The sequence below is a fragment of the Ceratotherium simum genome, chromosome 6 (genome assembly GCF_057802395.1).
Source record: "Ceratotherium simum simum isolate JZ-2026a chromosome 6, ASM5780239v1, whole genome shotgun sequence".
NCBI lineage: Eukaryota > Metazoa > Chordata > Mammalia > Perissodactyla > Rhinocerotidae > Ceratotherium > Ceratotherium simum.
The window spans coordinates 71,149,894-71,221,982 of record NC_141905.1 but is presented as its reverse complement, the minus strand read 5'-3'; the positions used below and the strand labels follow the sequence as shown (position 1 = coordinate 71,221,982).

Genomic DNA, 72,089 nt, shown 5'->3' with positions numbered 1-72,089 from the left:
GAATGTGCAGTAAATAATGGCGATGGCAGTAATGAAAGGAGAGACGGAGCAGTCCCAGACGGTCGGGAACAAGGTGTGCTGGTGGCCCAAAGAGGAACCCCTGGGGGAAAGCTTGGGATGTCCCGATTAGACACGATGAGAGGCATGTGTGCTGGGTGTTCTGCGTCATTTCAGCCCTCCCCACACCCGCCTGTTGCCTCCACCCACTCGGCATTCACTGAGTACCTACCAAGTACTGGGCTCCATGCCAGCTACAGTGATTATGTGGGTCCCTGGCCATAAACAAGCTTATGATATTGAGGGGCCTTATACACTGATGAGTCATGAAAAAACACACCTGTTGAAGTATGTGTGGGTTTGTGTGGGACTCCTAATTACTGGAATCCTGCTATATTCATGGTGAGGCACAAACAATGGACAAAGCCATCCATTTAGCTACCATATGTTTGTTAAGTTCTGTAATGCATGATGCAGTAGTAGGAAGGAAGTTTTTTATTTCCATTCATTATGAAAAAATAGAAAAAAATTATACGTTGAAAAAATAGAATAACAAATTATATAACAGACCATGAACACATTCATCACCTAGCTGTAACAATGATCAACTTGTGGTAAATTTTGTTCTATCTTTAGCCTCATCCACTTCTCCCTTCTTGTATTATTTTGGAGCAAATCCCCGACATCGTATAATTACACTGGTGAATATTTTAGTATGTATCTCTGAAAGATAAGGATGTTGTTTTCCTTTTAAAACATATCCACAATACTACTATCACACATTTCAACTTCTTGAGCCTCAATTTTCTTACTATAAAGTGGGCATAATGATATCTATTCTGCAGGGTTATTAGCTACATTTGTATAAAGTACCCCACCCAGTAGCTAGCCGTGGTCACATTCATATTATAATGCATATGATCTCTGCTAGGCAATGTGGAGGAAAACAAAAGAATCCCAAAGCATTATTTCTGCTCCCAGACTTTTCAGTCTAATTAGAAAAACTAAGAAATGGTGTGTGTGTGCTTTCACAGAACACTTTGAAAGGGAAATGATATTTGGTGAACTTGATTTTCTGCCATGAAATGCATGACATTTTCATACCTTCAGGATCTATATCAAGGTAGCAACATTACTTAAATAATTAGCCTAGATAACAAAGAACTAAACACAATCCCAATTCTTGAATTGCCCAATTATTCTTTTGAATAGAACTAAATTACTATTATCTGAATTTTTTAGTGCTCACACATATATTCCTTCTTTCCTACACATAAACATCACACAAATACACAAAATATGTCTTGCACACACAAAAGTTTTGCACTTTTTATACACTTTTTGGTTTAGAGATGGTGGGGGCTTTCATAAGTTCCAATTATTGGCCTATTGAGTTGAAGCTTGTCAGTGTCATCAGCTCATATTATTGCTAATGATCTTGTGTCTCGAGATCTGTGTTAATTCCCTCAGAGTATTAGCCATTCATATAAAATTCCCTAGACATCTATTCATCAGCAGGGAACATTTTTATTTCTGGTGGTCAGACACTATTTCATGCTAGTACCCTGGTTTCTCAGGGTTTATACAAGCACTAAGGAAAGAAAGCCATTTGAATTCAATAGCTTGGCCTTCCCTTTCATTTTCTGTCTACAACTTTAAGAAGTTAGTTTTTTCTTTGTAAGATATTTGGAAAATGAGCCATTTTTATTTTCTGAATGTTACCAGACTCTAAATAATATGGATCACTGGGGTCAGTGCTTAAGAATCATGATGAAAACTCAACAACAACAAAAAACAAACAACCCAATTCAGAAACAGGCAAAGGACATGAATAGACTTTTCTCCAAAGAAGATGTACAAATGGCCAATAAGCATATGAAAGGATGCCCAACATCATAAATCATTAGGGAAATGCAAATCAAACCATAATGAGATACCATCTCTCACCCATTAGAATGGCTACTATCAAAAAAACAAAAACAGCAACAACAACAGAAAATAACAAGTATTGGTGAGAATGTAGAGAAATTAGAACTCTTGGATACTGTTGATGGGAATGTAAAATGGTGCAACTGCTGTAGAAAACAGTATGGTGGTTCCTCAAAAAATTAAAAATAGAATTACCATATGATCCAGCAATTCTGCTACTGGGTATAGGCCCAAAAGAATTGAAATCAGGGTCACAAAAATATATTTATACACCCATGTTCATATCAGCATTATTCACAATAGCCAAAAAGTGGAAGCAACCCAGATGTCCATGGATGGATGAATGGATAAACAAAATGTGGTATATACATACAACATTGTTCAGCCTTAAAAAGGAAGGAAATTCTGACACATGCTACAACGTGGATGAACCTTGAAGCCATTAGTGCTAAGTGAAATAAGCCAGTTACAAGAGGACATATACTGTATGATTCCACTCCTATGAGGTACCTAGAGTAGTCAAACTCATAGAAACAGAAAGTAGAATGCCAGCAGCAGAGGAGAGGGGGAATGAGGAGTTGTTGTTTAATGGGCACAGAGTTTCAGTTTTGTAAGATGAAAAATGTTCTGTGGATGGATGGGGTGATGGCTGCACAACAATGTGAATGTACTTAATGCCACTGAACTGTACACTTAAAAATGGTTGTGATGGTAAATGTAATGTTATGTTATGTGTATGTTACCACAATTAAAATTTTAAAAATTCTGTAGTAAGAAAAAAGGAATCATAATGATAGGACTAATATAGCACGTAATATATGCCAGGAGCTATTCTAAGAGCTTTACATGTGTTCACTGATTTAATCCTCGCAATAACCTTATGAGCACTATTAGTATCCCCATTTTACAGATGAGAAAGCTGAGGCACAATGAGGTAAAGTAATGAGACCACGGTCACACAGCCAGTAAGCGGCAGAGCTGGGACTTAAAGATCTGGCTCTAGATTCTGGTTTCAGGGACCTGATCCCAGTGCAAGGACAAACTGAGGAGGCACTGGAAGTTCATATTAAAGGCAGGACCATTTGATCAATATTGAAATGAGAAGAGGCTAAAATCATAGTGCAAACGCTGATGGGAACAAAATGCCTTCAGAAGTTGTTTGGACCAACTACTACCAGATGGATTTGGCTTCAGAAGAGAGGAGTCAGGACTTGAAGCTCAGCGGACAGAGACTCGTCAGGCATCTGCTGTGGATGCTGGGTCTGAGAGGATATATTGCCAACATTTATTGTGAGCTTAGCAGATGCCATGCTCTGTTCTAAGAACTTATATATCTTAATGCAGTCAACGCTCAGAGTCACCCTATGGGGCACACACTTGTCATCTCCATTTTAAAGATGAGGAGGCAGGTGGAGTGCTTAAGTGACTGGCTCAACGTCACACAGCTAACGGTGGCACAGAGGTGAAGAGCGCCATATCCGAGCCAGACTGCTGGACTTGTAATCCCTTTCCGTAAAATGGAGTTGACGGTTGCTGGCACTGGAAGGCTTGTCCACAGAGAAAATAAATATGAAAGGACTTGGGAAAGCAGGTAGAACCATCCAAATGTGGGCTGGCATTTGCCTTTTGCTGGTTCTCGGCTTAGGCAGAAGTCCCAGAATCTTCTGGTCTCCTCCCACTTTTTGAAATTCTATTTTTGAAAACTTCAAGCCTGAGTGTCGGGTTCAGAGACCCTCGGGAATGCCCCCAGACAGTACACAAAATACTTACGTTGTTCATGAACAGTAGATACAGGGTGTGCTCTTGGGAAAACTGGCCTGTGGGCAGTGACACAGGGCAGCAGGTGCTGGGGGAGCCAGACGCTCACACACCATCAAGGAGCCCCCACTCCATGCCCCCACATCGTCTGCCATTGCCGAAGACAATCATGTCATGATTCCGAGAGCAATGGGAAGGGGATAGGAGGTGTGGTAGATGCCTTCCCTACGTCACGACCCAGCACTTCCCTTTCTTGCCCACCTCCATACTGAGGCCAGAAATGAGACACTCACTGTGCCCAGCCTCCCTTCAGCCATGGTGGGGGTGGGGGTGGGGGTCATGTCATAGAGTTCTGGCCAATGGGATGTAAGTGGAAATCCGCTGGGGCATCTTCGGGAATGCTTCTGCTGATAAAAGGGACAGAATCCTGGCACTGACTGTATTCAATTCCTTTCTCTCTTCCCCTGTTCTTCTTGAATGTGGATGTGCTGTGTGAAATGGTGGTAGCCATCTTGCAAGCATGAGGCAATGTGGTAATCATTAGCGCTATTCGCCAAATATTGTCAGTAGTCTTTCTTGGGGACACATGGTAGAATTGTCTTTTCCACTCCCTTTGAAAACAGGCTTGGTCATGTGACCTACTTTGGCCAATGAGCTACGGGCATCTGTTCTGGGCAAAAGCTTTAAAACCTGTGCACCATTCACGACCTTCTTTTCCCCTGCCTCAGCATCTGTGGAAGCATGTGGCAAGTTGGGCCCTCCATCAGTCTAGGTCTCTGAGTCACTATTATTGAGCAGAGGTCCTCTGCCAATATGTGGTAGACATGTGGCAGGTATGGGAAGTTTTTTTAAACGTCTGAGATTTGGGGGTTGTTATTGCAGCAAAACTGAACTTGTCCTGACTATAATGGTAACACACACGAGGACAGAAAGCCATCATGCTAAGAACAGAAGAGCAGAAAGTTGTTGGGTAATTAATCCAATGACAGAAATTACCTATCTCCAGACTCCTTGTTATGTGAGAAGAGAATAATTCCATAATTATTTAAGCCAGTGATAGAAAGTGCTTGCAAGTAAGAATATTCTTAAACGGTATTGAAGGCCACTAAAAGAAAACTCCTGTCTTCTCTCTACTCTCAATACTTCTGACGCTAGATGTGTGTTTTGTTTCCCATACCACCGAATTCTCCAATACCAGCTGGGTGTCCTACACGTCAATACACTTCTGACATTGGAGTTAGCATCAGATCTGACAGGTTAAGGGCTCAGTCCCACAGGGCTGTCCCCTACTTCAGATGCCAATCAAAATTCTGGGCTTCTGGTACTTCTGACTGGCCAGCTATAAATTGGGGGTGCCCATGACTACCTCTTTGGGTTTGATAATTTGTTGGAATGGCTCATAGAACTCAGGAAAACAGTTTACTTACTAGATTACCAGTTTATTATAAATCATACAACTCAGGAACAGCCAGATGGAAGAGATGCATGGGGCAAGGTGTGGGGAAGAGGCACAGAGCTTCCACGCCCTCTCTGGATGTACTACTCTCCCAGCACCTCCATGTGCTCAGCAACCAGGAAGCTGTCTAAATCCTTCTAGTTAGGGTTTTTATGGAGGCTTCATTCCTTAGACATGATTGATTAAATCATTGGCCATTAGTAATTGACTCAACCTCTGGAGGTGGGTGGTGGGTGGGGTGTGGCTGAAAGTTCCAACCCTCTAATCACATGGTTGGTTCCAGTGGCAGCCAGCCACCATCCAGGCACCTGTCATCTCATTAGCATACGAAAAGACACTTATCACTTTGGAGATTCCAAGGGTTTTAGGGGAAGGGCAGAGATCAAATATATATTTCTTATTATGACACAGCCACCACTACTATGAATTTTCCGCATTTTCTTTTTCAGATCTTCCCTTTCTTTCTTTCAGTTCTTATTATCGTCACCATTTTATGACAGAAAGATCCATTTGATTCTGTATTTGCATAAATAGTTCTCTCTTTGTTTTGATTTGCAGGAATTCAATAAGTAGAAAAAGACTTACATTTTACCTACTTTATTCAAGCTCCCTTGTCAACAAGAAAATCATCTTTAGAATGAAGGGCCAGAGAGAAGCTCTTTCTAAGGAGAAACGAATGAGATGTATGGTCTTACCTTACATCTCATAATTACTTGGAGATCTTGTTAAAATGCAGATTCCTGGCTTCTGTCCTTAGGGTTCCAGGGTAGTGCCTGGAAATCTGCGTGTTTATTAAGTACCTGGCGACTTCTGATGCAGGGGTCCTCTGATCATACTTTATTGACTCTAGACTAGGGGAACAAGAGAGAAACCCATAAGCCACTTGGAGGACTGGCTCTTACAATCTATGTATTTAGAACCTTTGGTCACTGTGAAAGAGTTAGTAAGTACATGTATGTAAATGCATATTTTGTCTATATTAGGGGACAAAAACTGGCAGCCCATAGACTGAATTTGTCTTGCAAATCTGTGTGGATTTTTTGGCCTAAGCAGTATTTAATTTCTTTGAACAGTTGCCAAATTTTTAAAAATTTTGGAGATTTCAAATTAAAATCCATATTTGCCCCCTCTCTTGAAGGGAAAACGATCTGACAACACTGAACCTACATTTTCCCATGGCAATATCGGGCTGGAGGTGATAGATGTCCTTAGATGAAATATGTACCCTCCATTTGACCTCAGTCCCCACTACTCCCTATTAATTACACCTAACCCATTTTTCTCGTTTATGTTACCTAAGATGCTTTTGAATTTGTGATACTTTGGATAGTCTCGCCGCTCATTGACAAGCGTGTGTGTGTATGTGTGTGTGTGTGTGTGTGTTCTGTCATTGGGCACTGAAGATCAAGACCAAATTAAAGAGGATTTGTGTTTGGTCATGACATAGACATCAATGGTACCCATAAGTGGGTACCTCTGTTAATGAAAGGTTGTGCAGATTTTCTCTGGGATGAAAGACCCATCCCAGGATCAGGTATTCAGAAGATGCCTGCGGTAGGGAAATTGCTCTAGTCACAGGAGATAATTTCTCTACTCAAGGGCTGGCATACATAGGAAGACTACCATCAACCAACTATCTAAGGACAGACTTTTACATAGCCTTGAGGAAATTAAAACTAAAGCCACTGGGCCGGCCCCGTGGCTTAGCAGTTAAGTGCGCGCGCTCCGCTACTGGCGGCCCGGGTTCGGATCCTGGGCGCACACTGATGCACCGCTTCTCCGGCCATGGTGAGGCCGCGTCCCACATACAGCAACTAGAAGGATGTGCAACTATGACATACAACTATCTACTGGGGCTTTGGGGAAAAAAAAGGAGGAGGATTGGCAGTGGATGTTAGCTCAGAGCCAGTCTTCCTCAGCAAAAAGAGGAGAATTAGCACAGATGTTAGCTCAGGGCTGATCTTCCTCACAAAAAAAAAAAAAAAAACTAAAGCCACTTGTACCCTTCTCTGAAGGCAACAGAACACACAGAGCTAAAAGCGAGGGGACACACACATGAATATATGTACACAGATAAGTATTCTCACAGATAGATATCAGTATGGATCTAGATGCACACGTGTTATATCTCAACAATGCAGAAGTTTTTGGGAAAATCATCAACACAGATGATTTTGGGAGTGCTAGAAAAATCCCTAAAGGGAGAATGGGGATAAATGGCAGCTTGTGAGAGACAGAAAATGCATCTAAGCACTCCCTTATGAGTGGTATCATGAAACAATAGCAAGATCATGGGTTTTGGAGTCAGATGGCCTTAGGCTCAAGTCCCTGCTCCACCACATTTTAACTGTGTGACCTCAAGCAAGTTGGTTAACCTCTCTGAGCTCTGCTCTCTCATTCTCTGAATAGGTATAAATATTTCTACCCTATAGGGTTTTTGTGAAGAGAAAATGTGACAAGGAAAACATCTATCCAGGACCTGGCCTGTGGTTGGTGCCAGTAGACATTGTTTCTTTTCACCAAGCTGAACCTATTGATAGGTGCTTGCATATTCTGCATCCTGATGCCTAATACACTCCGGTGCTCTGAAGTGGGAGCAGATCTAAAGATACCCTTTCATTTTCCAGAGTTGGATCTTGTAGATAACTCAGAAATCTGAGGGGCCTGGAACTAGCTTGGGACTGCTTCCTACCCTTAGACAGCTTTTCTGACTTTTTCTGACAGTGGGTTGCCTGGTGTGCACTGAATTCTGCACGTAGTGGGCCCAAGGAAACCAAATGAAGTTGGCATGATCTTGGTGCAATGAGTCAAGATCCAGGAACCACGAGATGCCTGGCTGATTCCAGACCTCCGGTCCTCCCACATCCCTGCTGTCCATTCTGTGACCCCGACTCCCAGGTGAAAAGCACTTTGCTCTGAAATCTCCACCTCAGAGGTGAGCTGTGGCCATGCCCATCACCTGTGCTCTCCTGGTGTCCTCAGCCTCGTCTCTTCCCATGGAGAGCTTTGCCCTCCTGCTTCTGGGACGATCCCCCTTGGGTGGTGCTCCACCAGGGCTGTGCTCTTAGGTTGGGGCTGGACAGGTGACGAGAAGCTGGGTGGACTCTCTAGCTCTGTCACCACACTTGCTATCCCTGGTTGATGTTTTTCCCCACACCACTCCACCAGAACATCTGTTTATATTGTCTATCAAGTGACCTCAAGGGTCTGGATGAAACATTCCTGGCAGCGGAACAAACTGGGAACTTGGCCAGCTGTTCAACGTGACTCTCCCCACGTTCTCTCTGTTTTCTCTCCCCCCTTTCTTCTCTTCACAGACGTCTTTTCTCTGCATCTTCAGACTTGTGTGTTCCCTGACCCCCCTGAACACCCCCCTGCTATGGATGGTGTATTCCTTGCCCTAGCCTACCCGTACCTGCAGTGCCTCCTCCGAAGTTACCCTTCCTCCCACCTGAACAACCAAGACCTCTACTGCTCTCTGTTAAATGTTAGGAAGAAAGAAAGCAGATCTAGTCTGTGTTTGGGAATCACATATCTGCCTTTAAATCGTCAATGGCTCGTTTACTAGCTCTATGCCTTTAGATAAGAGACTTAATCTTTCTGAGCCCTCCGTACAAATTTTTGAAATGCAGACAATCACAATTATTAGTTGGCCTAATTGCCATTTTCTCCATAGATAATGATGAAGCTCTTTTTTATTTCTTTCTTCTTTGTTCTCCTTGAACTACACATCCTGGAAGCCAAGACTGAGTATTTAAGAGAAGACTCAAGACCTGTTTTGTGTGTACACAGCTGGAGTAGAAAGAATATAGGACTTAATTCTGGCTTCAATTCCCAGCCAGGTGACTTTTGGTAAGTTACTCAAACTTTCTTACTCTTTGTGATCTCATCTTTAAAATGGCAATAAAAATAATACCTCCCTCATGCCTAGGGTTGTGGGGAGGATTGTGATGAGATGGAATGTGTGATGGTGCTTTATGCATCATGAAAATCTGTGCAAGTATCAGCTTCAGCTATGCTATGATAGTCTAACTTCTGGCTGGAGAGAAGCCTTTCAAAGGCTAGTTCTCGAGGCCGGTCCGGTGGCATAGTTGTTAAGTTCGCGTGCTCTGCTTCGGTGGCCCAGGGTTCGCAGGTTCGGATCCCAGTTGTGGACCTACACACCGCTCATCAAGCCATGCTATGGCGGCATCCCACATAGAAAACCGAGGAAGATGGGCACAGATGTTAGCTCAGGGACAATCTTCCTCACCAAAAAAAAAAAAAAAAAAAAAAGCCTGGGTCTCTCATCTGCTTTGTTTCCTTCTTGTTTTCCTGCTATGGGGTTGTGAATTTGTGGAAAAAAGGGAGTGGAGACTTGTACATGAATGTCCATAGCAGCATTATTCGTAAGAGGAAAAATGTGGAAACATTCCAAATATCCATCAATGGATGAATGGATAACCAAATTGTGGTATATTCTTACAATGGAATGTTATTCAGCCACAAAAGGGAATGAAGTGAACCTTGAAAACATTAAGCTAAGTGAAAAAAGTCAGTCACAAAGGCCACACAGTATATGGTTTCCTTTATATGAAATATCCAAAAGAGGCAAATCCATGGGAGACACAGAGTAGATCGGTGGTTACCAGGGGCTGGCGGAGGTGGGGATGGGGAGATGAGATGGGGAAAGCCTGCTGATGAAGGGGTTTCTTTTTGGGGCAATGAAATGTTCTAAAATTGATTTCACTCATGGTTTTATAACTATGTGAATATGTACTAGAAATCATTGAATTATACACTTTAAATAGGTGAATGGTGTGGTATGAGCATTATATCTTAATGAGGCTGTTACATATTTTTAAAAAAGGAGATACAACTTTGCTTTTCCTCTTTTCCCCCCAGCAGGAGCCCTGCAGGGAGTTCCCTTGGAGAAGGTTTGGCTGTACTTGGCCCTCTGACCTGAGTCCGTTTCCATCCACCTGTGCTGGTTTTCCCTTGTTCCCTTTGGACTGGACCAAACCCTCTGTGACAAGCCCCCTGCACTGGCCCCTGCCATTGGCCCCACTGCACCAAGGACCTTTTTAATCAACTTCTGCCTCCTGTACTATAACATCATTTCACAAGGGAAGGAAACTCACCTTGGTGCCTTCCAGTGAGTGATTAACGCGTTCTCTAATAGAGTAGAGGCAAAATAAATATTTGTTGAATGGCTGGTTGATGGCAGAGGCTGGGGTAGGGGTAAGGGGGAGTGACTGCTCATGGGAAGGGGTTTCTTTTTGGGGTGATGAAATGTCCTAAAATTGATTCTGCTGATGGCTGTTATTCACATAACAAAGGGGTTCCCGTCAAGTTCCTTTAAATATTGAGCTCTAATATATTCATACCATTTAAGGGTTTGCTTACATTTCCTCAGGGCCCTTAAGAACCTTATAGGGACCTGGCAGAGTTTTTCCATTTAATGCTTGCAGTAACTTGGCAAGGAAGGGACTAAGTGACATGTTCCAAGTCATAGGGCTAGAAAGATGTAGGGCCCAGGCCTGCTTAGCTCCCAGAACCCCACCTCTTGATGACACATCTGTAGCCTAACAGAGCACTGATAGCATTGGGAGAGTGGAGGGTGGCTAGGAAGGATGAAGAATACAGAGAAATTCAGAGTCACTGCCAATTAAGGACCCATGGGAAATGCATGTAAAGCATCTCCAACACGTGAGAGCAAGTCACTAGGGTCTCCACGACCTCTCCATGGTCACAGTCAATGAGTTGCTCATCTGGTGTCAAATATGCTCACCCTATGGTGACCCAGCCTTCCTCAGCCCCACTCAAGCCTGGCTTCCCAGCAGCAGTGAGAACTCTCTTGGTAATGTGGGAGCATCCAGGCTGGGAGCAGGGTGCCCCACATGATCACTCAGGATACTCAGCTGCAGCCCTGGGCCAGGTGCCTCCACTGAGAATGAGGTTCCTGAGCTCAGAGCTTCGCTCCCTAGTCAGAAAATCCCCACCAGGCAAAGCCAAGAAGATACCACCCACAGCATCATTAAATTATAACAAGCCCTGAAACTCACTCCAGAAGCCTGGGTCTGTTTGTCCTTGTGGTCAGAAGGAAGCGTGTGATTGGCTGGCCGAGCTTGGCCTAGCAGGCCTTATCTCTGGCTGGTTATTATTTGATTAAAGAGGCTTCCTCCTCCTGTGGTGTTTCAAAACTGCGCTGGGAGACTTTGCTGCTGCCTGGGGACATTTCCTGAGGTTATTACCGGACACCCAAAGTCCTTCAGTCTCTGGCCATACAAACAGGCACCCAGAGGAGCTTTTCATTCACTCCACACACAGGCTGGGGCCGTCTCCTCCAGAGCCTTGATCAGCTTTGCTAATCAACTGGTTGGAAATAATTCCTCAAACACCAGAGTCAAGGATACAGGTATTAATTTTTTTTGGGGGGGGGTATCTAATTTCTTAGGATGTCATGACATTAGAAATAGGGTTTGGGTGGAGGGCTGGGGCAGCAAAGTGAAAAGCAAAGAAGCAGAGACAGTAGAGGAAGGAAGTGGAAGAAAAGAGAACTCAGAATCTTGGAATTCTATGAAAAGGCAAAGCCAAGGTATGTGTCGTTTACAGCAGAGAGGTGTGAGCATGGTCGTCATGGAACATTCACGTCTGCGTGCTTTTGTTCCCTGTGAAATCCTTTCTGAGGTCTAGCTACTCTCTTGGCTTCCTTGTCATCCTTCCCTCTGGCTCAGATCCCTGAAGCCCTGAGAGGGTTTTGGACACTTTATGAGAAATCCAATTACTTTAGCTTGAAATATCATCAAATCTGATTTGCAAATGGGACATGGCCTGCAAAGGCTCTGCGTGGTGACACCCATCCTTGTGATGTTGGCTACAGCGAAAGAGGGCCGAGTGCCTCATTTATGAGAATTTTTCTCACACTTTGCCTGAGGTCTGTGTTTGATGTGTGTTGTCTGTTCCCATCCCCATCATATTCTCAACTCAGCAGTGTTTTCTGAGCTTGGGTTGGGCAGACATAGCTTTATGTCCAAGGGTGTCCTCACTATGGATAAAGGCTGGCCTCCTTGTGGAGCCAGCAGGGATTTAACCACCTGGAATGAAGATGAAAGGATAGACTCCATCTGCTCTAGTTGTTGGGTTTGACTGGAGGTGGCTGAGGAGGGGAGGATATGATGCAAAAACAAGGAAAATTCTATTTCGGCATTAAGAGGAAGAGAATGCATTTATGATAAATTGGTATTAAAACTGATTTTTTTCCCCTATGCATTTTAGATTGAGAAAGAACCAAGCCAACTGCATTTCCTTTCTCTTGTCTTGGTGGTTGTCTTAATTCCCAAATGTTTCCATTTGAGTTGTCTTAACTGTCAAGTGTTTGTATCCGGGTCCTCCCTGCTTTGTGAGCTGCAGCGGGATGTTATCATGGCTTTGTCCCACAAAGATTCCACAGGATGGAAGATTCTTCTTCCTGCTGACTACTTGGTGGTTCCTCAGGGAGTTTTCTCTGCTGAGACCCCATTGGATTTCCTGAGACCATTCAGAATAATTGATCTGAGAAGTTCATCACAATGAATCCTGCTTCCCCTTTTAAGGGAAAGGCCAAGATGTGGAGGAAAAGCCAGAGCAGGGAGTTACACCTCCTGGACTTGATCCTTCCTTGCTCTTTTGGGAGCATTTCCTCCCTTTACCATCATCTGGATGGTCTGGCTCCTGTTTGCCTCTCTGGCCTCCTCCCTCACCGTTCTCCATCTCTGTCCCACCACATGGACACTCGTTCTTTGTACCCACCGTGGTCAACCTTATTGCATCTTATCCTTTCTGCTTGGAGGATTCTCCGCCCTACCCTGCCCCCTGGTCAGGCTGAGTGAGCAGGTTAGTCAGGACACGGAGCACAGCCTCTTCCTCTGGTGCTAGGTTGTGTCCCCTGGTCTTCGCCCTTACTGGACCACTAATTATATTGTCTAATGATTACCGATTTCCTCATCTGTTGCCTCTACTTGACTGGCAGCTCTGGGAAGGCAGGGACCTTGCCCCCAGCCAGGCCCCCGGAGCCTCACAGTGTCTGACACCCAGTAGACTCTTACTGGTAATAACGGTTAATATTGCTGGAGCACCTTCCACCTGCCCAGCACTGTTCTAAGTGCTTTACCTTCTTATCTCAGTCCTCACAACAAGCCTGTGAGGTGAGCGTCAACCCATTTAGCAGAGGAGGAAACTGTAGGTTAGGAAACGTTAACACAGTAGACGATGCACTTCAGAGCCCACGCTTTCACTCCCATGCCACATGGGCTCCCCTTCTGGGGCTGAGCGTGTTGATCAAACACAAATGAGTATCAGGCTGATGGTTGGAACACAACAACTCTCCCACGTGCTCAGTTGGACCCGTTCAGTCAGCTGAGGCTGTCGCACATCGCGGTGCAGGTTGCGGGCGTGGCTTTGAGGATACAGTGGTAAGGGGGCATGGACTCGGACCTGAGATGCTTTCGGTTCTGAGCTCTGTCCTCTCTGTGAGGATCTGCTTTTCCTGTCAGCCTCTCGCCTACCTTTGTAGCCAGGTTTAACCACTGAGGGACTCCTGTCTAAAGACCAAGAGGGGCTCCAAATCAGGAATTTGGTCCAGCCTTGAAGGAAGCGGTTAAGGAGACGAACATCGGCTGGATGCTCATGTAGACCAGGCACTGTGCTAAGTGCTTTTGCTGTCATTTATCCTCCTTGTGAGGTAGGGGGGTCAGCATCCTCCTATGTTTTTGAGGAGCAAACTGAGGCTAAGAGAATGTAACTAACTTGCCCAAGGTAGTAAGCACGAGAGCCGAGGCAGCTTCCGACATGTTTAGCCTCAAAGCCTGTGTCCTTGCCACATGGCAGGGGCTTCACAGACCCTTACCTTGGGCTCACTGGCTCCTGGTGATTGGTCTCCTCTAATACTCCTGTCAGGCAGATATTCCTGTTTCACCATCTGCCTCCCCATTTGCTGAGTGGGGACCCCCTCACTGCTGCGTGGTCCTCAGCCTCATCTTCCCTGCCTGGACCCCTGACCTAGAATGTGGCTTGGCAAGATGGGGCACCTGCCTGGGGACTCAGGCTCTGAGCTGCCTCCAGTCCTGGAGGGACCCCTCACCTCTCCTCCTCTCTCAGGGAGTAGTCTTAGGGCATCTGGTCCTAGAACATCACAGCTGGAAAAGCCTAAACCAAGGCCCCAGCTTAAGGGAATCTCCCAAGTCTGATTATGTCAGAAAAAGAGTACAGCTTGGGTAAAGGCTCATCCAGATCCGCTGCTGCGTTTGGCTTTTTCACTTGTTATGTAGATGGTCTAAGCCCCAGTTTCCTTATCTGTAAATTGGGTATAGTACTTCTCTCATGGGGTTGCTTTGAGAATAGAGATTCTGCATTCAATAAATATCAGTGTGTGCCTACGGTGTGTGAGTCACTGGGATGTGGTGGAGAATGAGGCAGAGAAAGTTCCCTGTCCTGTGGAAGTTACTGCTGAATGGGGCAGGGGGAAACAGGCATTAAAAAACAAATCGCACAACTAAATAGGTCATTCTCATCTGTGATGAGAACAAGAACAAAGGACCCAATTATATGGGGGTGGAGAGCTAATCAAGAAAGACCTCTCTGATGAACCAACAGCACACGAGCATCTAACATGCCACCTCGACCAGAACACAGTAGGTGCTCAGTATGCGTGGCTCTGGCCAAGTGCCTGGAACTCACCGGGACTCAGAGTCTATGGGTATAAAGTGAGCAGGTGGACTGTATGATTCCTAAGGCTGAGTTGCCTGTCTCTGGTGTTTATGGTTCTATTGACTCACAGCAAGGTAGAGCCAGATTAAATGAGGGCCTCCTGACTCCCTGTCTAGTGCTCTTCTTCCCCACCGGTCTCTGCTACTGGAGAGAGGCTGGGCCCAAACCCAAGAAAGGCAGCAGGAAGAATTGGCTGATTCTGTCTCCTAGAATCCCCTTTCTCTAGCACCTCCTTCCTACTCCTCCAGCTGGAGCCCAGCATCCTCTCTCCCTGGGGTCACTCCTCTCAGAAGAAAATCCCCAAGCCTCTTCCCAGGGATTGGGGACAGAAAACAGATTCTCTGTGTCCTTTCCCCTCAAGTTCCTACATGTCCAGTCTGGATGATAAACCCATCTGGGGCAATCATCTCTGGTGGTAAAATTCCAAGCAAGGCAGGCTGGGTGGGGAGTAGGTAGCTGAGGATTTGGGGATGGGCCCATCATCTTCCTTGGCTGCCCATGAGTGCTCCAAAGGCTGCCCCCTTCCCACCCACTCAGCCTCCCCCCCAAGAGCACCATGTTCCTTTTGCACTGCACACAGGGTGTTTTGTGAGCTCTCTGGCCAGGACATTAGTGACAGCTCTTGTAAAGAGCTGGTTAGCATTTTTCCCAGACAAAGCCAGAAGCTTTGGGAGGTGATGGGAAGCTTGCAGAGAGTGATGAAAAGAGATGATCAGTCTCAGGCTCCTGAAAGAATGGTGATGTCAGCATGTCTAATTCTCTCCCGCCTTCCCTGTGGGGGATACCGTTTCCTTGACCTCCAGAAGCATATCAATTGTCTCTCCATCTCCTCTTCCCTACTTGGGGCTCGCTCTTGCCTTGCCTTCAGCTGTCTGTTAGCCAATCCCCATCTATTGCTTGCTGGCCACAGGGATTAGTGGGACCTCCCAGGGCCGTCAGCATTTTATCCAGTGACTCCTGAAGGGAGCAATCATGGTGGGAAGACAGGCAGTAGGATTGATATGTCGAGGCACACAACTGTCTTCACCTGCATTCAGGATTTGAAAACCCCTGGTTGGTGGGACAGTCATGCAGGATTGGATGTTGAGAAAGGAACAGAGATGCCATCCAATAAACAATACACTAGACCAAGAGCATTTCCAAGGAGACTTTGAATAGCAAGTTGTATCCCAAGGCAAATTCCCCCCAACAGGTCATAAAAGGAAAATGACAGGATATTTGCAATGGGAAGCCCACCTTCACCATTCAGTTCCCAGAACCCACAGCCTTGCTAATCCCACCAAGGTGGAGCCCAGTTCTCCAGCCAGGAGCAGCATCTCAGTTGTATAATGGGGCTCCCAGCTGCCATGGTGATCCCACGCTAATAAAAACACTCGATCATCACTCCTGGGCTCTCAAGCAGCAGGGAGCAAGAGCCCTCCCCCAACCACCCTCCCCCTGCCTCAGTGCACTTGCTTAGTGAGCTTTACGTTTGGCCTCCACCCAGTGCCCCATGGGGCTGGTGGGAAGTTTAGCTGAGGCTAGCTCTGTGTATTGAGCTTCAACATCCTGCCAGGAATCAAGTTGGCTACAAAACCACCCAAAATGAGTCTTGAAAGAAAGTGACATCCATTTCCCTGTGGGCTGGACTTTCTCTGCAGGGAAGGGGTGGTTGCTGTGGAACTTAACTCTGGAGGCTGCTGGCAACAATGTGGATGGTGTTTTCTTTGAGTTAATTCCAAAAAGTGACTATGAGGAAAAAGGGCCTGCGAAAGTTGAAAAACTTGGGACTGAGAGCTCTTCTCAGACTTGGCAATGGGAAATCCTGGGGCATGTAGCAGCAAGTAGGCAGGAGGCTGGCTGCTCTCCACCCCAGCCCTGCTCCTGACCAGACAGCCGCAGGGACAATGGGAGACGAGAGGAGCCTTCGCTTAGCAGTCCCCTGGCACCTCCCTGGGGCAGCAGCAGTCCTGACCTCCTCACATCCCCTTGGAGCGTATTTGTATATAATAATCTTGTGGGATGATACTCAGGGTGAGCCTGCTGGGTAGGATGGAGGTGGAGCCCACTCTACTACACCAGCCAGAAATGGCACGCATGATCAGATAATAGAAAATGTGCATTCTAATCCTCAGATTGCTTGAGTCCAGGAGGCAGCACTGTGTGTCCTGGGTGCTTTGCCATCTCTCCTTCTAATGCCCTCTTGCTACACCACCAGCCCTGCCCCACATCTAATTAGCTCCGTGACTCAGGGCAACAAGGCACAGTCACTGCTCTCAAGGAACTCAAAGGCCGGTGGAAGAGATCGGTAATTAAATACGCAATTTAGTGTAGCATTACAGCATGGAGAGTGCCACCGGAGAGCAGCGTGGCTGATTCTCATGGCAATTCCCGTCCCCCCAGTTTTACCCCCTCACCCCTTCCTGTCCTTGCCCAAGAATATCTTCTCCTTTTAAGCTGGGTCTCAAACCTAATTCTCTTCCAGGCAACTCCAGTGACTACTTACAGTACCCACGTTCTGGATTGCAGATGGGTGCTGGTCTATGATGTTTTCTCCAGTCTAGGGTGATGTAAGAACTAAGGACAAAGCAGCAACTCTTTAATATAGCCGTGGTATTCAATTCAAGGGACTTCCCTTTGTTTTGAGAGTCTATCCTTCCTGCTTGTTGGGATGTTGAAACATTCTTTCTTTTATCAAATGATGGTGTTTGTAGCTTGTCAATTTATGCTGGGTTTAACTTTAACATTATGACTAGGCAGAATAAAAAAGTTAGCATCCCTTTGTTTACTGCATTGTGATAGCTCAAAGTCTGGGAAGCATTGTCCAACAAGTTGCTCATCACTGAGGTTAACACTGAGGTTAACACCCATGTCCAAACTCAAGTAGGATCCCCTAGAGTGTCTTTCTTAGTGTCTGATTTCCCAGTCTGTAGCCGAGTGGCAGAGCTGATATATTCAAATTCCATTCACTTCCCCAAGACTCTTAGCTGGCCGTGGCAGCCAAACTCTTAAATAGACACTACTGTTTTCTTGGCACCCCAGGCTCCTGTATGTTTAATGCCTTGAGTATCCGATTTCTGGGCCAAACTCATGAAAATCTAAAGGGGAATTATCCATCTCAGAAAGCAGTTGTATGGAAATAAAAGCCATTAGTACTCAGTGTTATCAGGATGTTTAATTTTTCATTGAAATTTCAAGATAAAAGTTGATCTTCAGTGTTGTGTTAACCCAGATCTCCAGCTTCCTTAGATCTGGCTTAGAGACTGCTAGAACAGATGCCAGTAAGCTGGCTTGGGGTAAACTTTTAGGGGCTCTTCATCCACTTGCTTAAGTTAGGGGATTTTGGGGTCAAAGGATCTGCTCTGGTTAAGTGAAGTCCCATTCTGCATCTGGTTATGCTGTCATTTTAGATACGAACCAGAGCATTAGGAGTCCCACATGAAGCTTGATGGATAGAAGAAAATGTCCATCAGGCAAGCTCAATCCCAAAATACAAGTGGTAAAGTCCAAGTTCTTGGGCTGTAGTTGAATGTTTCTGTGTTAAAAGTTGTTTAAAATAAGCGAGTCATGCTAGGCTTAGATATTTAGCTGTAAGGAGGGTTTTGCTTTACCCATTGTGAAGGTTGGCCTTGCTCTGTGATGGCAATCGCAAAGGAGACTCTCTGTTTGGACTAAGTGTTTCTTAAGGTCAGGGATACGCCTTGCGTGTGACGTTAGTGGACACCTCTTCTCCTTCTGCCCATCTCTCCCTGGGGACCCAATACAGCTCTTGTCACATAGGAGGCCAAAGAATTCTTGTTGGTGACAAAGATAATGCAAATAACTAAAATGTTTTGGAGAGAATCAATTTCTGGCAAATTCTACCTTGACCTAATATGACCACTTAATCATTAATATATTTTTTAACTTGCCTATTTAATTATGAAAAGAAAATCCTTTCTTTGACTTGATAACTATGTTTTGGTTTGCAACCCTAAGAAAAGGAAGCAGTGGGAGTGTGGAGCTGGTGGGCAGCAAAGGCCTCCAGGAAAGCACTCTGTGTTCCAAGTCTGGATCTCCTAGTTCTCTGGAAGCTCCTCTGGCTGCTTATTCAGGGGATGATCCAGACTGAGGAGCAAGGCTTGGTCCACTTGAACTCACTTAACTGTGTTTGGTTTGCCTGGGCTATTGGGCCGACACGGTCTTTCCCACTGAACCCATCCCTCTTGTAGCAGACAGCCCTCTGGCTGGTTAGCAGCTTGAGGTCTCGCAAGAACATTGTAGAAGGCTTCAGGGGATGTTTCTCATCACAGCTTTGCCATCAACTAGTTGTTTCACCCTGGGCAAGTCTCTTTATCTCTCTGGGTCATGATTTTCTCATCTGTAAAACATATTGGATTAGATCAGAATTTCTCAACCTTGGCGCTATAGACATTACGAGTCAGATAATTTTTTTTTGTGGTAGGGCTGTCCTGTGCCTTGTAGGATGTTTAGCATCTCTACCCACTGGATGCCAGTAGAACTCCTCCATTCTTTTCTGACAGCCAAAAATATCTCCAGACATTTCCAAATGTCTTGCAGGGGGCAAAATCACCCCCAGTTGAGAACTATTGGATCAAATGATATTTACCTCAGTTTGAGAAACTACATTCAGAGTTGTTAATTCATCCTGTTTTGTTGAGCTACTACTATGTGCTAGCATGGTATTACAGCTAGGATGGTGTCTACACAGGCAGTGAGGTAGAGTGAAAAGAAGAGATGGAATCCCTGTTTGGATTCTTACTAGCCTCATCTGTAAAACATCAACTTTACATCTTGTTACCAAAACCTAATGCTAAGTGTATATAAAAGCACTCAGATCGTAGGAGACATTCAGTAGTTAAACTCCTTCCCCTTTCTTCTCCCCATCCTGGAGAGAATCAGATATGCACAAACCATTAACTTCATGCCTTGCTCTGCTATCTCTAGGCGTCTACCCTTTTCCCACCACGCCTCCCCAACCTCCTCCCTGGTCAGGCCAGCACTGATATGTCCTCTTAAAAATCTCCAACTGTTTCAAGGGGAACCCTGGGATCTCTTGTATCACCAGATTGTTGACTTGGTCCATCCTTGAAAGGGTTGTCTCTTCCTACTAAAGAAAAAGATTCTTCAGTAAACAGATTTGCAGATACCATTTTTTCGAGTTTGCTTGTACATGAAAATGACAATAAGGGATCGAGGACAAGGGAACTCCTGCTATGTAAGTTATCAGCACTGGTCCTCCTGACTGGGCCACGGGTTTTATCAGCTCTCCTGGGCCCTAAGTGTCTCCAGGGCAAAGACCATGCACTGGATATCCACGGCAGCTCCTACACCATCTCCTCCTGGGAAAACATCTGGCGATTTGGTAGCCTGACTCGGTGACAGGCACTGTATTGCAGTAATAAGGAATTCAGGGCAAGGGAGTTTGAATCTGCATTTTCCTCTCAGGTCAGACCCTGACCACGGGCTACAGGGCACATGAAGATAGTGTAGTTCTTGAAAAAAAAAAATAGGTTCAGGTTCAAATCCCAGCTCTGCCACTTACTCTCTGTTTGGCCTTGGGAAATTTATGTCACCTCCCTTAACCTCAGCTGTCATGTCTGTGAAGTCTGTGATCGCATTGGTCCCTCACAGGGAGGTTGTGAGAATTAAATAACAGAATGCATGGAGAGCATATGACACAATCCTGGTAAATACTAAGTGCTCAATAGGAACTCATTTTTATTAATAATATGAATCATCTTTAATAGTAACTATAAATAATAATGAATACAACAGATATTAAACAGATAACAAAAAGATGGACATTGGGGTGAATGAAAAGGTATGAGATTGACTCATTCTGTTACTGATAAGAAAACAGGCTCAGGAAGGGGAAGTGAGGGGAAGGGGTGCCCAGGACCTCATTGCTGGTTAATGGCAGAGCTGGGACAGATCTGGCATCTCTAGATTCTGCTTCAGATGCTGGTTCTCCCATGCTGGGGCTGCTTTCGTGTGTTAGAGAAAATAATATTCAACAACACTTGTTAAACATGGTAAAGCAGACTTTATTCAGGACCATTGTGATAGGAATGGGGACCATCACAATGGAATATTGCAGTGGGGGAGAGAGATTAGGCTCAACTCAGAATACAGCATGGGCGAGTGGGGATTTATAGCCAGGGAGCAGGGTTGAGGGGGGGTGGTCAGTGGATGGAAAATTTATTAAGAGGAAACATCAGGAATAAGTGGGATTCTGGCTAAACCAACCTAACAGGATTCCTTGCTGAAGACAGGCCAGGGTGGTCAGACATCACTCAGAAGATCGTGGAAGATGAGGGACCCAATCAGATATCGAAGGTAGGGGTGTTGGTTAAACTGACTTAGCAGAGTTCTTGCTAAAACTGATTTTTACAAGAAAGTGCATAGATTAGTCAGAGAAAGTTCAGGAGCCTGACTAAAGTTTGAATCTTTGTCACCTGCTCAAACATTTAAAGCCCATGTTTAGAAAATTGCTTACAAATTGAGGAAAATGAGCCTATTGGTTTAAGAATCATGGGGTGTTTACAAAGGGAATCTTCTTGGAGGCTGTTTCCAGAGGGACTCTTTATTCAGGGTACGAGAAAAATGAATATTTTGTCTAATGTGTTTCTAATGACCTGGGGCTGCTGAGAGAAAAGCAGAGTGCTAGAGGAGGCCTCGCCCCCTCAGCTCCAGCCCGCACCAGCCTGTCGCTTATGCACAGACAAGCACCACAGAAACCAGCACCTTTGTTCCTCCATCTCCCATCTTCTCAAAGTTCAGCCCTTGCCTCCCCGCCCAGACCCTAGGGACTGGTGAGTTGATCATTTGCTTTAGTGCTGATATTCAGTCCCGTGAGCCACTCTGAATGACTGAACAACTGAGCACAAATAGTGTTTACCTTCCCAATGAGGCTGCTAGAGATTTCTCTGGGCTGGCTCAGACCTGAGATTCATATCTTATCTTTCGCCTCTTGCCAATAACTCACACCTCTTGCCAATAACTCACACGTTTGCTTGAGAAGGAAAGACTGAAGTTTTTAGGTTCAATGGTTGAAAGAGGAAGAGTTTTAACAGTCAGAGTGACTCTTTATCCTTCAATACAGACTATTCTGGGCCTGCTTGGGATGGAAGTTTATGTGGGTCTCTGTTTAAGTGTTGGCATGTGAAACCATGTATAATTACAATATGAATGGAACCTTGGTTAAATGGAATAACTTATTTGAATTAAACTCTACTGTAGTCTTAAGCAATGGTCATAATTCAGTCAAGAAGTTAAATCAGTAGAGTCATAATTCCTACAAGAACGCTATCACCTATTTTGCCTTTTCTAACTTAAATGTTTATTCACCTACTGTCTTGTTGAAAGAGAGCTCATCAAGCACAAAGCACACATTTTAATCTTTTCTTTTACTCCCTTCCTCCTTTTTTTGCCCCCCTTCTAGCATAGCATATATAGAATGATGATTTAAAGGAGGGATCTGAGAATTATGGCCCTTGGGCCAAATCCTGCCCCCCCACTTGTTTTGTAAATAAAGTTTTATCGACACTCTGCCACATCCATTTGTTTGTGTATTACCTAGGGCTGCTTTCAAACTACTACAGAGTTGAGCAGTTGTAATAGAGACCATATGATGGCCCAAAAAGCCTTAAATATTTAGTATCTGGCCCTTTACAGAGAATGTGCGCTGGCTCTTGATGTCAAGTATGAGTGTTGGAGTCAGACATGCCTAGGTACAAATGAGGCCTTGGTTACTTGCTAGCTTTGACACTGGAAAAGCTGCATAGCCTCTCTGAAACCTAATCTGGATCATGGGGATAATAGATAAACATCTCCCTTGGAGGACTGCTATGAGAACTTGGTAAGAGAGTATTTGTAAAAACCTGCAGCCCTGAGCCTGGCATGGAGTAAGTGCTCAATAAATGGTAGCTATTACGATGATCATTCATTCCTTTAGCTGACAAATGTTTATCTAGTGCTTTCTCTGTGCTAAGCCTGGGGGCTACAACAGTGATCAAGACATAGAAGGTCCCTGCTGTCATGGAGCTCACATTCTAGTGAGGAATATAGACAATATAAAGAAAACAAATCAACAGATTATTTTCAGATAGTGATAAGTGCAATAAATAAAATAGGTTGATATGGAAGACAGTGAAAAGGCAGGGGACAGAAACTTGCCAACCAAGCTAAGACTTAAACACAAGAATGAGTCAGCCATGCAAATATCTAGAGAAGGAATTTTCCTGGCAGAGGGCACAATGAATACAGAGGCCTTGAGCCAGGGAAGAGCTTGAGATGGTCCAAGAACAGAGAGATGGCCTTGGGAACTGGGGCAGAGGGAGGGAGGGGAGGTGATGGAGGACAAGGGAGCAGAGGTCTGCAGGGGTAAGAGCTTGTCAACATTTGCAGACCCTGAGAAAATGTTTGGCTTTTAGAGGCAGGGGTGCAATCTGAGACCATAATGGGGCAGAAATGTAGCTGGGTCCTTGGCCCCATTCTATGACCTTTGTTGTAAGTATATTATTCTTTCTTTTGGTCTCTGGCATTTGTCACTGTTGGAAGCAGGAGATGAATAGGGACCTAGTGAGCCCTAATAAAAGTGGCAGCTTTTGGTTGTGGCAAGGCCATCACAGCACCTCAGCTGGACACTGCCACCTCACTCGGGCTTTTCTCCTTACAGTACCCCTGACTCACCTGAAAGATCTTCTGGGGGATGCCATTACTTCTTTGAAATCATTCCTTATCAGGAGCCTTTAATGCTTCTCCAGGTGGAGCACTTAAGGTGAAAATCAGTTAATGTAAACTTAAAACCCTCTAATAAATTTCCAGCAACATAAGACCACTAGATAATCATTTTGTCCCTAGAGTCACTAAGAATTCACAGCTCAGTTCCCATAATTAGCATTTGTTTTGTGTCTGAAACATTGAACAGGCGTGAAGAGCCCCAGTGATAATATTTTACCTGTTTGAGGTTTAAAAGAAATCTTTGATACAATCAGTTACTCAAACTGCCTCCAGAGTTGGTAATAATAACAGTGACACAGTAAGTCCTGGTTTCAAAACACTGCTGCATAGTTGGCTCACTCAAAGGTAAAAGTATACCTGTAGTTTACCTACCGTATCCATTTTGGATGACTCCTCCTCCTCTCGTTCTCCACTTCATCACCATCTTCAAAACCCTTTACTAGAAAGTACTTAGCTGGCCAAAGTAATTAATACTTCCTTTACAGTGTGCAAATATGTGTTTTTGTCTTGTCTTGCTTTAGATATTGTTAAAAGAACAAGATCCAAATGTGGCTATCTTCCAAGTCATGCTTTCAAACACTGATTCTTAATCTGGGGTTCATTAATGACCTCGGAGAGGCTTATGGACCCCTGAAATTGAAAGCAAACTTTTACATATATGTTTTTTTCTCAAGAGAGAGTCTGGAGATTCATCAGATTCTCAGAGCCTTCCCTGACTCCAAACAGCTAGGAACTATTGATTTAAAGACTTTACTGACTCAATCCATAGTATAGTTATCAAAGGAAAACTCAGTACAAGTTTGTAACTGGAAAAGGAAAACTTATTGGGATTGGAGCTCGGAAAGCTTGTGATTTTAAAAGATCACATTTATCAATTACAACCTGTGAAAGCAAGCGGAATTGATACCTGGATCAAATAAGGCCTTCTTCTAGAGGATTACATATTTTCCTAGGAACTCTTATGATAACTGCAAACATTATGTAGTGCCCACTATGCACCACATACTGTCCCAGTAAACAACCCTATAAAGTAGGTACTATGATTAGCCTTGGTTTACAGATGAGGAAAATGAGGCACAGATTAAAACCATAGATTGAGTTTACATTCAACATTCCAAGACCCTCCACAGTTCTGGATAAGGTATTTTGTCAAACTGTAATTAATGGTTCAGAATAATTATCATTTTGGGTCTCTCTGAATGGCAGCCATGTTGTAATCTTAAAGCATGTGCCTAATTAATAACATGATTCCTATATGCACCACCTCTGGTTTTGTGAACAAGAACAGATTGCAGGTCACATGCAAGGGAGAGTCAGCTGACTACTCTGCTTAATTAGAATTTGGCTAAGAGTCACTATGGTTTATAAAATGAGGTTACTGACCAAGTAGATAATTTTATTACTGTAACTATTAACACCACTAAAAAATTCATGCTGTGTACATAAGGCATGCCATACTCTGTAGAGCTTAAAGTTAACTAAATCTTATCTCTGGGAGGTTAAAATTTCATTCATTCCAGAATTGTTCAATTGATGGGATTTTAGATATAATTCACCCTTTACCTAGATTATATTTATTCAACAGATAATGAGCAGGTGACCTAGAAATTTAGAAGGACTATCCTCTAAGACCATCACTTATAAACGACCTAGAGAAAAACCAACATTATGGATATTAAGGTTTGTTTAATCCCATCTACAACCTATAGTGGTTACTACAAATTCTACACTTCTTGTATGTATGCTAAATTTACATATGTGTTCCGGTGACTTATGGAAGTAAAGTAGGAACCCTGGACCAGAACTGAGAGCGATTGGAAAATGTAACTGTAAAATAATTTGAAAAAGAGGGAAAATGTTTTGCCATTTCCTAAGCAGAATTGGATATGCAACAGAAATTGGTGAGCTATAAGTCACCGTAATTCAGTGAAGGGCTGGACCCAGTGGCCTGCCCAATCAGCAGTATAACAAAGTAGGGCTGGAAGAGGGGATAGTACCCCATGACCCTGGATTATGAAAAGCCTATTCTCTAATATCTTACTTTCATGTGGGAGATCATTTTAATAAATTCCAAATACTTTATGGAATAATATGATGCTGACTGTCAGTTAATAAAGATTTGGTTAAAACCACAATCAATTGTATTATGCTTATTCAGGTTTTGCTTTATACCTTAAAGCAGTTTAGATATTTGGAAACTGGGTTGATAACTCTTTACTTCAGAAATCTTTTCTTTTGGGAAATCTGCAGTTTAAAATCTAAAGACAGTTATAAGGAGTATGTTTAGAATACCCAAGAGAATAAATTTTCCCAAAGAAAATCTTAGAGCTTCTGTGTCCCCAAAAGTAATAAAACTAAATTTCTTGAGAAGTATTCTGAAAATGAGCCTTAGCTGAAGTTAGATTGATCTTCCTCCCAGTTAGACTTCAGTGAGGTTCTAGCTTATTTTGAACTCATTAGGAAAAGAATAATCTAAATGCAAAACAGTTCTACTCCTCGTCTTCTTCATAACATTTTTTTTTGTTTGTTTTTGACAGACTGATTCTGAGGGAGGAAAAATAAAAATGTCTGTCTCCAGCCATTCCTAGCTTTCCCTTTCAAGTATTTTCAAATTCCTTCCTCCAAGTGTATTGGGCACATGTGTGCTTGCCTCTCAGCCTCTGCTTTGCCTTGTTCTCTATTGTGGCATTCTGTTCCATGGTGGGCCACCACCCACTGCTGCCGGTTACCACTGGAGATCTGGGCGCCTGTTCTCCCTTGTAGTTATGTTGTTCCCTCTACTCTGGCCCAAGGAGTGGCCTGGGGGGAGGAACGGGAAATCTGCTTTTTACCTCTCTATCAAGCTTGGATATATGCCTTGTCCAAGACCCGTAAAGTCCTGAGCCCCCAAACCTATGGTTCACTTATCCCTCCTTGAATATAGAGCTATCGTTGTCCAGAGCTGTTGACAGTTATAACAGCCATTCACACTCTCCTTTATTAATTATACATTAATCGTGCCTTGTATTTAGCCATTCAACAAATGGATCTGGAACATCTGTTTTGTGCCAGGCACTGTGAGGTGCTAGGCATACAGAGGAACGGAATGGGAGAAGTCAAGAATGGAAGTGAAGAGGGAGAAGCAGATATTAAATGACTAAACTATAATTAAGCATTCAATTATAATCGTGATAAGTCCCGTGGGGAGAAGTATATGATAAGAGGCCTGACTTAGTCTGAGCATCAATAAGGGTTTTTATGAGGAAGTGAGATTTCAGCTGCTTTATGAAGCATGAATTAGAGAGAAAATGGGGATTTGGGGGAAGAGCACTCCCGGCAGAGGAAGCAGTTTGTGCAAGGAAGAGCCCAGCCTGTCTTTCTTGAGGAGCTGAAAGAAAGCCAGGGTGGCCAAAGTTGGAGAGAGAAAGGGTGTGTGGGAGGAAATGAGGGTGGAAAGGTTAGCAAGGGGGTCCGAGCTAAGCATGAGAGGCCGTGTTCAAGACTTGAGTCTTTGTCCTAAAAACTATAAGGGATAAATAAAAGGATTTTAATCAGGTGGAGTGGGGATCAGGCAGAGAAATGGGAATGTCTGACATGGTCAGTGTTGCATTTTAAAATGTTCATTCCGGTGACATGTGGGATGTTTGGGAGGGTCGTGAGTGGGAAACAGACACGAAGAGTCCAGGTAGTGAGTTGTTATGCCTCCCAGGGAAGGTGGTGGTGGCCTGGATTAGGACAGTGCAGACAGAGAGGGAAGTAAATGGATGATGGGTTGTAAGATATTTAGAAGGTAAAATTGCAGAAGTTAGTGTTGGAGTGAATGTGAGAAGTTAAGAGTGACTCCTAAGTTCCTGGTCTGCTAAGGAGAGAGATGGAGTAAGAATGAAAGAGGGCTTTGAGCCAGAAGAGATGCCAAGAAAAAACATCCAAGTAGGTGGAAAGAAATCCAGGAGAGCACGGGGTTGTGAAAGCCGCTGAAAGGCCTTGCTCCTTACCCCCAGATCTTGAATTTACACAACAAGCCATCAGTACCCAACGATCTGACATCAGATTATACAACAATAGAAAAGTTCTGGGTAAGTCTGGGCATGGACTATCTAGTCCACTTGAGGCTCCCTCTTCCAGAACACAAGATGCTTTGTTTCCAGCCAACATCTCAGCTCCACAAACCATCTTGGACAATATCTTCCAAGAACCAACAGTGATTTTCAGGGAAGTGATCTGAAGCGATATTTAGGAACAAAAGTTTTTCCTAAAAGACATGTCGTCTTCAGAGATGCAACTCTGGGCACGACAAAGACAAACTTTTATGATGTCACATGGGGTAGCCTGGCCTGTTAGAAGCTTCTAAATCTCTTCATTCCAGATTGGGAACTTTGCTTTATCCAGCCCAACCAGAAGGTTGTTCTGATGGTCGTTGGGGTTGTTCGTAAATATTTAGTTATCCTGTTTCATAATGGTAGGATTACACTTCTTCACCCACCTTGCTTTATATGACATTTTAGCTAATGAAATGGGAACAGAGTGATGTATGGATTAAAAGCCAGTGCATGGTTCACTACCCTCTCTTTTCCCAGGCTCAGCAATCAAAGAAACACAAGGTAAGCTGGAGCCTCCCTCAGTTACCTTTATGAGCAGAGTGCCTATAATAACCTGCAGTTTACCCGTAGCATAGGCAAGAAATATACTTTGTTGTCTTAAGACTATGAGACATTTGTTACTGTATCATAACCTAGCCCATCTTCACTGACACAGAGATACTCTTCCCAGAACAAAGTAAACTTTAGGATTCATATGAGTTTCAAAGATTTTAGGATGGACAAATTCTCTGCAAGGATTCAAGCTCAAGGGAATAGGATCTCTCTTGTCCCCAGAGTCTCTGCAAAAAGAGACTAACAATTACAATAATGGCTACCATTTAGTAAATCTTACCATGTGTCAGGCACTGTGCTAATTATCTTGTATACATTATTTGACTTTACCTCAAAATAATGCAATAAGTGGACATTAGCAAATCTACATAAAAATGAGAGAATTGGGGCTCAGAGATGTTAAATAACTTGCCCAGAGGCACACAGCTAGTAAGTGGCAGAACCAAGATTGGAACCCAGGTTGTTTGGCTCCAAAGTCCTTGCAGAACTCTCGGATATCCTGCTAGAAGGACTCGAGGTTAGTCCACTGTTGTCCCAATGAGCAGCTCCGTTCTTAAGCCAGCCTCATCTGAGTATCTTCACAGAGTGGGGTTTAACATTAAGATTTGCTTTCAGATGTGGGATCATACAACCCTAACTACCAGGTATTACCTAAGCTGGCTGAAAAATGCATCAGTTACATGTTTGGGCTCTAGAATTAGATAGATCTGAATTCAAATTGGGGTTCTGTCATGTACCAGTTTCACCTAACTTCTCCCTATGCCTCAGTTTCCCCATATGAAAAATGGGGGGTGATAACAGTTCCTAGCTCATGGGCTATTGGGAGGATAGGCCCCTTTTTTGCATGTTTGCCCTCAGTCCACTCCCCATCCTTGCCAAGTATACTCTATGTCTTGCAGGAGCGGGGTGGTAGTGGTGGCCCTTGCAAACTCATTCCTTAGGCTCCCTTGCAGTTTGCTTCAGCCAATAGGAGAGGCTGACAGGTGATGGGAGGGCAGAAAGAAGGAAAAGCCAGGGAGGGTAGCATCTCCAGTGGTGGCAGCTCTGTGGTTTTGGCTCCTCCTAGGCAGCCCCTCTCTCCTTGGTCCCAGTTGTTGTCTAGGTAGCTCTGGTTCCTGGCTGTTAACACCTCACTTTGTCACTCCAGCCCTAGGAAGGGTAGTGATCTTCTGTTGTTGCTAATCTCTGGGCTGCCTCACTGTCCCCTTTCATCCTTTCGGCTCTTCCAAGACGTTTCTAGGTAAGATTCTGTATTAAGTCCCACTACGGGCTGTCGGGCATGGGCTCTGTTTTCCAGATTGTGCCATGACTGATACAGAAGATTGTATGCAATATGAAATACTTAGAACAATGCTTGGCATATAAGTGCCCAATAAATGGTAGCTTACAACGTGTACTTTCTTCTTACCTAGATTCTCTGCTGCCAGTCTGCCCCAGGCAGGCCCCTGCCTACATTATAGCTCCCAAGTCACTGCCCTCTTCTCCTCCTTCCAGATTGTCCAGGTCCATAGACCTGGGCTTCTATTTTGATTCATCCATCTCTAATCTTTACTGAGTAAAGGGTATGTGAATTCCTCCATGACATTTATGACACATGGCACAGTTTTATTTTTAATTTTCCAAACTTAGTCTTGCTTAAAAAGCCCTGCTTGACCTGGCCGCTCTGGCTTCCTCACCCCTCCCTCAGCCACCTTTCCCCTTCTTCCGTTCCAGCCCATAGTGGCCTGCGTTCAGTTCTCTCTGCCAAGCTCTGTCCTCCCTCTGGTCTTTGGCTGGTCTAGTCCCCTCTTCTTGGGAAGGTCTTTTCTGGGTTCCTTTTGTGGCCAGGTCCTTCTCACACCCCAGCTCAGCATAGCTGCTCCTCCTTTAGAGAGGCCTTCCCTGACCCCCTTATCGAATGTCAGTCACCTCTGTTATTCTCTGTGACAGATGCTGTTTGGATCTTCATGGCACTTTTCACACTTTGTTGTGATTTTTATGTGTTTATTAAAAATCACTTGTTTATTGCTTTCTCCCTCCCAAGGTGCCGTAGGCCATTAGACTACCAATTCTACAAAGTAAGGATCTATGTGTGACATCTTCATCTGTGTATCCTCGGTGCCTAACAAAGATGCTTGGCACAAAGTGGGCTCTCGGTCACTATGTTATGGATGAATGGATGTTGAGTCAATCTGTCTCTAACAGCTTATATCAAGGGTCCTAGAAGTCCAATAGTGATCATTTTGGGGATTCCCTTCCTCTCCCTTACCCTGGCACTTGTAATGGGCAGAAAGCCTGAAAGCAGAGGCCCTGGCTGGGTTCAGGCTGCTCTCCTTCACCATTGTTCCCTGCCCAGGCCCTGCGTGATGCCTGAAGCTCCATCCTCTCCACAACACGCTCAGCCATTGGGACCTTCGCTGAGGCTCCCAAGACTCTAGACGCACTCTACAGTCCTCCCACCTTCACCCTCCTTCGGAAGACTTGCCACCTCAAGTCTGAACCATACTCAGAACCCTCAACCCTTTGTCCCTTCTCAGTGCCTGGGCCATCCTGGCTTCTACCCGCTTCTCAGACAAGCTCTTCTTACACAATCCAGCTTGATTCTACAGGAAAAACAAAGGCCCATTTAGGCTTTGTCTTCTTGGCAACCAACCCCAGTCAAGTCTCTCATTTTTTGACTTTCTGTAACAAAAATTCTGTTAATCACAATTACTCAGCCTCCCTCAAGGGCTCAGGAAATGTCAGGATTTAAAACAAAGAGCCAGGCTACACTCCTGTGAGAAGTGAAAAAAATATCTTTCATTTCTTAGAATGAATTAACAGTTGTTAAAAAAAAAAAAAAAAGACAATTACAAGCTAATTTCTTAAGTACCCTGCTCTCCTAGTTATCTGATCCAGTGTCCCACTTCCCCTCTAGAACTGGTGCCCTGCCCTGAGGCACAGTTCCTGATGCCTTTCCCTCCTGCAATGTGTGGGGGGTGGAGCCTCATCATGTAGCCCATCAGGTAGGAGATGCCAAGACAGATCTCCCAGAAGCCTGACTGCCTTTTGTTTGGCTTATTTGAAGTTTTTAGCTTAATCTACTGATGAAGCAGTTTTCAATTTCAGTCAAATTGAAGTCCTTATTCTGCCACAAATGTGGTAAAAGTGAGTCAGAGGGGTTCCTTTCTCTTCTGGCCTAAGGCACTTTCTAAATGGCTGCTCTAAGGTCACTTCCATTGCCATCCCGCAGCATGATTCACTGGCAGGGACTATTTCTCAACTCTCTCTCCCTCCTCCTCCCGTATGTTTGAGTGATTCTAGCAGCCAGAACTGTGCTCAAAATTAAATATGAGGCGGGAATGCATTTGCCTGCGAGTAACAGAAAACAAGATTATGGTGGCTTGAAGAGAGATTTAACGAAATCCAGAGGTGTGTGATTGGTGGTGTTGGGTTTGGACATTAAGTTACAGAGAAAATGGGGGAGAAAAAAGTGAAAAAGAAGCAATGCCAACTGCGTCTGTTCCCCTTTCCTAGGAAAGAAAAGCCTTTCCAGAAATCCTCAACTTTGACTTTCTCTTAGGTCTCCTTACCTAGAACTTGGTCATGTGACCATCCGTTGCAGGGACAGTTAGAATATTAGAGGACAAAATGACCACAATTGGCTTGGCTACCTTGATTCATTCTTTTCTCAGGTCTGGGTGAGAGATCACCCTGAACAAAATCAGGCTTCTGACAGCCAGAAAGTGCCAGAGAATAGATATTGGACAGGCGGGTCTCAGTGCCTGCCCCAAGTCAACTAGGCAAATTCTAGAAGCTACAGGCTAATGAACTTGATGCTGATTTTTTGAAACTTTTTGGAAACAGTTGTTAAACAGGAGTTGTGTAAGCCTCTTAGACTGGAAGCTTTAAAAGAGGGGGTACTGTGCTGTCCTGTTCATCGCCGGGTATCTACAACAGGGTGCATACAGTAGGTGTTCTATAACTATTTATTGAATAAATGAACAAAAGGAATCTGGAGGAAAGTAGATGATGAGAACAGCATGGATTCAGTAAGGATAAGTCAGGCCAAACTTATTTTATTTCCTTTATTAATAGAATAATTATTATATTTGAGATATGGGCATGTCATAGATATTTTATCATTGGATTTCGGCAATTCAGCTGACAATGTTCCTCCTAATATTCTTTCAGAGAAACTCTTCTATACATAAGTGGATCTGTAGCAACTTGAACAAATGTACCCAGGTAAGTTTTGATCAATGAATCTGGGTCAGTCTGGAGGGAAGCCTGTTAGGACTAACAGGGATTAGTAGGAAGGCAGCATGTGTTATTAGCAAGAAAATGGGTTTTAGTAAGAGAAAGGCTTAGGTTCAAATCCCTTCTCTGCTACCTTCTGTCTGGATGATTTTGGCAACTTATTTAACTTCTCTGAGCCTCATTTTTCTTATCAATTGAAGATTATAACCCCTTGCAGGATCATCAGGGGAATGAGTCATGTTAAGATATTTACAGGTATGTCAATGTGTAGGATGACAGAAAAAAAATTTAATAATGTCTTGAAAGACTGAAAAGTGGACAAAACAAAACAAAAAGCAACGTGCACACAGATAGATGTGCATCACTTTCACAAATACAAGATGAGGGAAGCCTAGCTTTCCTGAAGCTTCTTTGCTGGTACAATTGGTGGGATCAGCTTTTTACAGGATCTAATCAGACACCCTTTATGGAGGCAGGAACTCCAGCATCTTGAAATACCACCCTGAAAACAAAAAGGCAACTAGTTTGGGCAATGGAAAGGCTGGATTACTATATATGTAGAACTTGTAGTGATGTTACTTTTCTCATCCCAGATATCGATAATGTGTGTCTTCTCTCTCTTTTTTCCTTATCCATCTACCTAGAGGTTTATGAATTTTATGGATCTTCTCAAAGAATCAACTTTCAGTTTCAATGATTTTCTCTATTATTTTTCTGTATTCTATTTCATTGATTTTTGCTGTTTATTATTTCTTGTTTTTATTTAGCTTTCTTTGGGTTTAACTTGCTGCTCTTAAGGTTGAAGCTGGGATCAAGGCGTTGAGACCTTTCCTCTTTTCTCATATAGATATTTTACTGCTATAAATTTCTCACTAAGTACTGCTTTAGTACTTATCCCTCAAATTATGGCTTATTGTTTTCATCGTAATTCAGTTCAAAATACTTTTTAATTTACATTCTTATTTCTTCTTTAAACCATGTTTTTTTTTTTTTTTCTTAGAAGTGTATTCGTTTCCAAATATTTGGGGATTTTCCAGATACTTTCAAGTTATTGATTTCTAATTTCCATTGTGGTTAGAGTATGTGTATGTTGTTTGTGATATAAATCCTTATAAATTTATTGAGACTTGTTTTATGGCCCAGAATATGATCTGTCTTGGTAAATGTTCTGTATGCACTGGAAAAGAATGATATTCTCCTGTTGTTGGGTGTAGTGTTCTGTAATTGTCAGTTAGGCCAAGTTGGCTGATGGTATTTTACAAGCCTGTATTTCTTTACTGATTTCTGCCTACTTGTTCTGTCAATTATTGAGAGAGGGGTATTGAAATTGCTGTTTGTAATTTTGGATTTTTCTATCTCTCCTTAGAATTTTGTCAGTTTTTGATTCATATATTTGGAAACTCTGTATTAGATGCATAAATGTTTAGAATTGTTTTTCCTCTTGATATATTGATTCCTTTATCATTATGAAAGGATCCTCTTTATTTCTGGTAATATGCTTTATAGGAAATTTACTTTGATATTAATAAAATCACCTATATTTCTTTTGATTAGCGTTATGTACATTGTTTTTCAATCTTTGACTTGTAACTTATCTTTACATTTAAAGTGTTTTTTTTTTTTAATAGGTGGCATATAGTTAGTTCTTGCTTTTTTCTCTAGTCTGACCCTCTTTGCCTTTTAATCGGGGTGATTACTTATGTGGTTGAATTTAAATCTACCGTCTTACTATGTGTTTTCTGTTTATCCCATCTATTCTTTCTTTCCTTTCTCCTCATTTACTGCCTTCTTTTGGATTCATTGAGCGTTTTTTCTTTAAATGACTCTATTTTCTTTTCTTTGTTGATATATTAGCTATAGCTCTTTAGTTTTCTTTTATAGTAGTTGCTTTAGGAGTTAGAGTAAACATCTTTAACTTGTCATAGTTTACCTTCAAGTATATTAGACCACTTTATACTTCGTATAAAAATATGACAACAGAATACTTTCCCCATTCTGGACATTGTGCTGTTGTTGTCACACATTTTATTTCTACATATGTAATACCCTCCCAAAATATTGTCTTTATTTTTGCATTAAGCAATTATCTTTTAAAAGAGTTTTAAAAAGAAGAAAAACTTTTATTTACCTACATATGATTCTTGAGCTCTTAATTCCTTTGAGTAGATTCAGATTTCCTTCTGATTTCCTTCCTACCTGAAGGAGAAAGAAACATTTCTTTCTTGTAACATTTCTTGTAGTAAGAGTCTGCTGGTGATGAATTCTTTCAGCTTTTATATGTCAGAACATGTCTTTATTTTGTCTTGTTTTTGAAATATACGTATTTGGGGAAAGAATTCTAGATTGACAATTTTTTCTTTCAGTACTTTAAAGATGCTGCTTCACTGTCTTCTTGTTTGCAAATTTCTGATGAGGAGTCTGCTTGTCATTCTTATTTTTATTCCTCTGCACATGAATGTCTTGTTTTCCTCTGACTGATTTTAAGATTTTCACTTTATCTTTGGTTTTAAGCAATTTAATTGTGACGTTCCTTGGTATAGTTTTCATGTTTCTACTTAGAGATTGTTGAGCTTCTTGGATTTGTGAGTTTATAGTTTTTATCAAATTTGGAAAGTTTTCAGCCATTATTTCCTTAAATATTTTTTTCTGTCCTCCCTGACCCCTCCTCAGTCTCATATTTCTCCTTTCCTTCAGGGACTCCAATTGCATGTATATTATCTTAATGATACTCTGTTCATTTTTATTCTCAGTCTTTCTGTTCCCTCTCTGTTTCATTTTGGATAGTTTCTATTGCAGTGTTTTCAGTTTCTTTAATATTTTTTTTTGGAATGTTTAATCCATTGTTAGTCCCATACAAATGGGGTTTGTGTGTGTTAAAAAATCTCAGACAATGGTTTTATAATCTCTAGATGTTTGGTTTGGGTCTTTTTAAAGATTTTCCATGTCTTTACTTAATATGTTCAATCTTTGCTCTACTTTCTTGAACATATACAATGTAGTTATGATTGTTTTTAATGTCCTTGTTTACTAATTCTATCATTTTGCAACTCTTTCAATTGATTGATTTTTCTCCTCATGATGAATCATTCTTTTCTGCTTCTTTTTTGCATGCCTGGTAATTTTTGATTGGATGCTAGACATTGTGAATTTCACCTTGTTGGGTGATGGATATTTTTGACTTCCTATAAGTATTCTTGTGCTTTGTCTGGGACACTTTGTTCTTTAGAAACAGTTTGATCCTTTTGGGGCTGGCTGTTAATATTTGTTAGATAGGACTAAAGCAGCATTTACTCTAGGGTTAATTTTACCCCACTACTGAGGCAAGACCTTTTGAGGCATGAATTATGAGGTTTTCCAGTCTAGGTGCCAGGATCAGGCCCCATTCCTGGTCCTGTATGATTACTCTGCACTTCCACTCTGTGCTATACTTTCCACTCTGGCTTGTGGGAACAGGAATAATTCCCCATCCTGTGTAAGCTTTGGTGTTTGTTCTCTCTGTGTAGGTGGTTCTTTCTCTGGCCTTGGGTAGCATCCTCACACTCCCCATGTACTAATCACCTGAAGACTGGAACAAGACCTTCTGCAGGTCCCCAGAACTCCCACTTTCTTCGTATAGCTCTCTCCTTTCTGGTACTCTACTCCTGGCTCCAGCTGCTTTGGCCTTCTTGGTCTCCCAGTTCTATCTCCTCAACACAAGGAGCCTGCCTAGCTCCTCTTGGATTCCCCCTCTCTGCACTGCAGCCTGGCAACTCTCTAGGCAGTAAGCTGAGGCAATCATAGTGCTCATCTCATTTGTTTCCTCTCCCTTATGGACCACTGTCCTGCACTACTGCCTGTTTTATATATTTTGCCTGTTTTGTTTATTTTTAATTGTCTTAGCAGCAGAGTAAATTCAGTCCTTGTTGCTCCATCTTGGCTGGCTAGACTGGATTACTACAAATTATTGTGGTTCTGTTGATAAAACAGATTGCCAAGGGTGTCACTTGTTTCCAAAACGACTCCCATTAAGTAACATGAAACACCTCAGTAAACTCTTGTGCAATGGTGTTACAGAAGAGTTGCCTACAAATTAACTTTACGAAAGACATTCTAAATTTTCCCTCTGGCTTACATTTTAATTCCTGTGATGCTCTCTCTACTTCGTTTCTCATTACTTTCTCTTTAGCAGTCACTTCAAACCCTGTGACTTTCCTTTATTTTCTCTCCTTTTTTTTTTTTCTTATTCTTTTTGGTCAGAGACCAGTCATCTGTTCACAAAATTTCACAATGTTTTGGGATTAGAATTCATTTTATTCTAGTCAACATAGGTGTTGAGTACTTAGGTGTGTCTTGGAGCGAAGTCGTGTCTGGGGTTGAATAAAGACAGGGTCTTTGACTTCAAGAAGCTTTTTTTAATGTGCATACCTACTCCTACTGTTTTGGATTGTTTTAAAAGAGGGACACACCTGTATTTTGGGATGAATTTATAAACAGAAGTAGAAAGTTCAAGGAAAGGAATTCTTGTTTTTCTTCTCTTTCCTCAGCTTCAACAAGTTATGTAGTAAGTGCTTACTATAACAAAGCATTGTGGTATTGTCTAGGAGATTGAGGCAAGTCACTGACATGACAATGAATTAATAATCTTGTGGAAGACTGACAAATTGATAAAAACCAAGGTGTGGTACCACAGTAAATCTGTGAGATTTCACATGGGGGTGTGATTATTGAGGGCTGGAGAGATCAGGGAAGGCTTGGAGACCTAGTTCAGGAAAGAACTATAGAATTTAGGGGAGAATGGCATGAGCAATTAGGCATACGAGTGCCCATTGCTTGGCTAGGGACAGAGAGGTTGAAGTAAGGGACTTCTGCTGGAGAATAGAATAGTGGGAAAAGTAGGGGCCTACCTGTGGAGGGCTTACGTGCCAGGCTTAGGCATTTGGACTGTGGGGAGCTCTGGATGGTATTTGGTGGGTGGACATGGCGGAAGATTTGTTTTGAAGACAGAGTTAGGGTTAATGTGTGCAGAGATGAGGACTGGTGGTAGAGGTGTGAGGACAGGGACTATGTCTTAATCATCTTTGTAGTCCCAGCTGCTAGTTGCTTAAGTGCAGGTAAAAGGTTATCTTTTTCCTTCTAAATTGCTCATGCTCTTGATAACCATTGGCCTTGTCAACGAGACAACAGATATTGTGAAAGAAACTTTGTGCCCAGTGTTATTTTGTTCAAAAGGCTAAAGGTAGGCAAATTTGGACCTCAGACTCTTTCAAGCCTTATTTGTTTCTCTTTTAATTCCTCACTTTCTTCCTTTAAGGAAAAGGCACTCAGCCACTGTTGTGGAAATTACACAACAGGGCCATTCCCAACCCCCACCTCCCCTATCCCTAATAAGTTCTGTAGTCTTACAAATCTCATAAAAGATAGACCACACATATACACATAAACCCAGACAGCCCAAGCGCTCACTCCCAAAAGGCCCTGGCGGAGATACAAACTTCCAGATGAGCAGAGTTCACACAATGCGGACTTAGGTGCACACACACACACTCACGTGACTCAGCGCCTAAGCAGAATAACCATTCGTGTAGACCCTCACACACCATACTTGGCCACACAGACACACTTGTGTGCACTATTCTACTCTCAGATCCGCGTGCGGTGAGCAAGGCCACGAGGCACGTGGAGCCCGGCCCTCAGCCTCACGCGCGCGGAGCGGGCTGTTCGCGTCACTCCCGGGCGCCCGTTGCGTCATTAGGGCGCGACAGTGCAGCAGACACGGCCAAGACTTGAAGTGCCGGCAGCTGCAGCATCTGCAGCCGGCGGAGCAGGCTGGAGCCTGCGAGGGCGGGAGCGGCTCCGGGAGGCTGCTCGGTCCGGAGCGGCACAGGTGCGTCGCCGCCCTCTCCGCTGGACTCGGTGCAGCTCCTGCAAGTTGCCAGGGCGGTCCGTGTCCCCCTGCCCCCTCCGCCGAGTTCCCTCTGAGAGGTGGGCCCAGCTCGTGGCGGGGTGGGGGTCGAGATTGTTCTCTCCCCGGGAGACCAGGCTGCGGCGCGGGTTCCCCGGGGGAGGAGGGAAGTCCCTGTGGACTCTCTACCCCATGCACCTGATGGGGAAGTGGGGGCATGAGCTTTGGCGTTGAGGCGGCAGGGTGCTCTGAGAGCAGCTGTTGCTGGGGACAATCCGATGACAGATGGCCATTGATTGGACTGAGCGCTCACTGTGTCAGACACTGTGCTAGGCGCTTTATAATAAGGTGTTCCTCCCAGCAACCCAGAAGGTAAGATCTATCCTATTATACCCATTTTCCAAATGGGGAAACCAAGGCATAGAAGTTAACCAACGTGTTCAAAGTCACACAGATGGTAAGAAGTGGGGGATATGACCTCGGGTGTGTTTGGCTTCAGAGCTGGCCCTCCTACCTCTGTTCCTTTCAAACCCCACTGTTGGCTCCCCTCAGCCCACAATCTGGCGCTTCCAGGATTTTTTTTTTTTTTTTACTTCTTGACCTTGGATAGACGCTGTGGGGAGGGAGGAGCAAGCGTGGACTTCCTATCGGTGCAAGACTCTTTCTCCCTCCCCTTCTCCCCTCATCACTGGGGCCAGCCACGAGTTCATTTTCTCAGGCAGCAAGGGGCTCCCCCTGTTGTAGCTCCATTGTGCACCTGAAACTGATAGCTGTTTTATAACACCGAAGAGCTTTCATGCCAGGTGCATTGCTTTACTATTCTCTCCCCTCGCCTGTTCTGTTAGATTGTTACTTGTGTTAAATCGCTAAGGAGTATATGGTTATGCAGAGGATAACAGTTACCACAGCAAACCCATATGGAGATTATGAAGAAATCAGAATATGCCCTCCAGGGAACACTGCTAACCTGCACCTGACCTTTCAAGGTTTTAAAGGAATAGTTTAAGGCCGGCTGAGAAATAGCTAAATGCTAAAATGATTTGAGAATTATGTTAGAAAGTTTTTATATTTTAGGTTAATGTCTATCTATTTTCTTGAGCTGTTCACGGTTAGTGAACATTTTCCCTTAGGGTAGGAAAAGGCTTTAAAAGGATGAAAACTTATAAATCAGATATTTCAAGACTGTGGTTTTGCTTTAGAGCTTTGTATATGTATTAAAAGTGCAAATATCATTTCATTTAAGGCATCACAAGAAAATTAAGAGCTTAATTCAGTTTAAGTGGGAAACTTTGTCCTCATTTCCTTGACCTGTTTTACATTGCATAGTATGTATAACCAAAATTTTTCCCAGTGCATAATTTTTTAAAATTATCTACTTGTGTGCATACGTGTAACTTATATTTAATTAAATAAACACATGCCTTCATCCTCCCAGGAACTATTCAATTATTAACATGAATGAAATAATTCTTTGTCATGTACCTGAAATAAGCTATTATTTACCTTTGCAAATTCATAGATGTTTTGTTCAGAAAGTCTAAAGATACAAATGTGGATTTTTTTTTTTTAATAAAATCGGGAAGGCCCGAGTTCATATAAATACATCAAAATCCATTTTCACACTTTGACTAAACATGTTGGAAGTCCGATAGTAGTTCATTTGACATCCTATTATGGAGCAAAATAATGCAGAAGTCAGAGTTTTGAGTTCTGGTATTTACTCTCTGGATTTCTCATTAACATAAATGGTATATATTTTTTATAGCACATGATTTAGGAGTTACGCTTTGTGACATGGATGAATCTGCACTGACCCTTGGCACGATAGACGTTTCTTGTCTGCCAAATTCATCAGAATATAGTGTTGGTCGATGTAAGCATGCAAGTGAGGAATGGGTAAGTTTAAGATGCGGATTAAAAGCAGTCAACCTAAAGATGTTCATTTCAATGTTGTTTATGAAGGTGGAAACGCTGGAAGCAACATAATATCAAATAGAGGTTAATAGCTACAGAAACTGCCTCCAGCTGTTAGAAGGTATGTTTATGAAATCTAATATTTAAAAATTCTTACAGTATTATGTTAATTGGGAAGAAAAAATTGGGTAGGCAATTTGAGTACAGTCATTATGTTAAAAAGCAAAACACTTTTGCGTAGGAAAATATACCTATTAGTAGTTGTTTTTGTTGGTGTAGTTATAAAGAGATTTATTTTTCTCTTCGTATCTCTTTTCCATAATTATATTTAATAAGCATGAATTTTGTAATGGAAGTAAACTTTATTTAGAAAATTAAAAATAGGAAATAAATTTTAGTATGAAACCCAATCCAAGGGCATACATTTTCTTGTATTGTTTTCCCTATTTCAACATAACATGGCATGTTTTAAATATTTCTTGGACACTATCTGCTTTAAATGAAAAATGATATTGGAATATTAGGTTTTTTTTTTTTTTTTTGCTTATTTTTGAGAATGTTTTATCAGTGGGATTTGAGCAACTGACAAACTCAAAGAGAAAAATGTTTAGAACAGAAGAGCAGAGTTTGACCCTGATTGGGCAGTACAGCTATAATTTAGATTCCAACCGTCAAATTCTCTTAAGATAAAGGAATGTTATGTAAGTTTACCTTGTCTTTCCTTTAAAGTAAAATATTTTAAGCTGTGTTATAACAACTTGCTTACTATCTAAGGCCTTTGTAGCTCTTTTGTGGGAGCGTGTGATTTAAGAGGGAGTATTAGATTAACTGTTAGCGTTGGGATCCAGGAGTCTGATTTTATTCATCTCACTACTGTCAGAAGGCTGTTTGACCTTTTACATCCTAGTTTTTAAACCTTTGAATGCTGCTTTGACTGTGCAGCAGTCATTGCCGCCTATTACTATTCTTATTGCTCAACTTTTGCTTATGTTCCAAGCTTTGTTCCAAGTGTTGATCATGGAGGGAGTATCTTGAACGAAATTCACTGTGAGAAACACATACTTATACTACCAAAAGAAAAATAGTCATAAGTTTCTCTTCTATCTGAAATATATTAGCTTTCGAGATCAAGTGGACAAGTATAATTCTCTTGCCATTCAGACACTATTTTTTTCTTAATATTTATTAGAGTGAGTGTGGTTTCAGACCTACTGTCTTCAGATCTGCAACCTTAAAATGGAAAGAAAGCCTAATGGGCCGGAAAAGGCCGTTTGTCGGAAGATGTTGTTATTCCTGTACTCCCCAGAGCTGGGTAAGAATGTCACTGTTTGTTGACCTTTAATAAGCCGAGTGAAACATATCACATAGATTTCCAACTTTGTGTGAATTTGTTATTGTGTTGTCTTAATAGACTTAATTCATTTCTAGAATTTAGACCCATGTTTATAAACCAAATATTCCAAGTAAAGATGTTGACTCAATTTTTCTTTCCACTCATTTATTCATTAAATATTGGTCCAATATTTGATACTAGGTGATGTTTTGGTTCCTTAGTAGTTTTAGTATGACTTTAGGAGGAGAGTAGATCTTAGTTTCAGTTAACTCTTCCAAAGAGTTGGTGGGAACCTTCACGTAACTTCTAGATGTTGAACTTCAGCACTGTGGCTTTGCTCTACTCTTCCTTTTGCTAAGTTTCTGTTTTGGGGGGGTTGTGGGGGAGGGTATCTGTTGTAACTTGGATAGTGAAGAGTGGTTACTAGAAAGTTCAGATGAACGTTTAAGAAAGAGTATGTATGTGTGAGTTTGTTGTTTGTGTTTTGGTGATAAAAAACACAAGCCATGCAAAATCTTCCACATTACAGTGTGGTATTTGAGAAGAGTCCGAGAGATTGGACTCGCATATGAGAGATCAGATGAGAGGTATGCTTCTGACGGCAGTTTGCCAGAGGGATGAGTTAGCACAGGAATGTAGAATCTAATGTGGCTGTGTTCTAAGGCAGTAGGGTTACCTATTAAAAGGCATACCTGGATGTTAAGCTCTTTCTGGGATGGGCCAGTTATTAGGACATAGAAATTCTGCCATTTAAGTGCTTGTCATTAAGAGGTTGCTTTGCCCTGTGTGAAGAGCTAACTGTACTTTGTGAATTTTCTACTCAGGGTTGGCTTGGCAGGAAGTAGAATTCTGAGTCTGTTATAAAGGGATTTACTAACCTGAGAGAGATCTGTGTAGGACCCAAGAAGTTTATGTTAAATATTCAGGTCTGCTCTAGAATGTCTTGATGTAAATAATGTTCCTTTTGAATCACAAGTGCCTTGTTGCAAAATTTGGTAGACTTGAAGGATCATAGATATTTCTAGTCTAGGAGTAAGGCCAGTTCAGATTAATAGGCCAATAGAAATAAAGATTTAAATAGAAGATCATGTGGCTTTTCTTTTTAGACCTGACATCTCATCTAATTCTAATGTTGAATGCTTAAAAGAGCAAAACTTGACCTTAACTCTAATGTGTTCTTAAGTCAGGAGAGAGTATAGAAATTATTTGGTAGTGATGGTTTGGAGTGGGGATAATAGGTGAGTAATATAACAGATAAAATGATTTTTGCTTAGGTACCTGGTGGAGCTGGACTTGATCTTAAAATTCTCCGTAGCATGTTTATTTAAAATAATTTTTGTTTGACAATATTTTTATAGTAAGTTTTTGATATTTGCTACTCTTTTCTCTCAAATCCTATTTTCCTTTTCTCTAAAGAGATTTCACTTAAGTACTTTTATATCTTTTGTTGAAGGTACGTTATGCTTTCTCAGCATTTATGTTTTTTTTTCTTTTAGTGAGGAAGATTCACCCTGAGCTAACATCTGTGCCAATCTTCCTCTATTTTGTATGTGGGTTCCCGCCACAGCATGGCCGCCAACAAGTGTTGTGGGTCTGTGCCCGGGATCTGAACCTGGGCTGCTGAAGTGGGGCATGCCGAACTTAACCACTAGGCCATGGGGCCAGCCCAGAAAGTTTACCTTTTGCCTACATTGATAAAGCTGTAGACTTTCTCTTTTCAGCAGAGCTATTTCTGGATTCTCTTTTAAGGTTCCCTGTAAAGAGGGTGACCCTTAGCCATATATTTTTCTCATTAAGTGGGGCAGTCATTTTAGGGGAATAGAAAGACCATAACTCTTCAGAGCAAAATGTAGGATTGAATGTTAAACCTCTGTCAGCCTCGATTTTCCTGTTTATAAAATGGGGATAATAAGTCTTACGTGTCAGGATTACTGGGAGATTCAGTAATCTAACAATAACTACACAGTACTTAGCATGGTATTTTTGTATTTTGGGAACACTGAAATCTCCAGTATTCCTGTCAATGACTTAAGCTATCTGGAGCTTCAACTCTTTTGGGTTGGAGGTGGGGAGTGAGGCAGGAAAGGGAGAGGCACTGTTTCCTTTGCAAGGTGTTAAGGACTAATTTTGAGTTTCTGACAATCTTTGAAGGCTAAAAAGTACTTTTCAATAAAACATAATTTGTCTTCATCACTTAGATTTTTGAAGCAATGCCTAAATTTATGCTTGAATTATAAAAGTCATCAAGAAGTAGTAATGTGAGTTCTTCACCAGCAATCCAGTGTATATCTATGTCTACGTTTATTTTGTTTTATGTAGGATAAATTTTTCAACTCCAGTATCCCGTCTTTGGGTTTGCGGAATGTTATTTATATCAATGAAACTCACACAAGGTAAAAAGAAATTTCTTATGCTTCTAATATACCTCAAAAGAAAAACTCCATAATAATCAATTAACACACTTTAAAATGAATCTCTTTATGTTTTTTGAGTTAATAGAATATAAGCTTCTGACACAAGAGGCTTTCTCTAAAAATTGAAAGCAGTACAGCCACCTGAGAAACCTATTACTATTGCCACCACTGTAATTATGTAATAAATATTTTCATGAGGGTGTAGGTATCACTTATAGCTGTCTCTAACTTATTCATATATTGACTTTGCATCTGAAGTGTGCCAAAATGTGATTAAAGATTTGTCTGAGGTGAGGTATAGATTTGAATGTCTTCTGATCTATTATGATTATATTTAAAAAAAAGTATAATCTGCCTAATCTATAGAGTTTTAGAAGATATTTTCCTCTATTGAGCAAATGTTCTTTGATTTATTATTAGCTTAAGAGTTTTCTTAGAATTCTTACTTCCAAATTCCAGGCATATGGGATGGGCTATTAGGCCCCAGAGTGAGAGAAAAGAGCCTTTGTTCTATGTGAATCTAGGCTAGGGGAGAAGGAGGGAGGCTGCGAAGGTTGTGTGAATGTCTGTGAGGCAAGAGAGGAACGGCAGCCAAAAATGCTACCAGTCCTTAGAATTCTAAGAGTAAACGGCCTGGAATAGGAAAGCAGTAGAGAGTCTCAGGTGATGAGAAATACTTGAAATTCTATGAAAAATTGATCCAAGAAGTCAAATACTTACATTTGAAGCCTTTCTGATGTTACTGCTTATGTTTTGATGATGAGATCATAAATGAGCATGGCAATACCCGCGTATGTATTAGTTAAGTTTTTTTTTTAATAGAACTAAAGTCACAGGACGTATTTTTTCCCATTTCTGTGCTACCCTTCTCTCTCTCTTTCTCAAATTTAAAGGAGGGAGGAGAAATTCTGGCCCACTGATGTTTTTCCCCCCCTTGGTTGACATGATTAAGATCCTAAGAAAAAGGATCTCACAGACTCTTTTTTTTTTTATGTGAGCCGACGTTTTATGTATAAAGCCAAAAGTTTCATTTGTTGCTGTCAGTTGGAGGCAGTTAGGAAAAAAAGCATATGCTCTATTGACTAGGCGATATGAAACTAGTCAATATAATACACTGCCTGTGCAGTTGAGTTGGCTGTTGAGATCTTCTATGCGTTACAGGAAGCAAAGCCTAAAAGTTTTTACACACATACATACCCCCCCCCCACACACACTCACACACTGCTTTCAGTCAGTTGCAAAAGTATTTCATAGAAAACTTGGACTTTGTACGTTCCAGTAATAATTCTGAAAATGTTCACTCAAGGAAGAATTTAGAATTAAACATATTGGGCCAAGTTTGCAGAGAATTGAGACAAAGGAAAGAAGGTAGAAGAGAATGTCGGGAAGGAGAGATGAAGGAACAAGTGATTCATAAACAGTTCTCCCTCAAATCACTTTTCCTCAATTGAGGGCTTTTCAGAATTAATGAATTTATATTTGAAATCTTCTGTCCATATGAATGTTGTTATGGAGAAAATGATAAGGCGTTATATAATCATTACAAATCATTGCATAATGATGTTTTATAGCATTCTTATTCTGATGTCCGTGTCCCCAACCCCCTATGCAAATGACACATACTCACTGACACTGATGGGAATATGTCCTATCCCTTAGATATGTTGAATGTGTTTAAAAAAAAAGAAAAAAAACTTCTGGCTTCGTGAGGCCATGGTACACATATTCATATGATACTCTAGTTATCCTTGACTTCACTCAACTGATCAGCCTTGTCAGTTTAAGAGTCAGTGATTACCTTAGAACAATTACTATAATAAAAGAATTAACCCTTCACGGTAGGAAAAGACTTCCAAATTATCTTTTTGTAGCCCATGGCTATAGTTATAAGCTATATAGCTTATATATATAGCATTCAACATATTTACTTTTTTATGGTATTAATAAAGTAAGATGGTTTTATTTCTTTTGTTTTTATATTTGGGTTATTATTTGGCAAAGTAACATTATTCAAGCGTTAATACACAAATTCCAAGTTTAAATTTTAGTTGAGAGTACATGAAAGAAATTAGGAATGAAATTGTCTGCACAGCATCCTAAACTACTGAGGAGAATTTGCTAGAAGAGAACCCCATATCTCAGGAGTAGATGAAATGAAGCTTTGTTTTTACGGGAGGGAAACCACCGTGTAATTTAAGCAATTTATTTTAGGTGTTCCTAGAGTACTTCTCTGCTAAGTCATTTTCACGTTGCAGACACCGAGGATGGCTTGCAAGACGTCTTTCTTATGTGCTGTTTGTTCAAGAGCGAGATGTCCATAAAGGCATGTTTGCCACCAATGTGACTGAAAATGTACTGAACAGCAGTAGGTAAGGGTGGGGGTGCTGCTGTAAAGGGGAGAGGCAGGGGTGGGGACTAGGAGTGGGAGTGAGGAAGTAATTTCCTTTATTAACCTCCAGTTTCTCTGGGACCCTGTCTCAAGGTATTTGCATTTCCAAATGTTAAATGTTGGGCTCCAAAGGAAACCAAGGAAAGGCAGGAAAATAGATGGTTTTGGTGAGCAGTGCCATGTGAGAATAGCAATCTTGTTTCATGCATTAACAAGTGAATGGGTTTCTAATATAGGAAAGGCGAGCTGGAGTTCAGAGATGCACATCTTTCAGAGTTCTCTGTGAAGTTTTCGGTAATATGAATGTTTGGGACCTTGCGTTTCCTATTTTATAGCCAAAAGAGAAGTGAGTTTGATATTTCTGTCAAACAACTAATGTGTATCTAGGCACAAATGCTTGTACTAGAAAGTTGTCATTAGAAATTTTGAAAGATTAAGATACTGTCCTTGCTCTCAGAGGAGCTTGCTCACAAATGGAAGAGGCTGGAACTCAGACGGAGAGGGATAAGAGATCATTCTGAAGTTTAGGCATTAGAATATGGGAGTTCCTGCGTGACGATTGGTCTCTATTCCACCTCATTGGTATGACCCATGTTAGACACCTATCTGGATTTGGGGAGCCAGAGACCAGGATGGAGTGAAAGATGCTCAGAAGTGCAGGCCCAATGGGGTGGTTGTTAAGACCTGAACAGTGGTGGCACATACTAGGCACTCAATACGTATTTATTGAATGAACCAGTGAATGGTTGATAAAGGAGATGTAATAATCGTGTCAATTACTTGTTAAAACATTCCTGGCCAGATTGAAATAAATGCTATTCAAGGTGCATCAGTGTCCTGTGGAATTGGCCTTTTGGTATTAATGAATTATGGGGCTATGTGTAGTTTTGCTGTACACTAGTCTAAAATCAGTAGCAGCAGTGAGAGAAAGCACAATTATTTGAAACTCCCTTGGATTATTATATATTCTATTTTCTAGGTAGAAACCTTCAAGTATGTTCCATTCCATCCAGACGTTTTGACTCGTGACTAGGATGTTAGAAGTGATTTGAGGAGATTTAACCTCATGCGTTCTTCCCTAAGTCACATGGAAAATTTACAAAACTTGATCAGATCTTCCATTTTACCTCACTGCTTATTGCTCTGTGCTGTTCTAATCTTGAGCTGTCCCTTTTGTAAATTACTGGTTTGATTTGGAAAACACTTGTAAATATTTATCTTGGATCCCTCCTGGAGAGTTTTACATAGAGTTCCACTAATAGAGACACAATATAAATGAATAATAAATTAGGTCTTCAACAGAAAAATCACGCATTACTTTGGGCTTTGGATACCTCTGACTTTTATGCCTAAAGGGATGGTCTTCCTTTTTCTCCCTTCTGCTAGCGTGCAACTTTGTGTCCCTCACAGCATAACTGGAACATTCAAATTCACATCATTGTTACCCAGTGAATTTGAATTAAATTCTTAAATCTGCCTTCCAGCTTCCTCAGGGATTCATTGATTTAGGAATATAATACCCTTAATATTTGGTAGACAGGCAAAGAAAGCACTTGTAACTTGAGCTTGTTCTCTCATATTATCACATATTAAAGAGAATGTACATTTTGTTTTGTGGTTTATAGCTAGGTTTAGAAAATGCTGAATATAGAATGTAGTGTAGAACCAGTTACATTGTCTATCTTTCCATTTTCAAATCAGAGTACAGGAGGCAATTGCAGAAGTGGCTGCTGAATTAAACCCTGATGGTTCTGCTCAGCAGCAATCAAAAGCCATCAATAAAGTGAAAAAGAAAGCCAAAAGGATCCTTCAAGAAATGGTTGCCACCGTCTCACCGACAATGATCAGGTATTAAAAGGCAAGGCAAAAAGCTTTCAAGGAGAGCCATCCTGTTTTGAGCACACAGGACTGAACCATTGTACTTTCCTTTCTTAGCGAATGCTCTTGGTCCAAAAGATGTTTTAACATATTCTGATGTTAAAATGAACTCTTCTTTATATTCTTATTCAACTTCCATGGGAAGTAGCACTGTGGTAAGCTTTAAGCTTCCTTAACTTCTGTTAACTGATCGCAGCCATTGTACTCCCTGCTGACATCTGCTGTCTAGACTAGTTGTGAGCAGGGTTCACATGCTTATGTCTTAAAGAGAGTGGTTTGTGTGCAATAGAGGGATCGTTCTGCTTGCTTAAATATTTGTTTGGTCATTTGCTTCTGAAGTGTAAAATGTGCAATTAGGGTGAAATGTAAGATTTTAGCGTGTAATAAGCAGATACTGCCATAAGTAGTGTATTTGTAAAGTCAGCTCTTTAACTCCACAGTTCAGATAAACGCGCGCGCCTGCATATGCAAAGTCATTTACAATCGCTCTTAGGTTGTAGGTTCAGAAACTTAAATAGTCAAAAGTCAACTATATATATGTATATATATATAAATATATGTATAGACATTAGAATTTTTTTACTTTCAGACTGACTGGATGGGTGCTGCTAAAACTGTTCAACAGCTTCTTCTGGAATATTCAGATTCACAAGGGTCAACTTGAGATGGTTAAAGCTGCAACTGAGGCAAGAATTGTGTGAATCTGTCCTTCTGTTTTCTCCATGTTTGTAGAGTGATTTTGGAAATGTTCTCTTGTATACTGTCGTGCATTCCAAGCCATTTAGAAGATTTCCCCCGTGTGAGGTAGGTACAGGAGCTGTGTGTCTGGGGAAGAGCAGCGGGGTAAAGGAGGACCTCTCAGCAATAGGCAGGATCCTCTTTGTAAGTTACCTTGCAACAACTCTGAACATCAGGTAGAACGATCTCTATTTTATAAATGAGGAAATAAAGGCACAGATAGATTAAGAAATTGTCCCAAGTTACGGCTGATAAGTGACTTGCCCAGGATTTCAAACCGAACCAAGCTTGACTCCAAAACCTATGCTCTTTTTGTATGATCAGGGCTGCCTCTCAGAAGGTGTATGGAGCCAGCTTGAACTCTTGATTGCTCTTCTCTTTCTCTGATCCTTTGTTGTTGTTGTTTTTAGCTAGATAAGTATTAAATTGAAAGAAGTTCCTATTACTGGAAAATGTTTTAAAAAAATGAGTCACTGATTAGCCTGTGTTTGAGTGACTCTAACCAAATATGAAGTTGGAAAATGTGACTGAACTTTGCATTTGAATTTTAAATTTGGCATTTTTCCCTTTACTAGATGAATTTGCCACTTATATTTCTACCAGTTCATAGATCACATATTGACTATCTACTGCTCACTTTCATTCTCTTCTGCTATAACATCAAAGCACCGTACATTGCTTCAGGCAATAATCTTAACATCCCCATCTTCAGGTAAGATCAGCTTATATTGAACTTTAAGGTATGAAAAAGATTATATTTTGATTTTTGTTTTTTTCATTATGCCTTTTGATAAATGTTTTTGTACATGTTATTGTAAAGATGACATTAGCTTTTTTTTACTTTTATAATAAAAGTAATGCATGTTTATTGTGGAACATATGGAAAGTATAAAAAAATTAAGACTATTAGCATTATTTCTGTGTTTTATGTGGAATACTTGGTGAACTGTGAATACCTAACTTTATGGGCAGTATTTATCAAATAGATAAAAGGCAGTTAGAAAAACAAGATAGTAAATTGCTGTATCAGGATTGGCAGTGGGGAGGTGGGGTGGTGGTGATGGTATAAAGTAAGTAAGAACCATACCTATTTTGACTTCATAATTTAGTAGAGCTAGGAACATCTAATAAAGACAATTTAATGTCAAACATGCCTTTTATTGGTTTTTAGGAGAATGCAGTGCATTCCATTCAGAGGAAATAGTAAGTGAAAAGGCAGAGAGATTCAAAAGCATGTTATGGTCGGGAAATAGCAGACGATTCAGCAGGGTTAGAATGGGGGATGCATTGGGAAGGGTCAGGGGCCGGAGGTGGTTGCTGCAGAGGTAGTGAGAGCTAGATCAAAACAATTTCTAAGCCAAGAGTTTAGAGTGTATCCCGTAATTGAGAAATGGCATGTTCAGATTTGCATTTTGAACAGTCGTTCTGGTTGAGGGAGTTAGAACAATTCTGAGTCTATTGCAATAGTTTGGGCAAAAGATAATGAAAGCTTAAATTAAAAGTATAGTAGTGCTCTTGGAGAGGAGGGCATAGATTTGAAAAGTATTTAGTAAGTTGAATTTACAAGACCAGTTGTAGTCCAGATGTGGGGCTCAACTGATGGAGAGAGAGGGGAGGAAGACTCCCAGGTGTTTACCACCAGGGAACTGGGTAGATAGTGGGGCTGATCACCAACAGGGAATTGGCGAGGAGTAGGTTTAGTTGGTTTGGGAAATTGGAGTTTCAAACTTGAAAGCACAAAGCCTCTTTAAGATCAGCTCTGTGAGTAGCGGAGAGTAAGAGGACGATGGATAAGAGTGACTGGGAGGGCAGTGGGCTGGCAGGTTGTGCAGGTAGGGCCTCACAGGGTGGCAGCCATTGCTTTGCATGCCATGAAGTCTGATCCCCAGCCTCACAGTCCAAGGAGCGGTTTCCTAATCCCTTGGCTCAGAGTTCTGTGGCTAACAAGACTCATGTGAACAGCTGAAGAGAAGCCATTCATTCACGCGGTCAGCCGATACTTACCCAGCCGTCTTTACACTAGAGTGACAAGATATATAGTCCTTGCCTTCAAGTAGCTCATAATCTAATGGAGGAATGTAGAGAAACAGCTAGCTATAATACAGTGTGATATGACCCTACAGGGCAGACATGCTTTGCCAGGGACTAGAATATCTATGTTTACTCTCCTGGGCACCTCTTCCCAGTATTGAGGAACTTGGGAAGCTGAATTAGAAAGTCGTCAGAAGGTTCCTGGTAGGCATAGACTTAGAGCAAAGAAGACTGTTCCATCTGGGCTCTCGAGAAGGCTTGCCCTATAATAATTTGCTGCTTGTAATCAGAATAACTCATGTACTCATTCCCTTCAGGTTCTCAATTTGGATCTCTTGGAAGTGTTTAATAAACACTGATAATTTCTCATAATCCAACTTTCCTTTTCATGAACTCTGTGCCAGTCATTGCTTACTCATCATTCTTTCAGAATGACAGACTGTTGATAACCTGGCCTATTTATTTGCAGCTTTCTTTTATTACATGCCAGTCTACACATTTACAAATCATTTCTCAGGGTGGGTTATTTTTCTAGGCAGTTCATCTCATTCATTATGAACTTACGCTGCAGAGTTTTCCTCTCAAAGATTGATATTAAGCTCTGGGAACATCTTACTTTTGCCTCCTTATACTGACTATAGAAGATACTGAAAATATATATTAATATTTATGTTTATATCAATATCCCTATTTGAAAAGAATAGGAGGAGGCTCTGAGTTTGGAAACATTGACTTAAGTATTAGAAAATTTAAACTTCATATCAAAATCCATCAGTGTTGTAGAAAGAGACATGGGGCTGTGAAAAGAATTGTTTTATTCCTATGTATGTGTAAGTGAAGCCGATTTTTGTTTCATGGTTTGGAAAGATGGTTATGCTTGGTTTCAGTTTGATAAAATTATTCTTGCCTCATAGAGACACTCTCTAAGCAATACTTATTTCAGAAAATTTCTCCAAAGGAGCTTTTGTAACATTACATTCATTTTGTAGTAAATATGCCATAGGCAAATTCTGGGATGTCTAATGGTCTAATGGTCAGTGTCTTGAGACCCTGGACAGGGTTTTAAAATTTAGCAGTATTTCACAATCCTCTTATAATCTATAACATCACCTTTGTGGGATAATGTATCATACATACTTCTTTTGGGTTGGAACAGATGTAATAGAGCTTCAGCAAAAGAAGTGATATTCTAAAGGCTGATGAATAATGTAAATGATTAAAACATGTCAATAATATGGAAAATAGAAAAAGTCCACATTTTCGCTGTCAGCCGCTCAAATAGCACGTGATTTATATCCATATGGCAAATGTTTTGAAGTAACTTGGAATTTGAATATTGTTTTTACGTTTTTCTTTGTAAATAATTAATGCATTCTTGAATTTATAGTACCTTAATCCATAAGCTTGGGGGCTTTTTCATACGACGGAGGCTAGATGAGACGCCAGATGGACGGAAAGATATTCTCTATAGAGCTTTGCTTCATGGGGTATGTCTGATATCTAATTATCCCTAAAGCTGTTATGGTAGTTATCACAGTAGAAAAAAAAAGAGACTTGATAGAGATTTAAAAAACAACTTGTCTGAGTAATTATTTGAGTGATTGTTGCTTGGGTATTGGTTTGAGGATGATTTTTTGGTATCATCAAAATATAGCATTGGAGGAGCTGTCTTGCCTGTCTATTATTTGTGTGAGTAAAATTTTGTCAGTAGTGAAGTTATAGGTTTTTTTTTTTTTTTAAGATTTACCTTTGCTGAGCCTTATTCTAAGTTGAGTGGTCTTTAATTCATGTTTTTCTTTCTCCTTATGTCCCAGCATATAGTTGAACTACTTCGACAGCAGCAGTTCTTGGAGATTTTTCTGGAAGGCACACGCTCTAGGAGTGGAAAAACCTCCTGTGCTCGGGCAGGCCTTTTGTCAGTTGTGGTAGATACTCTGTCTACGAATACCATCCCAGACATCTTGATAATACCTGTTGGAATCTCCTATGATCGTATTATTGAAGGTCACTACAATGGTGAACAACTGGTAAGAGGATGGCCTACTCAAAAGTCTTCTTCACTTGCAAGTCTTTTGTTTTTAGATAAGTGCTTTTAGAATTAATTAGGATTTTTTTTTGCTACTCCCTAATTTTAAAGCACTGTAGGAAACATGGTAGAGTGGGCATGGTGAGTAGCTCTCATCTCCTATGTCAACCCGATTGATAGTGCTAATGTGGTGCTTTCCTGCACTTGGAGGAGGTGACAGGATCAGGTTTATCAGTGCTGGCCTTGGTCATGGGATTGGGAAATGGAAGAACACTTTCTGTTTTTACCTTGGGGGTTATATGTGGTTTATTCTCCCCAGGGCTTACTGCTTTATGTGCAGATTTTAAGTTAAGCCTGCAGAACTGGTGGGATCATGTTGACAAAGCAATTATAAATTAATTTGAGAAGTGGCAGTAATCTTTTTAGTAAACTTGTTATTAAAGTAAGTATAAAAGTTACAGAAGAATGCACAAATCGTAAGCATGTAGCTTGAATTATCACAAAGTGAACACACCCATGTAACCAGCATCCAGATCAAGGGACAATGTTATCAGGACCCTAGAAACTCCTCTTGTGCCCCTCTCATCAGTATACCCTCAAGGGAACCACTTATCTTGACTTCTGGTAGAATAGGTTAGTTTTGCCAATTTTGAACTCTATGTAAATGGAATTATGTAGTGTGTGATCTTTTTGCATCTGATTTCCTTTGCTCAAGCAGGTCTTGGTGAGATTCATCTACGTTGTTGCATATTATTGTTCATTCTCATAGCTGCATAGTATTCCAATGTATGAATATACCACAGTTCATCTATTCTGTTGAAAAACAGTTTGGTTTCTAGTTTTTGACTGTGATCATCCTTGTACATTTCTCTTGATGACTGTATGTATGCATTTTGTGGGTCTGTACCTAGGAGTGGAATTGTTGGTCATAAAGTATATGTGTGTGCAGTGTTAGTAGATACAAACAGTTTTCCAAAATACTTTTACATCTTACCATTCCTGCCTTTGTTGTGAGAGTTCCAGAGGAATTTAGTTTTGTTGTTATTTAGTGTGGAAGTCTTGGGCAAGGTACTTGTTTCAAGCCTACTGTCCAAAACATGTCGGAAGCTCAAGGGCACTTGATAATTAGAAAATTAAAAATTAAGTGATAGACCTGGATTGTTATCTGCATCTCTCTTGTGAGACTCCTCCCTGTGTTGTATGTGTCTGTCGTGAATGTGTACTCCACTCACCCTCGCCGTCTCATGAGGTCGTATCTGAGTCCTGTGTGCATTATAAATGGCCGTCATTGTGCCTTGTATATGTTAAATATTCAGTAAATGCTTACTAAATGAATCATCAGCTTAGAGGCCACTGTGGGGCTGGATTTGGCATTCAGTTGCCTAACGTTAGGTATTTTGACTCTGGAGATCATCAGACCTCAGATATCTTTATCTGAGAACTGCAGAACAGTTTTTCAGGCTGTTGTATAGTTTTTATCCTTCACGAGTTTGCAGATGTATTTTTGTGAGCGATGTAGACAGTGCACCAAATGAATTAGCGTTAAATGTTTTGTTTTTCATTGACCGTATTGCCTCTCACAATGACATGATTACATCTTTTTAGCATCTTTAAATGCTAATCGTTTTCTGACAGCACTCAGTCAGTGAATACTTATTTTCCTTCTTCATTCATTGTTGTGTTTTTCAATACAAATCTCAGTTTCCATAAAAAAAAAATAATAAATTTTATTCTCTGGATAACAGAATGTTTGCTTGTGTGTTGCTATGTCTTAACATGTTATTCTTTCAAAATTGAAATTTAGGGAAAACCTAAGAAGAATGAGAGCCTTTGGAGCGTAGCTAGAGGCGTTATCAGAATGTTACGAAAAAACTATGGGTGTGTCAGAGTGGATTTTGCACAACCGTTTTCCCTAAAGGTGAGTATCTGTTGGAATGAGGCTGTGTTAAAGCATAGGTGTGGCTCAGTTTCAGAAGATCTGGGCTCTAGTCCTGCCCCTTCTCCTGCCTCCTCTCCTTGTGACTTGGGGCCTCAGTTTCTTCTCTTGTAAATGAAGACTATGTCAAGAATGACGTTTTGTAAATTTTTCCACCAAAGTATGCCTGTTGACAAAGGATAGTTAATGTCTATCTTTGGGAGATATTGGGTTCAACATTTATTGCTATTTTTTTTTAATTCATGAAAATTTTGCATGTTGCTTTATAATATATATTGATATTTTATATTATGTTTTAAAATTGCCTTGAGGGGAAATCTTTCAAAACACAACCCCTAAAAGCTGGGTAAAATTGACAGTCTAGGGTGATGCTGCATCCTACTGAGTGGAATCCAGTACTCACATATTCCGAGTGATGGTGGCATCTTCGTGGAGAAGCCTGGGGCTGGTAGGTCCCTGAGGTCTTGGCAGTTTTAAATTCCTAAAATTTTCAGAGTGGTCAAGGAGAAAGAGAAGGCCGTGTAAGGGAGTCAGAAACCCGGGGATAAGGAGCAGAGGTCTTGCTTCTCTTTCTGTCCCACTTCTTAGTTTTACTTTAAACGATTCTAACTGCTGAGCTGACGCTTTCTTTCCTTAAATGCTTTTAACTTTCAGGGACCTCGTCATTTGTTACCATTTTTTTTTAAACTATATCATGCAGCTTCTCTAGCGTGTTATGATTTGCTTTTGGATTGAGGTTCTTTTGAATATTATTGACCCTCAAGTTGCTGGATTTCCTTTAAAAAGTATGCTTGTATCGATTATCACTATTATTAATGTTGGAATTGTCAAATAATTTCATGAAGATGTGAGAAAAGTTAAATTTTTTCCTTTAATTTTTAAATGATTTTGCTTAAGTATCATCCTGTTCTTTGTATCTTTAGTTCTTAGATTTCATGCTTAACAACATTTTTTGAGTTGTTCTGGACTTCTGAAGATAAGGAGTTGTTTATGAACCATGCTACAGAGCATGAGAAATACTTTCTATATCCTAAACTTTTTATTTTTTGAAGATCAAATTATATTTTATATATGTTTATGAAAATGAGCCGTTGAGAGTAAATGATTGTGTTGTATTTTTTTTTTTTCAGGAATATTTAGAAAGCCAAAGTCAGAAAGCTGTGTCTGCTCCACTTTCTCTGGAGCAAGCATTGTTACCAGCTATACTTCCTTCAAGGCAAGATTTGAGGAAATTTTTTATACTAACTAAACTATCAAATATCTACTATTTCTCATGTTGTGTAGAATATAGTTAACTTTATTAAGAACATGCATGTTCTTGTTTTTACTTCCTTACTTGAGTAACTTTTCTGTTGGTCTGGTAAAAGATCTTGAAATGGTGCGTTTTCACATTAGTTTGGAGGTTTTTGATTATTTGTGTTAAAATCTTTTTGATTTTGTCAATCATGTAGGAGTTCTTATTTGATTTATGCTTTGAATGTGTGAAAAGAATTCTTTTTGGTAGTGGCTTAGGTTATGCATATTGTACATAAGTGCAACATATAAAAGGGTTTTCCTTTGTGAATTTTCCAGAATTCAGTTGAATTGTAGCTTAGAGAAATTGAATATTAAGCCCTTCCTTTAATATGTTCAAGTGTCGAATTTTTGAAAATGTTTTAAAATGAAACATCTTTCCGTATGCGTTCTTTCTGCCAGTGAGTTTTGGAAGTGATGTACAGCGGACTGTTTAGTCTTAACTAAACAACATGTTTTGGTCAGGAGAGTGTATTAAACATAATAAAGGATATTATGGAGGAAAACAACCCAGAGAAATAATCTATTTGTGGTTGAAATTTAGAATATAAAGTAGTTTAAAGTATCTAATACATTTATATCTTAGGCTCTTATAGTTTGCTTTGTAACGGTATGGGGTTGTGGAAGTCTAATTTTTAAAAAATCTTTTCAGACCTAATGATGCTGCTGAGGAAGGTACAGACGTGTCCATTAATGAGTCCAGGAATGCAACAGATGAATCCTTCCGAAGAAGACTGATTGCAAATCTGGCTGAGCACGTTCTCTTCAGTAAGTAGAACGCCAAACTCTTGAGTTCTGCGGTTCAGACTTGGCACGGTGCAGGGCAGGCCATACAGGCTTTGGCATCTGCTGAGGTGAGCTCCCACTTCTGGTTCCGTTACCTAGTAGATAGGCGGTGATGGGTGAGTTATGAGGAGGAAGGTGATACTGTGGGGATTTGAGGTGATCAAATCAACATGTCACTCAGTGCCTGATAATGAGCAGGTGCTCATGTGGTAGTTCTTATTTCTAAAAAATGACATTGCCAAAATGATTTGTTGCCTCTTTTGCTCATGAATTTGTTTCTTTGAACTCACTTGTGGTATAACAGCATATAGGTTTATGCGTGTCCCTTTCCCCTCTGACCCCATGATCATTTTTATTCAGCAAATATTGAGCAGCTGTTAAGGGTAAAGCTTTGTTTTAGCCTTGGGGAATACAACTTGAATAATTCATGGTTCTACACTTAAAGAGCTTATGTTCTTCTCAGTGGGAAAGCTGTATACAAATAATTCAAGTGGGAGTGACCCAGAGCCGAGTGAGTGGAGTGCAGAATTAGCCTTCCTTAAGTGCCGAATTGCAGTGTTGTGTCATGTTTAGAGGCCGCTTTAAAATCCCACGGCAGCCGCGTGGTCCCTTAGTGCACCACCTGGTGGGGTGGGACCGCCTCGCCGTTCCCTATGCCTCGTCCCCGGTCAGGTCAGACCTCAGCTCTTCCTGCCCACACTCCTGTGGAGGCTTCCTCACCTCATCTCGCTGCTTCCACTCTGGCTGCTCCTACTCCTGCTTTACGCTAGGCCCAGACTGTTCTTTCTTAAGTGCATCTGATTGTGTCTCTTCCTTGCTTAAACTCCGGATCTTGAAAATAATATGTCCTTAATGTTGAAAAGTTGGAAAATAAAGATAAACCCCATACCCAAATAATAACCAGGGGTGTTGCTGTCTAGTCTTTAAAAATGTTTTTTTACAGTTTTGTATTGTGCTATTTTCCATTTATAACACAAATGTTGATTCATGTTTTTTTTTGTGTGTGAGGAAGATTAGCCCTCAGCTAACATCTGTTGCCAATCCTCCTCTTTTTCCTGAGGAAGATTGGCCCTGAGCTAACAGCTGTGCCCATCTCCCTCTGTTTTATGTGTGGGATGCCTGCCACAGCATGGCTTGATAAGCAGTGTGTAGGTCTGCGCCCGGGATCTGAACCTGTGAACCTCGGGCTGCCAAAGCAGAGCGTGCAAACTTAACTGCTATGCCGCTGGGCCAGCCGCTATTTATTCGTGTTTTTAAAAAACTCTTTATAAATATTCATTTTAATGGCTTTAAATATGGTACTGGGTACTTTTTTATATTTTAAACACTGGAGACAACGTCAATTGTGAGTGAAGTATTCGTGAATTCATTATCATCTCAGAAAACTCACAAATGATGTCTTTCAGATTATTCCATAGACATTCTCATATTTGATTTATATGATCATAATTTTCTACAAATTCAGCGTACTGGGTTACAGACTATAGTCATTCTCAAATTATTTCTGTCCCCTTCCTCCCTTCCTCTGAGCTGCCTCTGGGCCAGATTGAAAAGGGGACATTAAAATATATTGAGCAACCATTACTGTGGGTCCTGTGCCAGACCAGTCATTTCGTTCTCACATGGTCCGGTGAACGAGGTGGTATTCTCACTGTACCAATGAGGAAGCTGAAGCTTGGGACTTAAGTGAATTTCCCCCAAGTCATGAAATTAGAAGCCAGGATTTGAGCCCAGATTCTCTGACTTCAAATCCACCTCCCCTCCCTGCCACTATACTTTTGTTTTAATGTGGTGGTGAATACCTGTAAGAGGAGTGAAGTAGAGAGGCAGTTATGGTAGCCTGCAGCCAGGAACAAGTCAAGAAACACAAAATGGGATATCCTGTCGAGTTACTAAAACATGCTCATACTTTGGGTCTTGGTGTTTCCATAAAGGTATCTCTTGGTCATTCGGTAACTAACTTCCGTTGGCCTGGATGGAAGGTGGACCCATCTTAGACTGAATTCTGTTATAGGATGAACAGTGATCTCTAATGAGGTTCTGTTGGCTCAGAACATGGTATAATGTTGTAACTTCCCTTTGGTAAATCACAGTCATGGGAAATGTGGTAGAGGACTTTTATAGTTTTAAATAGTTTAAGATTTAGGTACTTTTAAAAGGTTTCAGCTATATTAACAAAAAGTACAACTAAAGCTTTGTGTTTGCCTTCCAGCTGCTAGCAAATCCTGTGCCATTATGTCTACACACATCGTGGCCTGCCTGCTTCTCTACAGACACAGGCAGGTACGTCTGCAGGGTCACGTGGAGTTACGTAGGAAGCATGAGAATGCTTTGTCAGCTGTTCACGTGCTTATTCGCTGACAGATTGGCCCACTCCTGGCTAGTATTGTGAGATAAATAATAAAATAAGCTAAGGACCCTGCCCACAGGAGCTTTCAAATCTGATGGAGGAAGAAATCTACTTGAAAAAAACTCGGAGACTGCTTAATATATAAAATAGTAAGATGTTCTTTGAGTAATATACTTAATGTAAATAAGGCATATTTCATTGACATGCAGTAAGTATTCTGATCGCTAATGGTTTCCAAGCTATTTGATATGTGTTTAGGGCCACGCTTCACCTTCCCACAATACACTTGTTTAAGCACTATGATGGGAGAGACCATGTCTGCGTCACTTACAGTCATGTTCTCAACACCAGCCGTAGTGCCAATATGTATAGGCACCAAATAAATATTTGTCACATAAATAGTTAACACGAGGTAAATTCTTGCTAAAAAATAAGCCCTTCTTACACTCAGACAGCAGCTTCCTCCCTTTGTGATGTTACTTGCTCTTATTGTGTGCTGTGGCTAGAGTGTTCCCTAGATGGGGAATATCTGGACATTCCTGGGGGTCTAGCTTTTTAACCAGTTTCCTGACTTTCTTTGCATTGGTGTTCTGGCCCTTTTTCTGTATGTGCCAACATGTGAGCTGTAGGAAAGCCAAGGCAAGAAAAAAATCCTTGGAATGGCCTCTCGGCCTTTTGGGAAGTAGGTTTTCCACTGCCATGAGACGTTTCTGTCTTTCTCTAGGGAGTTGATCTCTCCACGTTGGTGGAGGACTTCTTTGTGATGAAGGAGGAAGTCCTGGCTCGTGATTTTGACCTGGGGTTCTCGGGAAATGCAGAAGATGTAGTCATGCATGCCATACAGCTGCTGGGAAATTGCATCACCATCACCCACACCAGCAGGAATGATGAGTTTTTTATTACTCCCAGCACGACTATCCCTTCAGTCTTTGAACTCAACTTCTACAGCAATGGGGTACTCCATGTCTTTATCATGGAGTCCATCATAGGTATGTCAGGCCCTGAAATATTTTCATGGAAAATAGTGGGGCCTAAAACACATAGTGGTATTTACTTCAATTTGGAGGCTAGCCCCTTGTTTGAGGGAGTGTTACTATATTTTTAGTTTTCAAATAAAAATGTAATCTGCTATAGCAGTATTTATAGCTTACTTTTACATTTACTCTTCAATAAGTAGTTACTGAATTATTGGACTGTATGCACAGTAGCCCACTTATTACTAAGGAGGAGAAGTAAGGGATTTTGCTATCCAGGAGCTGAAAATCTAAGTGAGAGGAGACACACACGTGGAGTGAAGTGAGTAGAGGGGGCTCATTTGTGATCAAGAGGGAACAGAGGAGGAGAGCAGAGGGGCCTGAAGCCCCTGAGGAAGGCGTTTGATGGGTGTGGGATCACATGGAATCATGAGAAGTGAATCCTGAGGGGATTTACTGAAATCTCTCCAGTAAATGCAGATAATTATTTTTGATGTATTAACAATCTGTTAAGGTAATCCAAGTTATCTGAGCCAGTTGGAGTTTTTCCTGGAGATCTAAGGCTGCCGGTTTCATTGATGCTTTTCCTTCCTCAGCCTGCAGCCTTTACGCAGTTCTGAATAAGAGGGGCTGCGGAGGGCCTGCCAGCACATCCCCCAGCTTGGTCAGCCAGGAGCAGCTGGTGCGGAAGGCCGCCAGCCTGTGCTACCTGCTCTCTAACGAAGGCACCATCTCTCTCGTAAGTGAAGACCCTTTAGTGTTGCCTGTTCTCTTTTTCTTGAACGTTTTTATGAAAACATAAACCACTTTTGTTTTTCTCTTAGAGAATTTTTGATTCATTGTTGAAGCTTTACATTCTATATTTCTGGGTCTCAGTGACCACTAAACCAATATGTCGTTTACTATCTTGGTTTGCTATGGGGGAGGTCACTGCTTCAGTGACCCCATCATACAGCTCTGAGGCATGATAGGACAGATTGCTCAACGTCCTCCATCAGTCAGATCAAAGTTACTGAGCTCTTATCGTGCCAAAGGCACTGCGTCAGGTTTGTAAATGGTTAACACGCCCACTCGTGGATGATAGAACCGCAGTAGATAAGAGTGAGAAACGGTCTTAAAATCATCTGCTCAACCCCTTCTGACTTTACTAATGGGGAAACTAAAGCCCAGCAGAACTAATGAGCAGTTATGTTATATTCAAGCACTTTTAGACATTTATAATGAGGCATATGTATTAAGCAGTAGAGAGAGTTTTTTCCCCTCAAAATCATTAACATATAGAATTCCTATTTTGTTTAAAGTCTAATATTCTCTTCCACTTATTTGACCGTGTGCTGGGACATGTATGAGTACATGCATGAGGCGTGCAGCCCTCCTCCACAGCTTTCTTTGTATGTTGTATGTTGCTGGCCTTGTTGGGGAATCTGTTTCACATGAAACTTAGGGGGCAGGATGGGAAGGGATAGAGTAGATAAGGCTCTCAAGATTGATCTTGTCCTTTTCCTGGGTCTTTTTTGAGTTATTTGAATATTGTGTTTCCTTGTCCACCACCTTTGTGTACAATATTTACTGTAAGATAGCTTTTCAGAGAAATTGTCTGATAAAAAGAAACAGGTGATAGAGCCCTGACAGGCAGCTCCCCTGGGGGGTAAGACTGAGCCCAGGAGCCCCCTTGGTAGGTGGTGCCACAGTGGGGGCTCTGCCAGTCAGGTCACAAGGTCTCTTCTCGGGCTTTCCCCAGGACCATGCATTTGTCAAGAGGGTAGGCATCCGAAATCTTAGGACTTGCCCAGTGGAGTGAGGGAGGTGATATCATGGAAGTATACTTTATACAATGTTTTCTGTCTTTAAAAAAAGAAGTGTAGGACAGTGACGTTTACATTTAAATGCTGCTTCTTTTCAGCCCTGCCAGACATTTTACCAAATTTGCCATGAAACAGTAGGAAGGTTTATCCAGTATGGCATTCTTATTGTGGCCGAGGTAAGAGAAATAGCTTTTCTTTATTTGACTTTATTTAGTTTCTTGTTCTTCATTTCCTTATCTTTTTTACTATGTATTTTAACCAATAAATACATTTGCTATATAGTGAAATCCAGATGAAGAGAAGAGAAAAATAAGAATGGGGAGAATAAATGTCTTTTGGGGTTAATATTTTGGTTCCTTTTGTGTAACTGGTATTGTCTAAAACGTATCTTGACTTGATTCTGTGACATCCAGAAGTTTGCAGTCCAAGATGAGATGTTTCATTTATCATTGTGCTTGTAGCTTTGCACACATGCACTTTTCTCTTTTGAGATTTTGTGTTAATTTTGGTAGATTTAGCATAGAGGCTATGGCCTGGGAAAGCAGATATAAATTTAGAAGAGATGTGAAGGTATTTTTATTTGTTCTGTCTGGTAGCTTCCTCCCTTCCCCACTTCTTTCCTTCCCTGCTGTCTCTGGAGTGATTTTGAGTTTGGAAAGGGAGGTGGGTTGATGCTGTGAATGGCTCAACAGTGAAGAGTAGGGAAGGGAAAGAGAGAGGACTGCTCTGTCTGGGGTCCACCTGGGCTGGTGTTTCTGTGCCTGTGCATATTTTTTTACTGTTGGTCATCTCCTTGGCATAGCAAGACGATCAGGAAGATATTAGTCCTGGTCTTGCTGAGCAGCAGTGGGACAAGAAGCTTCCAGAACCTTTGTCTTGGAGAAGTGATGAAGAAGATGAAGACAGTGATTTTGGTGAGGAGCAGCGAGATTGCTACCTGAAGGTACTTTGGTGAAGAATTCAGGTGGACATTTCTGTGATGAGTTGAGGTTGATATTGCCACTAGTTAATGAGGTTCTTATAAACCAGGGCTCTGGTGGCTTATTCATATCTAAAGCACCCACAAACCAGCTGCGGTACTTTCTACCTAGTAAAGACACTCAAACTGTTTGAGTTAATACCTGAAATTGTTCAGTTTGGGTATAGGTAAATGGAAAAGGAAACAGGAGTCTGAAAATTTGGGAAGATGAAAGTCATAGATGTTACCTTTCACAACCCTCGCGTTGGAATGCGCAGGTGCAGACCTGTTTATGCACACCTGCACCCGCTCCTAAAGAGGCAGTATTTTTGTTCAGTCATTACCAAAGCAAGGCAATACCACACCAGGTATGGGGGAGAAATTAAGATTCAGCTGTCATTGGCCTGGTTGCCCTCTTTGAGTCATTCTCAGTCTTGCCATCCCTTCCAAAATTTCGTACATCGAGCTCTTTGCTTTCAATTAAAAGAAAAAGTATCACAGGAGAAAATTTGGATTTTTTAAAAGATTGATTATCCCTGATTTAGAAAAATCAATTTTGTCTAATTTGCAATTTTAGAATTTAGTAACAATGACCCATCTTTTCTGGATACCCTAAGTGAATTACTGTCTTTGCAGTGGGATAGCACCCCTAGTTTACACGCACACGCGCGCGCGCACACACACACACACACACGCGTGCACGCACACAGTTAGAAGGTGTAGCTTCTGGAAATTCCAAATGACATTTAGAAGTTTTCCCATTTTGGGTATTATTAGTTTCAAGATGGACAGTGATCTTGCTTCAACACTCCAGAGGGGCTTATCTGAACATGCACGTTTTGGGTGGGTACAGTGAGAGCCGTCCCGCCACGAAGCACCCTGTCACCACCACCATCATTCTCCACAGTGCCGGGCTGTGGCCCGAAGGCCATGTGGGGGTGGCAGGAAGTGAAGGCTGGGAAGGACTGCGATGACCTTGATGGACTTGCCAGGTGGCCTTTTTGCACACTTGAGTGGTAGTCAAGCCGCGTTTCAAGCCCTGGAGGGTCCAGCCTTGGAACCAGCTATTTTCTGTGATGACAATATGTCGTGATTTTGTCATTCAAGTATGGCAATTTCTTCTAGGCAGCTGTTCAATGAATGCACACCTCAAATACCGTAAAAGTCAATGATTATTCTAAAGAACGCGTTTCAAAACCAGCTGTTGTTTCGGACGGAGATTCTGTGCACGTGGAGCAGTAGGCTGCTTCTGTGTAGGACAGTGAGAGGCCATCTTCTCAAGTTACTTGTTCTCCGAGGAAGTTCCTCTGTCAGCTGCCTTGTTTCTCCCGTCCCTTCTCCATGACTTCATCTCCCGTCTTGCACTCCCAGGTGAACCAGTCCAAGGAACACCAGCAGTTCATCACCTTCCTGCAGAGGCTCCTTGGGCCTTTGCTGGAGGCCTATAGCTCTGCTGCCATCTTCATTCACAACTTCAGTGGTCCTGTTCCGGAGCCTGAATATCTGCAGAAGCTGCACAAATACCTAATAACCAGAACAGAGAGAAGTGTTGCAGTGTATGGTATGTATGTCATGATTTTGGCTTCTTTTAGAACTATCCTTTTTTTGATTACAGGAATCTGCTAATTGTAGACAATCAGAAAAAAAAAGCAAAATGACCCTGACCTGTAACTGCATAGATTACTACTGTTGTCTGTTTTGGTATGTTATGTAAATTGAATTATATAGTTATACCCTTATGTCGGGCTTTTTTCACTTAACATTATAAGTGAGATTCATACATGTTGTTGCATGTAGTTGTTTGTTTATTCTTGTTGCTTTGTAGGATTCTACTGTATATTTACCACATTTTATTATTCATATCCATCGTTGATGGATATTTGGGTTGTCTGCAGTTCAGAGCTACTGTGAATAGTGCCGCCGTGAACGTGTTTGAATATGTCTTTGAGTGAATATGTGTACGCATGTATGTTGGGATGGATCTAGGAGTAGAGTTGCCTTGTCACAGGGTAGGGTGTGTGCAGCTTTAGTCGGTACTGCCCAGGGCTTCCTAAGTGGCGCGCCAGTTTGCACTCCCAGCTGTGGTGTGTGTCAGTTGCTCCATATCCTGGCCAGCACTCAGTGTTGTCTGTTACATGAGAGGTGTGGCTGGGGCGGGAGGAGCTTTTTAGACAGTACAGTTTAGGACTGAAACAACTTTGAATCCATAATTTTTAGAGCCAGAAGGGACCTAAAGATAATCTGTCTCTAGATATCTATCTAGTGGGCCAGCCCCGGTGGCTTAGTGGTTGAGTTTGGCGCACTCCGCTTCGGTGGGCGGGGTTTGGTTCCTGGGTGCGGAACCACACCACTCATCTATCAGCGGCCATGCTATGATGGTGGCTCACATACAAAATAGAGGAAGATTGGTGATAGATGTTAGCTCAGGGTGAATCTTCCTCAGCAAAAAAAAAAAAGAATTACAACCCTTAACAGTTTAGATGAAACTGAGTTCTATCTAGAGATCTCTCTTTCTCTCTATAGATATATCTATATATCTCTAGATAAATATCTAACATTTATCTCTAGATAAATGTCTAGAGATAGAGTCACCTCACTTATTGAATGAGGAAACTCTCCCAGATCACAGAGTAGTTAATGGGCAAACCTGGGTTTAGAACTCTTGTTTTCTGACCTGAGGTCAGAAATTCCACTGGCGTAGGAATTGTCTGTGCATCACTGTGCAATTGAAAGAATTTCTACACTGTCTTGTTTCGTTCTCACAAAAACCCTTCAGGATGGATGTTTTAGGTATTTCTCCTTCCCTTCCTCCCTCTCTCTCGCTTTCCCTCCCTGCTTCTCTTCCTGTTTTTCTTTCTTTCTCTCTCTCTCCTTTTTTCCTTAAAAGATGACAAAGTAGGATTAAAGAAACAGCAGGTCATTTGAGACGTCACGGGTCACGAGTTGCAGAAATGGAGCTTGACCCCAATCCACTGACTTCCTCTAATCCTCTTCAGAGCCTCCCATACTTTCTTACTGTGGAAATTGGGGTTTTCGTGTTTTGCTAGGCCTAGACTTTTGACAGGATCTTATTCTTTCTCTACAGCTGAGAGTGCCACATATTGTCTTGTGAAGAATGCTGTGAAAATGTTTAAGGATATTGGGGTAAGTGTTGTCCACTGCTTGTGTTATGAGAGCATGTGTTACCTTTTGTTCTCTTTGCATTTAAATCGAGTCTGTTTGAGCCCTCTTTGTGTTGGAGTGGACCCTGAGAAGAGCAGTTCCTCCTGGGTTAATCATGAAGGCATTTCTGGGGATTGTAGGGGAAGAGGCATGTTGAAAGTGAGGCCTATCGGCACAGATTTGAATGTTCCAGAATTTTCCTGGTTTTCATCCTCATTCCAAAACTGTTTATATATAACAGTGCCAATGTGTTTCAAGATGCTACTACAGTTTGGCAGGGATGTTAGTTATACCATATGATTTTCAATTATTTTCTTGTGTTTTTACCAATATTGCTAGAAGTATCCTCAGGCCACCTTCACATATCATATGAGACATGAGTTTCATGGAGGTACTAGTGGCCTTTATAAGAGACTATTTGTGACTTTATTCTAGCATAAATTTCAGAGTATAGTTCGCTATTTGAACTCAACCCAAAGAAACACCTGCGCCTTTAACCTCCCCACTCCATACTCGCACACACCCACATGAATGTCTGCTTAAAGCCAGGATGTGGTCTTATGTGCCTTACTGCCTTTTGGGGTCTAGGACACAGGTCATGGTTGGTGACAAGAAATGTCTCTTTTTTTGTGGTTGTCTTTAATTTAATCTAAACTTTCTCTCTAGGTTTTCAAAGAGACCAAACGAAAGAGAGTGTCTGTTTTAGAACTCAGCAGCACTTTTCTACCTCAGGGCAACCGGCAGAAACTCCTAGAATATATTCTGAGTTTTGTGGTGCTGTAGGTGACTCCTGGCACCTCTAGCAAGTGAAAGGCACGGGACGAGTCCCTTGTGGGCTCCAGCCTCTGGCTCGAGAGTTGAAGGTGCCGTCGTGTGGTCAGGCCTGACCTGTCGTGATGTGACCTCCTGGAAGACAAGTGCCTTCTCCCCTCTGTGGATCTGTGATCATCCCAGCCCTGAGATGACACGCAGCCTGCAGATAACACTTTGGGGGGCCCTCAGCCCCCATTTGCAATTCATAATCAGTAGACTATAGAATGAAATCTCAAAAAATTATTTTGGAGTTTATTCAAGATTTACATTTTAAGTACAACTGTTAGGGACTAATTAACTGTGATGGACACAAAAATGTAGTTGTATTCTAGAACTGAATCTTGTATACTTAATGCTGTCCCGTAATTCGTTGGTATATTTTCTGATTAACGATTAACGCTTCCTCTGAAAATAATTGAGTCATTCAGTCACTGTTTTTTTTCAGAGTTTTATTTTTGTCAATAGTAGGTAATTTTAAATGGGAACATATTTCATTCCAAAGTGCTTCACAAATGAGTGGCTGATGTACGTCACACCCAGGTGTCACTGTGCTGTCCTTTGCAGTCAGGTTTAGAAAGCATTTTAAGAGCTACATGAAAATGCAATGTCAGTTTAGGTCAGGAAGAAACATCATGTGATCAACAGCTAACATCTGGAAGTAAATTCGGCTGGCAAAATTCAAGGTAAACTTGGCCAGAAAAGTGACTTTGAAAACTTTTGCTCATATAAAAAAGTGCCATTGAGTTTTAAATGACTGGCAAGTATTTAGGAACAATTCCTGTTTTATGTCTGTACTCCTTCCTACCCCTCAGGTGGTCCCTGCCTCTCATAGGTACAGCTGTTTCTTGGAGAGCCTCCAACCAAATAGCAACTGTCCTTACTAGATTAGCTTGACCTGATAGACCGTGTTAGCCTAAAGTGCTCTGACTACAGGCTACTGCCCCAGGGCTCTCATGTACTGCATACAGCGTTGTGCACTGCACCTAGGCTGGGTGACTGATACCCATTCGAACTGTGCCGTGTAGAAGCCATGCAATATATGGGGTGACCCTACTGACTGGTAAATAGTCAGAGGCTTCTATGGATTTTTAACTTTGAGGAAAAACCGTAGTTTTAAAAAAATTTATATGAGCTTAAAGCCGGATGCTGCATAATAGTAAATAATTATGAAAAATTGTTTATAATGAGTAGGTGCATTTCTGTGAGCAGGGAGTGTAGTTGTTAGCTAATTGTGGTAATGTGATTTCTTAAAGATCATGTGATATTCAGGTATTTTCTAACAGCACATCGTTCCTTCTCTCCATGGTGTTATGGAATTAGGAATTTTTCCTGATGAATATTGCATAGAGTCTTTGAATTTAATATAAAAGTACTGAGAATTAAGTTTGTACTTGCATAAGCTTGGATTTTAAACACTAATAGTATCATGAATATTCTGTGTGTGTTGGGAGAGGGAAGGATACTGATTGGTATTTCACGTTGTATGAAATTGCATTTGAAATTCATAGCAATAATGACGTGCTGGTGTGATCTTCTTCCACTGTTCTCAAATTCCACATTTAAAATATATTTTTTCTTTATAGGAACTCACGTACCATTAAGCCATTGTCAGTGTTGTAGCAGCTCTGGTGTGGAGGGGTCTCTTCACCTTGTAACATTCCATTTTACTAACTAGGATAGGAGAGCCCTTCTTCTTTAGGCTGGAGCTCTGAGTTTGGAGGAAAAACCAGGGAGACTTGTTTATCTCCTTGAGTGTTCCTTAACTGGGCAAATGAACATTTTACTCGTCTCTTTTATTCATCCCCTAGGTTACAGATCAAGGATTACTCAAACTCTTTCTTAGTTAGCTGGAAAGTCAAGGTTGGGCCTGACTTCCTAGTGGATATTGCTGCCCTGCCTGTCACTTCTGCCAAGAGCTGCTGCTGTGCCAGCCTGAGCAGGAAACTGTCTTCTCTGGCTTTATTTTCCCTTTCAGTTGGTTTGTGTTCTAGAAATCTAATCAGATGCTTTGGGGAATGCAATGTATGATTTGCTAGCTCTCTCGCCACTTAACTCACTGTGAGAATAAATATGCATGCTTTTCTTAATTAACTGGTGCTTTGAAAACCTTTTTTAAGGAAGAAAAATCTCAACCAAAGTTATGCTCATCCAGACAAGCTGACCCTTGAGTTAATTTTAGCACAACTCATCCTTCAGTGCCTCATTCCTGAAAAAACGTACGTCATCACAGTAAGGCTTCCAGATAGCACTATCTCGCTAAAAGATTATTCTCATTGTTTTCCGAAAGTGAATGGCTTCCATGTAAGATTAAACAAACTAGGTGCTTGTAAATAACTTATGACAGTTTACTCAATTGCATTTCTATAAAACTGAAATGCGTGCCCTCCAGGGGAAGACTGTGAGTCAAGTTAAAAAACAAACAAAAAAACCCAGTAATAAGCAATATGAAACTGCACTGTCTGCAAGTGAGAATGTCCTAAGTAATTCAGAAGACAGCAAAGGACTTTTTGCTCTCTTAAATTTTAAGAAAAACAAAGGGAAAGAACTAGTGTGAAGTGTGTAGAACTAGTAACAGAGAAAGTACTCTGACTTCCTTCTCAGATCTCTTAAGTCTCCCGAAGTCCTGAGGGTGAGTGGAGAAAACACGTCAGGGATTGCAATGAATGTAACTCAGACTGTGGGATTCCAGTCATCTGAAGGGGAAGCATTCCCCATAGAGCTCCGTGTCATTTGAGTGGTCTGCGAGATGTTCACAGGTGTCTTGTAGCAAAAGCATTCCTGTTAAAATAAATTTGCACACGGATCCTGTTTCCTGGAAACTCACAGTGCACTTCAGCTCAGTAATGGCTCAGGGTCCGGCAGTACCAAGCCTGTTTAACCTCGTTTCTGCAAACTGTTGTGACCCCATGACTGTTCCCCTTTGGGACACCTGTGAACCACTCCCTAGTACCCAGGGAAAACATTTTGAGAAACACTATGTTAGGTAGTTCTTTAAGGGGACAAAACAGTAATACATGGCACTGAGACAGAATTTGCATGCACTTCGTACAATCAAATGTTGCATTTAATAGGTGTATATTTCCTCCCCTTCGAGACGATAAGCACAGAAAACTGTAATATAGGTGATTAGAGCAGAGCTCTTTCCTTTGATGGAAAGATCAACTGTCAATGATCCTGGGTTTGTCACCGAAAGTAGCAAAATTAACTCAGAGATTTACTGAGGTAAATAAGATTTTAATTTCAGATCTAGAAGAAAATACTGCACAATTGAATGCATATTTTTATCCACAGTCCTAGTGTTTAGAAATGATAGGACCTATCATTGAAGTTTATAAGACTTAATTTGGATGTAAATCTGTTTTTTAAAACACTTTTTTTTAGGAACTTGAGACTTGGCTTCTGGCATTTTAGTTTAATACAAACTAACGATTGCATTTGAAAGAAGACTTTTGACTTTATTTCTAAACTCTAAAGCTCTGAAATGCCATGATGGGAGGTGTTAAATTATTTACCTGTTGTATGAAGAAACGTTAGATTGTTGTAAAAAGATGACTATAAAGTACTGTAAAATAACACTGCGTGATTTTGTGGGCAGCCCTTATTTGGAAACATTGATTTTTATGCCTGTTAACGTATTGTAAGAAGCACAGAAGTGTAGCTCTGTTTTAATAAACCAAAAAATGAACATATTCTTGATGTCTTGCATTTGTAGTTAAAAGTTCCCTGTGTAATTCATTATACAGTTGTTGTTGTTTGACTTTACATAGATCTTTATTAAAATGCTTATAAGAGGGCTGGCCGGGTAGCATAGTGGTTAAGTTTTCACGCTCTACTTCAGCAGCCCGGGGTTCATGGGTTCGGATCCTGGGCGTGGACCGACACACTGCTCATCAAGCCATGCTGTGGTGGTTTCCCACATACAAAAAAATACAGGAAGATTGGCACAGATGTTAGCTCAGGGACCATCTTCCTCAAGCAAAAAAAGAGGAAGATTGGCAACAGATGTTAGCTCAGGGCCAATCTTCCTCACCAAAAATAAATAAATAAAATGCTTATAAGAAACACTGTTACATAAATTTATGAACCTACAGTCCATGATTTTATTACTGACCCAGAGCTCTTTAAATTTGATCAAGGATTTGGAGGTGTAGATATCTACATCTTAGCTCTTGCCCTCCTTAGTAAATATTCACATCACAGAGATATTTGTTGGATTTCTGTAAAGATTCCTTTAAACTTGGTGCTTCTGTTGCATTTTTATATATTTAAATTTATAAATCTATGCACTGAAGTGTTAGGTTTTTCCTACTAGTTCATAATTGCTCAAAAACTATTAGTTTACTTTTTTCATAAGTAAGACTAGTATTAGAGCACTATTTTCTGTGCACTCAAATGCAGCCTTTTCTCAAGAGTGCCATCTGGAAAGGGTGGTAACCATGTGCCTGGTGATGCCATCCATGCCATTTGGGTGCATGACATGGCTGAAAACTTGATTGACACTGAAGACCATCCCATCTGTCCTCTGCCGACACTGCCGTCTGAACCCGTCCTTTAAGTCCTCTGATTTCCTCTGGGATGTTGTTGCTATGACTACACCCTCACCCTTTGGTGCACTCATTCTTTGCATTAGCAATTCCCTTGCTGCCACCAAACATACCTCTATGATAGCAAAATTCTAACTTTTACAACACTTGGTCTCTTTAAGTGGACGTTAATTTTGAAGACTAATCTCTTGATGTTTAGTCCTGTCCTCACTAATTGTAGTCCTGTCCATTCCCTTTTTTAACACTTCGCAGTCTGTCTTCGACACACAGATCTAGTAAAATTTTAATGAACTTCCTTGACAAGGACAAAGGCATTTTCTTAATTGTTGCCCACAGCATCTGTGATGTCCCTGCTACGGCCTGGCCTCTCACTGGGAGGCTGCTTTTACTCCTTTAGTTCCCACGGCCCTCTCTTCTCCTCTATC

General features: G+C 41.4%; 1 protein-coding gene across 9 annotated transcripts; it reads left to right on the top strand.

The window, feature by feature from the left end:
* Positions 1-11,459: 11,459 nt before the first annotated feature.
* GPAM (glycerol-3-phosphate acyltransferase, mitochondrial) lies at positions 11,460-70,809 on the top strand. 9 transcript variants are annotated; one of them, XM_087432578.1, is made up of 22 exons: positions 11,460-11,537; positions 32,374-32,427; positions 40,086-40,216; positions 41,424-41,546; positions 43,887-43,960; positions 46,237-46,350; positions 48,072-48,218; positions 48,838-48,934; positions 49,562-49,698; positions 52,405-52,504; positions 52,832-53,044; positions 54,848-54,961; positions 56,110-56,195; positions 56,925-57,040; positions 59,271-59,341; positions 60,133-60,397; positions 60,979-61,121; positions 62,286-62,363; positions 62,990-63,130; positions 64,517-64,706; positions 66,231-66,289; positions 66,974-70,809. In XM_087432578.1, exons 2-22 carry the CDS (start codon positions 32,418-32,420, stop codon positions 67,088-67,090), a joined length of 2,526 nt encoding a protein of 841 aa, XP_087288704.1. In that variant the 5' UTR covers positions 11,460-11,537; positions 32,374-32,417; the 3' UTR covers positions 67,091-70,809. The 9 variants fall into 9 exon arrangements, with proteins under 9 accessions (XP_087288704.1, XP_087288710.1, XP_087288712.1 ...); XM_087432584.1 differs by lacking the exons at positions 11,460-11,537; positions 32,374-32,427 and adding an exon at positions 38,203-38,400; XM_087432586.1 differs by lacking the exons at positions 11,460-11,537; positions 32,374-32,427 and adding an exon at positions 38,215-38,302.
* The last annotated feature ends 1,280 nt before the right edge of the window (positions 70,810-72,089 follow it).

Bases quoted from the DNA above. Each gene is read 5' to 3' on its own strand.
- GPAM (XM_087432578.1), top strand. The intron at 48,935-49,561 runs GCAAGAATTGTG...TCCCTTTACTAG, and splicing joins TGGTTAAAGCTGCAACTGAG to ATGAATTTGCCACTTATATT. The intron at 66,290-66,973 runs GTAAGTGTTGTC...CTTTCTCTCTAG, and splicing joins AAATGTTTAAGGATATTGGG to GTTTTCAAAGAGACCAAACG.